Source organism: Chionomys nivalis, chromosome 19, assembly GCF_950005125.1.
Source record: "Chionomys nivalis chromosome 19, mChiNiv1.1, whole genome shotgun sequence".
Lineage (NCBI taxonomy): Eukaryota > Metazoa > Chordata > Mammalia > Rodentia > Cricetidae > Chionomys > Chionomys nivalis.
The window spans coordinates 61538200-61592495 of NC_080104.1; the positions used below are offsets into that span (position 1 = coordinate 61538200).

Here is a 54296-nt window from a genome sequence, read left to right on the forward strand (position 1 = left end):
GAGCCTGAGTTCTGCCACATCATCAGTAGCTGGGGAAAGCTGCTGCTGGAGATGTCCACACACCACAGCCTTCTCCAGCTCTAGTTAATGTGAGAGACCGTGGTGACTTCATCTGAAGTGGAGGCACTTAAATCACTTTTGACATCTACATCATTAAACCTCAGTGCAGTGAACCCTAGGTTAAAGGTGCCTGGCTCGCAGCCATCTTCCTTCACCTCCTTTGCTCCCACAAAGCTTCAAGCACACAGCTGTCCCAGCAGCCCTGTGTGGGAGAGGTGAACGCTCCCCCGGCGCTCAGACAGGTGAATGAATCACAGACCAACGCAGAGCGGGCTCAGCACTGTGGCCTGATTAATGTTCCAGCTGCAACTGGATCAAGCATTTAAAATAGTAAATAAACCAGGCAGGTGTGGCACACAACTTTAATCCCAGCAGATCTCTGTGAGTTCAAGGCCAGCCTGGTCTACTAGAGTGAATTCCAGGACAGGCTCCAAAGCTACAGAGAAACCCTGTCTCAAAAAACCAAATAAGTAAATGAAACAGTAAAAAAAAAATGATCCTTTTAAAAACATTTATTCTTTGAAAAAGTTGTACATGTGTACAATGTATTTTGATCCCATTCAACACCACTACCTCCTTGCAGCTTTCTCTGAGACCCCCCCCCACCATGTCTCCCTCCGAACTTCATTTCCTCTTTAAGGAAAAAAATTAACATCCCACTGAGTCCAGTAAGCACTGCCCACATGCGCACAGATGTGAGGCCCATCCACCATGGACATGAATTACCAACCAACAGCATCCCTGCCCCCACAAAACAGCTATCGCTTTGTTAGTTTAGTTCTTGGTTTGTTGGTTGGTTTGAGACAGGCTCTAACAAAGTAGACCAGGCTGGCCTCTAACTCAGAGACCCAGCTGCCTCTGCCTCCCAAGTGCTGGGATTGGAGGCTTGGGCTGTCAGGCCAGGCTGAGTGTCTTTTTAATGAAGGGAATTGCAAGTTTCAGAAGGGGACCGTCCTACTGCATCTTTAGTCAGCAACTGATGATGCTGGTCTGCTCTGCTGATGATTGGCTCCTCACACTGACTTTACCCAATCAGACCAGAGCAGTGACTCCCCAGGTTCTTACTGTCCTGGCAATGGGTAGAGAGAGGACATAGTTTCTTCTGTGTGCTTTGTCTACTCCTGTTCCGGTCTCTCCTCTCCTCCAGCATGATGCGACTGTGGCTCCCCAGAGGCCCCTGGGTGGCAGCTGTGGTCCTGACGCTGATGGAGCTGAGCCCTCCCGTGGCTTTGATCAGGGACCCCCGACGTAAGTGCACACTTCAGGGGGTGGGGAACTAAGGGGGCCGACTTCTCACTGTCCCTGTTCAGCCTTTTGAATCTACTGATATTTCTGTGACCACCCACTGTCCTCACATTAAAACCAAATAGGAACCTGTCTGCCTATGTTCTCAGATCTATATTATAAAACATGGGGTTAAATTAACCCTTTGCACAGGGCTTGTCTTCATTGTGTTGAGCTATGACGAAGAGATTTCTCTTTAAAAAATAGAACTTCATGTGTGTATTTGTATTCTATGTTGTATGTATGTTTCTGTTTTTTTTTTTTAAGTTAAAAAATCAGTCAAATATTGAAGTAATCAAAGGTTTCTCTGGAAATGTCACAGAGTTAGGGGAAATGGCATGCATTCCGGAGACGATCCCTGTGCATCCTCTCCAGGACATGAGGCCTCTGCCTGGGCACCTGGGAGGCTGAGCCCAGGGCTTTGCCTTTCTCTCTGCCTGACTCCAGTGTCTGTGCAGCCTGTTCTCACATGGGGAGTCTTCTGGGTGATGCGTTAGTTCCCTTTCTCCTTGGGAGCACAGGGCAGTTAGTGCAGCCTTAGAGAGTATGGGCTGTGTGAGCTGTTTCAAAGTCTGTGAGGCCTCTTCTGAGACCCCGAGGCAGGTTAGAGCCCATTTGATGTTTGTGGTGTGAATCTCTCTCTGTTTCATTTTCTCCTACATTCTCAGTCCTGAGCTGATGGAAAGGACCTGACTCCTCTCTGCATCTTGTGATCCACTTCTAGTTTCATGACCCATGTCTACACCGCACACAGGAAACCCAAAGTCCGGGGTCTGCATATGGGATATGAAAGATGGGGTTATTAACACTGCTAAGATGTGACCCCAAATGCTGGGACTGTGGCCGAGCATCTGAGCCGTCTCTGCTTTAACTTACGTAAAGTGAGGATGAGGATGTTGTTCATAGAGCTGTTTAGGTCTTGGCAGGGAAGGCCGTGTAGAGCACTGGGGGCTGCTGCTCACTGTGTGCTTCCTCTCTGTAAGTGCTGTCATCTCACACATCAGATGACACAGAAGCTTCCAGGTTGCCTCTCTCCTCATCATCACACTCCACAGTCCAGGCTCCTGCCCTTGCATCATCATCCTGCACACAAAATGTTTTTTTTTAAAGATTTATTTATTTAATGTATGAGTGCTCTATCTGCATGTATGACTTTATGCCAGAAGAGGGCATCAGATCCCACTAGAGATGGCTGTGAGCCACCATGTGATGCTGGAACTTGAACTCAGGACCTCTGGTAGAGCAGCCAGTGCTCTTAACTGCTGAACCATCTCTCCAGTTCCATCAAACTAACTCTTCTTATGGCTTCTGAAACTATCATTTTCCCTTCATTTTTTAAATGTAAATCAAACCCTTCACTATCATCAGTAACATCTCAAAACATATAGATCAGATATTCTGCTGTCTCTCTCTCACACAGCCCTGAGCAGTGATGACTGCCGCAGGTATTGTCCCACACAATGCACTGAACTTCATCTTTCCGTGAATTCGGTGAGATGGTGATATCCGGTGCTCACATGTATTTGAGTTACTTTTAACAGACCTCTTGTACATTTTCTGAGTTATATTAAGCATTAAAATGAAAAACTATACATCTGATGTGTCTTGCCCCATCTCTGTTGAAACTACAGAAACTCACATGACTGACACCCTCACCTGTCCCTGGGGTCACACTTGGCATCTGATTTAAAAGTTCTAGTTTTTGAATTCTCTGGATCTGTAATTTAAATGAGGGATTGAGGGTCAGAGTTGGAATCATGGTTTTCACTTCCAGAAACTTCTCCAGTAGTTTCCAGAAGTTTCCGTCAACCCCACGGCTTCTGAGTTGGGCTCCTATTGGTCCCCACAGTCTCGTCTCCCACCTGCCGCCCTCACGCCCTGTGCACTGTTGATCATGAACTCAGTGTTGGCAGGAGGTGTTGTCTCAGCTGAGATGCGCCCCCTCCCCTGACACTGACAGTCCCCCTCCCCCTCCCCTAACAGTCCCCCTCCCCCTCCCCTGACACTGACAGTCCCCCCTCCCCCTCCCCTGACACTGACAGTCCCCCCTCCCCCTCCCCTGACACTGACAGTCCCCCCCTCTTCTTCTGGCTCCATCTGTGACACTTCTTCCCTGTCACTCCCCAGAGGGCTTCTCTGTCCCCTCCTGTCACTCAAGTCTTCCTGTTACTGGAACTCCGCCCCTCTCCTATTTGTTCCTCACTCTCACAATTTAAGCTCCAAAGAGGAGGAGGCAGCATCTGTTTTCCCTCTGTGGATCCCCTGGGTCAGCAGAGGTCAGCACTGAGAGAGGGGCAGCTGTGGGACCAGAGAGGGGCACACCCTGCTGGCCCAAATACATCATTGGGGTGCTGATCTTTGGGGAGGTGACCTGAACCTGGAAGCCAACACCAGTCCCTCCTCAATGGCCTGTGACAGGATTGTTCTGTTCTCAAGTTTATATCCAAATAGGACATTTTCCCTTGGAGCCCTGGGACCAGCAGCAAAATTCACCCTCAGCAGGGGACACTTGCGATGACCAAGAGCCTGTGACAGGGAAGCTCACAGTCTGTGACCCTACACAGAAACCACAGGCAGCTGAGGAATGCTGAGGGGTGTGAGAAACAGTCTTCCCCAGGGGGGCGCACACCAACTTGTTATCCAATCCCAAATGGTCAGCCCTAAAAACATGCATACAATAACTTTGCAGATGAGAAGGGTGTGTTCATGTATTTAGGAATGTATAAGTATATGCATATATGTATGTAACCATTAATAACAAAAGCAGCCATGAATTTGAAAAGAGAGCAAGGAAGAGTATGTAGGAAGGCTGGGTGTGTCAATGATAAAATTATATCACACTCACAAAAACTAAAAGAGTCTCACTGGCTGTATAAACCATAGTGGGAGAGAGAAAGAAAGATTAAGGATTAGGGTGGGTGGAGAGGTGGGGAAGATCTGTGTGGAGTTGAGGGAAGGGAAACTGTGATCAGAAGATTTTGTATGAAAAAGTCTATTTTCAATAATAATAAAGAGAATACCATGGAGGTAAAATGGTCAATCAACCTCCACATCCTTTTGGGTTCTGTAGGGCATAGATGAGGGGGAAAAAAGTGTGGGCACCTCCTCTCCTGTTAAGTCTGGATGTGGTAAACTCGATCTGCCCTGTTTGGTTGATAACCATGGGACCCCGCCCTTTTCTGAAGAGAAAGGGGAGGAGAAGTGGATAAGGAGGGTGGGGGAGGGACTGGGAGGAGAGGAGGGAGGGGGAAATGGTGCAGGATGTAAAGGAAGGAAGGAGGGAGGGAGGGAGGAGGGAGGGGGGAGGGAGGGAGAGCAGGAGGGAGAGGGGATTTCCCCGGAGTTCATCCCTCTTTCCTCCTTTAACCCTTGTCAACTACTTGGGCAGGGCTGTGTGTTCTTCAGCACTGAGGGTTGTGGTGACGTCAGAGGTGGGCTGGGGCAAGCCTGGGTCTGGTCATCTGTAGCAGCTGAAGAGGGACTGGAGATTCAGGCGTCTTGTCTCCAGAGAAGAAGATCATTCCTGTCTCCATAGCTCGATTCTTGGAACAAGTTAAACACGAGTGTCATTTCTACAACGGGACGCAGCGCGTGCGGTTTCTAGACAGATACTTCCACAACCGGGAGGAGTACGCGCGCTTCGACAGTGACGTGGGCGAGTACCGCACGGTGAACGAGCTGGGGCGGGGCATAGCCGAGGACTGGAACAGCCGGAAGGAGCTCCTGGAGCAGAGGCGGGCTGAGGTGGACACTTACTGCAGGCACAACTACGGGGTTATAGAGAGCTTCACTGTGCAGCGGAGAGGTGAGATGCGCGGGGGAGAGGTTGGAAACAGGGTGAGGGGGCTGTGAGGAAGCAGTTGGAGGATGAGTGCTTGCAGGCCTGCGTGTGTGTGTGTGTGTGTGTGTGGTGTGTGTGCGTGTGTGTGTGTGCGGTGTGTGTGTGGTGGGTGGTTTGTGTGGTGGGTGGTGTGTGTGGGGGGTATGGTGTGGTGTGTGTGTGTGTGCGCGCGCGCGCGTGTGTGTGTGTGGTGGGTGGTTTGTGTGGTGGGTGGTGTGTATGTGGTGTGTGTGTGGTGTGTGTGTGTGGTGTGTGTGTGGTGTGGTGTGTGTGTGTGCGCGCGTGTGTGTGTGGTGTGGTGTGTGTGTGCGCGTGCGTGTGTGTGTGTGGTATGGTGTGGTGTGTGTGTGGTATGGTGTGGTGTGTGTGTGAGTGTGTGTGCGTGGGTGGTGGGTGGTGTGTGGGTGGTGTGTGTGGGGGTGTGTGTGTGGGTGGTATGTGGTGTGTGTGTGGTGTGTGTGTGTGTGCGTGGGTGGTGGGTGGTGTGTGTGTGTGGTGTGTGTGTGTGTGCGTGGGTGGTGGGTAGTGTGGGTGGTGTGTGTGTGTGTGGTGGGTGGTTTGTGTGGTGGGTGGTGTGTGTGTGGTGTGGTGTGTGGGGGGGTATAGTGTGTGTGGTGTGTGTGTGTGGTGTGTGTGTGTGGTGTGGTGTGTGTGGGGGGGTATAGTGCGTGTGTGTGTGTGGTATGGTGTGGTGTGTGTGTGTGTGGTGGGTGGTGTGTATGTGGTTCGTGTGGTGGGTGGTGTGTGTGTGTGTGCGTGTGTGGGGGGGTATGGTGTGGTGTGTGTGTGGTGTGTGTGTGGTGTGTGTGTGTGTGGTGTGTGTGGTGTGTGTGTGTGCGTGTGTGTGTGGGGGTATGGTGTGGTGTGTGTGGTGTGTGTGTGTGTGGTGTGTGTGTGTGTGGTGTGTGTGTGGTGTGGTATGTGTGTGTGTAGTATGATGTGTGGTGTGTGTGTGGTATGGTGTGCGTGTGTGTGTGTACAGGAGCCCAAGAGGCTGCTGGACTCCCTGCAGCTGCAGCCACAGGGGTTTTAAGCAGCCTGACTGGGGCCTTGGGAACAGAACTCCTGTCCTCACCAGGAGCTGCAGCCCTGTTAACTCTGATCACCTCTCCAGCCCTGAGAGAATGTCCAGACTGCCCAGACTGCGGAGGGATGGACACTGTGTAAAGATGCATCAATCTAAGCTTAAGCAGGAGGGTTAGGAGGAAGGGGTCCAACAGAGGGAGCTAAAGCCCAGGGTGTGGGCTTCCCAGAGACAGTCACACAGAGGGAGACCTGCCCCTGGCTACAGCCCCCACAGGAAGAGCAGGCAGGGGGTTGTCTTGGCTTCAGTCATATACAGTGTTTGACTCTCAGGAGACACCTCAACATTTTTCTGAGAAGATTCTTTTCTCTCTCTTTTGATCAGAGATATATGAGGTGGCTCTGCAGGTTCCTTGGGTGGGGGTGAACTCGGGAGCCTCTACTGTTGCACAGGGGTTTAGTGTGTGTCCCATCCCTGTAGTGAGTCCCTGGTGAGAAACTGCAGGCCACAGCTGGGGACAGAGAAACAACACAGCAGCTGCTGATTGTTGCTTAGCTGAAGGCTTCAGTCACCCAGAGTGAGGGCCTCTCTCTCCTCTCAGGTCCCCAGTGTTTCCTGGACTTTCCCTCCTCCCTCAGCTGGAACAATGTGTGCTGTGCTCGCAGAAGCAGCTCACTGAGAATGAAGTGTCAGACTGAGCGGTGTGGGGAGTCAGGGGTGCGGAGGTTCGTGACCTGTGAATGGAAGATTATCCAGAAAGAGCTGCCCCAGCTGCAGGGCTGGGGACTCACGAGACCTTCGGTGATGTGGGGAGGTTGGAATGTTGCAGATCCACAGGCTAATCATAATTAATCCTGACCTGTCATTGGTCCCCTTAATAGACGTTCTTTGTCCCCCTCCGTCTCTTCCTGGACATCCTGGACTACAGAGTGAAACCTTTCGGGATGTGTGGAACTGTCAGGCACATACTTTCCCCACTCGGAAGCCAAGATTGTCATCAGAGCCTTGAGACCATGGCCAGTTCCCCACTGTGCTGTGACCCCGCCCACCCAATGCTTCCATAATGCACTTGCAAAGTTTTTATTCATCAAATGCTTTGTTCTGTTACCATAGAAACATCACAGATCAATCACCATGTGGGAAAATGTAATTTGGGGTCATCTGACTCTGTATTCTTGGGCCATGGCCACACATATTTGGCTCTAGAATCAACTGTCCCTTGTCACCCTGAGGGGACACCTGTATCACTGACTGATCACAAGGCGCCTCTGCCTTTTCTGGGCTCCTTAGGGCTAACGTCCCTGGTGTTGTTTGTTTCCTTATTCACGACTTTTACTTTACTGGATGATCCACACTCAGCCTTTAATTCACGTTTCCTTATTTAATGTGTCAGCATTGCTGTCTTGATGAGGAGGAGTGAGTTACAGGTCCCGTGTTCTTCCTCTGTCTGCCTCACGCCCCCGCCTCAGATCTGCTCTCCTGTCTGGTGTGAGAGGCTGTGAATCCAGGAACCCAGAGACACCTGACATTCAGACACTCAGGCCCCTCCTGTGAAATGAGCCAGTGTTGGCATGTGACCTGTGGGCCTGGTCCTGAACACTTTACCATCTTGGGGTTACTCAGGATGTCACCTGGTGCCTGACAAAATTCTGAATTTGGGGTTCTGACCAGCTGTGTTTCTTGACCTGGTCCCACAGAATAAGAAGGGAGAGGAAGGGAAACTGGAGGAGCCAGGAATGGCTGCTGTGCCCCTCTAGTGTTAGAAGTTACAAGCAGAGAAAAAAGCCAGAGAACGTGCAGATGTGGGGATGGCAGGCTGTGGGCTCAGGTGCAGCCAGGAGTGTGGTGATTCTGGTTTGGTGTGTGTCCTAGTCAGGGTTATTTTTGCTGTGGTGAAACACCATGGCCAAAGCAAATCGGGGAGGAAAGGGTTATTTAGCTTATACACTCTCCATGTTCATAAATAAAGGAAGTTAAGTTAGTAACTCAAACAAGGCAGGAACCTGGAGGCAGGAGCTGATGCAGTAGCCATGGAGGAGTGCTGCTTACTGTTTTGCTTCCTGTGTCTTGCTCATCCTTCTTTCTTAGAGAACCCAGGACCAGCAGCCCAGGGAAGGCACCATCAGTAATGGCTGGGCCTTTCTCAATAATCAAGAACTGAGGAAATGTCCTACAGGCTTGTCTGAGTACGACCTCATGGAGGCATTTAATACACTGAGCTTGTGTCCTTTCCGATGACGTCAGCTTGTGTCAAATTGACATAAAACTTCCCACAGCCATATGACGTGTTGAAAATCCCACTTACAGAACTCAAGGTGGGGAGTTTCTTCACAAAACTTGGGAAGATTGTAGAGAGTTGAACTGAATTTTTTGTTTTTAAAGAAGGCTTCTTTAAACTACTTTAAAGGGAGGCAGGGAGATTTGCAGTGACGCCATGAGAACGGCTCTTACCCTGTGTTTTCCAGACAGAAACAGCAGGAGAAACACAGGGGCTTCTGTAGTTCAGGTAGGATTCTCCCCAACGCTGCCCTCTGTGCTTGTCCCCTGTTCTGCATGGGTCAGGGTGCAGACTGCAGCTCAGCCCACAATCCCTGCAGCTCATGCTGACAGGCCCCTGCTGAGGTGACTGTGAATCCCTGTGTAGCAGACAATGAGAGAACATTGACCTAAAGTATGGCAAAGTTGACTTATTTGGAGTTTTGCAAAAGCAGATGAGAAAAGATTCCTCAGTAAATCTTCCTGTCTCATACACAGAACTGTCATCTACAGCAGCACAAAATCTCATCGGTATTAATTTTTTTTATTTATTTATTATTTATACAATATTCTGTCTGTGTGTACGCCTGAAGGCCAGAAGAGGGCGCCAGACCTCTTTACAGATGGTTGTGAGCCACCATGTGGTTGCTGGGAATTGAACTCAGGACCTTTGGAAGAGCAGGCAATGCTCTTAACCACTGAGCCATCTCTCCAGCCCCTCTCATCGGTATTAATAATAAAAACTCAGAGTCAGATATTAGGGGGTGAAAGCAGAGAGATCAGAGAAGCCGAGCCAGTCACTAGAGTTCTTGCCTCTATCAATGTTGAGACCAAAAGGGCGATCGTGTCCTCAGCCTGCATCCTGACACTGACTGCCTGGACCGCACTGCCTGGACTGACTGTCTCAGCCTGCACTTAGCTGCTGCCTCCTTCTGCCTTGTATTCCTCTCTCCATCCAGCCATTCAGTGCTGTCTCCACCTCCCTAGTGTTGTGATTAAAGGCTATGATCTCAAGTGCTAGGATCATCTTTGTGTGAGCTCTGTTTATCTTTTAAACAGATTTAATATTGTGTAGCCCAGGGTGGCCTTGAACTAATCAAAATCCATCTGCCACTGTCTCCTGAGTGCTGGGATTAAAGGTGTGTACCACTGCCTGACCTCTAGTGCCTTAGATCTCTGTACTCTGATTTTCAGGCAAGCTTTATTTGTTAAAACAGAAACAAAATATCAGTACAATCTATAGACAAGAAGAGACAGACTCTAGGGACAAATGTGTGTGATTTAGCCATTGGGGAAATTACCACAGCTGGAAGAAGAGTCTTTCCCTGGCAGAGAGGACATTCACCTCCAGATGGTGATTCCTTCAGGGAGTTGAGCTGAGAGCTGAAGCCTGTAAAAACACCCTAAGTCCAGGGACAACTGTGTTAGAATCTTAGTCCTGTCTGGACCTCAGCCTGGGGGCATGGTGGCTGACAGGAGGCCAACCTGGGGGGACAGCTCCGTCCTCATGACTTATTCTCACCTCTACTTCTCCTCTAGTTGAGCCCCAGGTGACTGTGTACCCGGCAAAGACACAGCCCCAGGAGCACCACAACCTCCTGGTCTGCTCTGTGAGTGGCTTCTACCCTGGCCACATTGAAGTCAGATGGTTCCGTAATAACCAGGAGGAGAAGGCTGGGGTCGTGTCCACAGGCCTGATCCGGAATGGAGACTGGACCTTCCAGACCCTGGTGATGCTGGAGACGGTTCCTCAGAGTGGAGAGGTTTACACCTGCCAGGTGGAGCACCCCAGCCTGACCAGCCCTGCCACAGTGGAGTGGAGTGAGTGGGAATCTCCTGACCCTGCGAATCCCCGCCCATCCGGGAGGGGTGTGGCTTACCCCTGTCAGCTCTCTCTGACCCTGTGAACCCGCCCCCTATAGGGCGTGGCTTACCCCTAACTGTCAGATCTCTCTAACCCTCTAAATCCCTGCCCCCAGGAAGGGGAGTGTCTTACCTCTGCCTGCTTTCTCAACCCACACACTATTTCCATTGGTTCTGTGCTGTCCTCTCCTTCAGCGTGGCTCACAGGGTAGGTGTGTGATCTTTTACGAGCACCTTTGCTCTTGGGAAGCAGTTATGCACGCCCCCCCCCAGCCTTCCGTGACATCACAGGCCCAGGGACCTGCTTGGCCCTGGCTGCAGCCTCTGCCTCTGTTGTGTTTCTGCTGCTGCTCATGGAGATGATGGACAAGGAGCAGCTCAGGGTCATGGCTGACCTCAGGGACGTCCAGTCTCAGCTCTGCCTTTGTTTAGCTCTGTCAGCCTCAGGACTGTGCATCCCCAGAGCTCAGAGGCTTCCTGTCAGCTCAGCTCAGGGCGGCCATATTAAGTCTCTTCATGCTGTGAACCTCTTGCTGTTTGATTGCTTCCAAACATCAGCAGGAGTGTTCAAGTCCAGCTCCCCAAGAACAGGCTTCTTCCTCGGTCTCAAAGCTCTGAATCTCAAGTTCTCAAGTGGATGCGGGATTTGGGATAAAAACCTCTAAACCCGGCTTCCTTTCTCAGGGGCTCAGTCCTCATCTGCACAGAACAAGATGCTGAGTGGAGTCGGGGGCTTCGTGCTGGGCCTGCTCTTCCTCGGGCTGGGGCTGTTCATCTACTTCAGGAACCAGAAAGGTAAGGAGCCTGGTGATGGCCAAGACTCCATAGCATTTCAGAGAAGAGACATAACTTTGTTCTCAGGATGTCACTGGCCCTGTGACTTCAGGTTCAATGGGCTCTGAACCCAACATTCTGTAGTTATTGGACTGAACCCTAAAGAGTGATAGCATATGGAGATGGGAAAGTTAAAATGGTTCTGACTTGAGAACTGGGAACAGAGGAAGAGTGAAGGAAGAGCCACCGGGCTGGTTTGTGCCTGAGGCTTCCTGAGCCCCCTCTCTCTGTCCACACTCCCCCCCCTGCCCTGGCTGCTGTGCTCTGTGCTGCCGGATGGATCACAGATGACAGATCTGCCCCTATGCACTTAGTGTCTATTTTGTTCTCTTCTCTAGGACAGTCTGGACTCCAGCCGACAGGTAACACCCTTCAGTCTTTCCTCAGAGACAGATCTGCTTTCCCTACAGGGTGGGCTGGGGTGTGAGGGACACCATGCAGAAACGCAGGGGAAGATAGAGACCCCAGGGCCTGGCCAGGTGGTTTGCACTGAGCCATGTTCCATTCACAAATCCTATACTCTACAGCAGTGTTGACCTGGGGCGTGAGAAGTTCTCTCTGCTCACTGTCATTCTGTCAGGAGAGGCCTGAAGTGGTGAGAGAAGCCACTGCAGAGTTAGGTCTGGAAATGCCACTGTTCCCTGTGTTCTGCAGGACTCCTGAGCTGAGGTGACAAGGCTGAAGGATGGAGCTCTCTTGCCATGAAATCATGACCTATCTGGCTGGCTCGAGTTCCTCCATTGACAGTGCTGCCCTAGGACCTGACTCCTCCTGGCTCTGGACCCTGCAGACCTGTTAACCCTGACAGCCTGCTTAGACCCTTCCTGGGCCTGGTAGCCCGGGGACAGAAGCCCCCTCCCTTTTGCCCCCTGCCTTTTGTCTGGAGCTTCTGAGCCAGGCTGCTGCCATGAGCTTTCTTACATTTTCCTCAAATAAACAAAGAACAAAAATCACCTGCTTCAGAGAGTTTCAAGAAGAAACAGCAAAGAGGAAGGAATGACTCACTGTTAGACACTGTGCAGGATAAGCATCACAGATTGGGTATAAGAAATAAAAATCCAGTGTTAAATATTACTTGTTAAAAATTAGAGTATTTTTCTAAATTAGATTGATTTTGAAAAGACAACATCTAATAGATCAGACATGCTGTCTAAGCACACAAGAAGGGACTCCGTGAGAGCTGTGGTGGAGGAGGGAGATGCTGCTGTGTCCCTGTCACAGTGTGGGTGAGGACACGGTCAGGGCGATGCTCTGAGTCCCAGGAGCTCCGTCCTTTGCTCTATGGAGCAGCTGGAGGGTAAGAGAAAGGCGCTTGCGTTGGTTGAGAATCTGGAAGGTTCTGCTCTGGGGTTTGACCTGATGAGCCAGTCTCTGAACACCTGAGGATTTCCTCTGGCCTCTATATTATGATTCTGCATGCCAGAGACCTTGGTGGGTGAGAACCAACTGGAAATGTCTGATTGCATATGTTTTTCCAACGTGTGTTCAGAATTTCCACATAAAACCTGACAAATCTTTTTTTTTTTTTTTTTGGTTTTTCGAGACAGGGTTTCTCTGTGGTTTTAGAGCCTGTCCTGGAACTAGCTCTTGTAGACCAGGCTGGTCTCGAACTCACAGAGATCCGCCTGCCTCTGCCTCCCGAGTGCTGGGATTAAAGGCGTGCGCCACCACAAGGATTTTAAACACACAAAAGCAGAGTCAAGCACGACTTCTTGGTAACCATCTTTTCTCTGGTAGGCTCTGTTTTTGGGTGGTGAACAGAGGCATGGCTCCTTTAAGAGACAGCTTTCTGTCTTGGTGCTAGCAGCAAAAAATGGCAGCTCTTTTAAGAGGCCCTACAACCAAACAGTCACATGGTGTTTAGGAGCAGCCAGTGGCATGATGCTTTGTCGTGGCATGAAGTCCTAATTGTGCCAGAATTGGGGCAGTAAACATGGCTTCCAGAGCTGGTGATAAACATGCATCTACCATGAGACTATCCTCTCAGGGAACTGAAGGGAATAAGTCAGCAACAGCATGCCATGGTCTAAGCTACACAGCAGTGTTTTTGCTCATAAAAAAAAAAAAAAGGGGGATACAGATATGTAGTAATGACAGATTCAGACAAAAAGAGTCTCCAATGGGTCACCATGTGTTCAAAAATTATGCATATGGTTGGGAGAGAGAAAAAAGAAAATATACAGCCTTAGATTAAAAACTATAATTTTAAAATAAAGTCCTTAAAAGGAATATAGTAAGGAAAATCTAATAAGCTGTGTTAAGATGGAAAATACACAGAAAGTCTGGATACTGTAATTGTTTTTGTCTTTAAATTTTTTACTACTAATGACTAAGAGACATTTGATTATGAAAGATTCTAGATCAAACCAACATATATTTAAAAAATATCTTGACATCAAAACTTAAGTCAAAAGATTAAGTTGGGAAAGAGACTCTGTTTTTTTTTCCACTGGGAATGAGAGCCTCTGGATTCATTCTGGCTTAAGAAAAATTAGGTTTGATCAAGGAAGACCCTCTGAAAAATCTCCCATGGGAATGGGTGGCCGAGGTGATTCAATGTTTCAGAGCACCTTTGTTGCAGTTTCTTCTGAGTTCTGCTTTCAGAAATATTCAAGACTGCCTCATAGAATATCCCAGCAAGGACTTGACCATAATCCTGAATTTTCTCAGGGTTTCCCAGAGATTATCAGTGCCTCCAGTAAACAGGAAGTAATTTAAAGAACTTCCCCTACATTCCCCAAAATAAGTTATGATTGTTTGTCATCATTTAGGGGCTTGGTTACAAGTTGCTATTGGTAGTGGTCAGGAAAAAAGCTAAACAAAAGAGTTTAGATTCAGGGATTCTGTTCTGAAAACAAAGAAGGATATAGAAATGATAGGATAAGATGGTATATTATTTAATCTCATATAATATAAAATACAACTATTAATCATACGTATTTTAAATTGGAATGGGTTTTGAGTTGTTGATACAAATTTAAAGTTAATTTCGTTTTACTGTATTTCTATTTCAACTCATGTCGATGGTATGTTTATGCATCTCATTTAAAAAATGTAATATACAATTAAGAAATACAAATTAATGGTCATCTATAATAACAAATTTATAGTCACACTAGTTAGGATTTCTAGGTATACAAATATATATTTCAGATACACAGGTAATCTTCAATCACTTCAAAAATCTACAGAATATGGTATTGAAAATGTTTTTAAGAACTTAGACTATTCTCATCAGTGAGACATATCTGCTCTGGTGGCACTAATTACTTCAAAGAAGATGATGGACATTGAAGAAACTCCATACGGAATGATTTTTTTTATGGCAAAAACTAGGCATGTGAGCAAAGAAACTACCCATGCCACAATTACTGACAGTTACTGTCCAAACTGGCCAGCAGGTGCAGTGGCATTTCATTTACATGTTAGTAAATAAAACTTGCCTGTGGATCAGAAAAGTAAAACAGCTATACTGGCCTCATAGACCAGGCAGCAATAAGACACACCTCTAATCCCAGTAGCCATACTAGCTTGCTGTAGAATCCAGGTGGTAATGGTAAATGCCCTTAATCCCAGAATTTGAGAGAATTATAAAACAGAAAAAGACAGCTCTCGGTCACAGTCTCATTCTGGGGTTCTTGGAGGCAGGATTGCCATTTTCAGACTGAGGGGGAGGTAAGAGCCACTGGGATGGCTGCTTTGGTTTTTTTGTTTTGTTTTGTTTTGTTTTTGGTCTTCAGGTTGTACCCCAATTTCTGTCTCTGAGTTTTTATTAATTGTTCTTCAAACAGGATGCAAGAAAGGTGACTGCTGAACTTTGCCAAGAGAAGTTAAGACAGTCCTTCCAAGTTCCCTGTTTCACAGGAACTCTTTCTAGACCTGTAAGACAGAGTTCAATGCCCCAACATTACAGAGGAACTTTAGGTGTCTGTCCAAGTAGCCTGATGTCCCTGTCATTAGGTAACATTTCACCCTCTGGGTTCACTGATGGAGTTGAAGACTAAATGTTATAATTTTAGCTTTTCTTAGTTTTAATAGAAAATAAATTAGATACAAAATTTTAGACTCACCAAGATGAGACAGATAATTAAGTATTTTCTCTTATATGTCTCACTGATTAAAATAGTCTAAGTTCTTAAAACATTTTAAATACCATATTCTGAAGGTCTTTGAAGTGTTTGAAGATTACCTATGTATGTGAAATATATATTTGTATACCTAGAAAATTTAAATGGCAAATGGATTGGATATTGTTACTGTAATTCTTACTTAATAAATTTTTTCATTGTATATAGTTTTACTCTATTAAGGTTGAAACCCTCCTTTTTAATTAGACAAAAAATGAGCAATGCTGTGGAATAATCCTTTTCTACATTATACATATAAAAATGCGGACAGACCTGTAGCTGTGCAGGAAGTTAGGTGAGAAATCCAAACTGAGAATGATGCGAAGAAGGAGGGCAGAGTCGCGGGAAGGAAGACACGCTAGAGCACAGGTAAAGGCATGAATCACATGGCAATACATAATTAATAGAAATGTGTTGATTTGAATGTAAGAACTAGCTAGCAACAAGTATGAGATATTGCCTGAGTATTTATAATTAACATAAGCTCTGTGTGGTGATTTGGGAAGTGGCTGCTGGGTATTTGGGAACAGGCAGACAGGACAGGATATGTCTGATTACATGTGGGAAAAGCCCAGCCTGGCTTCTGCTTGTTCAGGACTCCTGACAAGAGCTCCCCTCTACCAGCCCAGGAGAACCACAAAGGCCCAATACTCCACCCCCATCACTGTGGCTGCTGAGGTGTGACTTCCTTGTCTGAATAGACTGGTGACCTTAGAACAGGGAGTCACCTTGGGCTATTCTCCCCACCTTGTCGTCCTTCTGTGACCCATGTGTGGAATATAAAGTTCACTTCCCTGGGAGACCACAAAAAATCTGATGCTTGTCTATTGAGAACTTTTTATAGGGCTTTTAAAAATATTGAATTTCTCTGTTTTCATCGAGAACAAAATTTAACTTACTTTATGTACTGTGATAAAAGATATTTTATTGTACTTAATTTCCTGATGATTTACTATTTAGTATGCATGTGTGTGTGCACATGTGTGTCTGCAAAATATAGTAATGAATGGAAACAAAACTGTCTTGACTGTCCATTTTCATGTCCAAACATGGTGCCTCAGTTATTTCTAATCCCAATTAATTTCTGATGATTTAATCAAAGATTACTCTACTATGTCAGACACTGTGTGCTGGGCTTACTGACGTATGACATGAAGGTTGACATTGTGATGGCAGGGGTTTTACTATACCCAAAATGGCTTTTTAAATATTTAAGTTAATTTTATTTAGGAAAAGTAACATTAATGTGAATAATCGCTATTAATTCCATGTTGTCAGAAACTTACTCATCACCAGAGATGGACTATCAATGAAGTAAATATGAAAATAATTTATCATTTTTTTAACAACACGAAACAACATTGCAGAGGTTCAACTTACAGGATGGGTTGGAAAGATGGGGCTAACAGACTTATTTCTGTTGGTGTCCAGGTGCAGGTGTGTATGTGTGTGTGTGTGTGTGCGTGTATGCATATGGGCAAACATGTATGTGCATGTGGAGGCTAAAAATCAGCCTCTGGTGGGCTGGAGAGATGGCTCAGTGGTTAAGAGCATTGCCTGCTCTTCCAAAGGTCCTGAGTTCAATTCCCAGCAACCACATGGTGGCTCATAACCATCTGTAAAAAGGTCTGGTACCCTCTTCTGGCCTGCAGACATGCACACAGACAGAATATTGTATATATAATAAATAAATATTTTTTTTAAAAAAAATCAGCCTCTGGTTCCATTTCTCAGTTACTAATAACCTCGCTCTCTCGAGACAGGGTCTACCACAGAGACTTGTAGACTTTTAGAGCTTTTAGGCTGGCAGACCACCCAGACCTGGGGACCCAGCTGTCTCAGTCACTCCAGTGCTGGGATGAGAAGAGGACACTCTGTTTCCCATGTGGATGCTGGGTACCCCTACTCATGTCCCCATTCCTGTATGACATGTTCCTTTCCAACTGAGCCATTTCCCAAACCCAGATTGATCAGTTTCTACAGTGTCCATACAACATGGAATTACAGGACAGTAACTCAGGATGACCATTAATTAGTGGTCAAATAGTGAAATAAAAATTTGAAAACTAATCTTTCTGATGGCTACTGTGGTGGCTCAGCAGGTGAAGGGTTTGCTATCAAGCCTGATGAGCTGAGTTCAAGCCCTAGGTCACTCATGGGAAGAACTCATTCTGAAAATTGTGCTTTGACACCACTTGATGCTGTGACATGTGACACATACTCACATAAACACATGGTAGATAAAAACATGTAATAAAAAGGTAAAGCATTAATAATCTTCCCACCAGGGCCTCTAAGCAAAAGTTTGTGATCTCATCTAGTACAGAGGTAAACACGGGAAGGTCATAATTTCAAAGCTAACCTGCTAGCTAATGAATCCTGCCTCAAAGTGAAGAGAGGTCTGCGGCTACAACTCTATGGGAGGCACTTGCCTGGCATGCATGAGGTCATACGCCCAACCCCTTGTATTTAATCTTCCCAGTGTGAGCTCTGACCTCTAAGGAGGTTGATGCTTTGCCATGGCACAGCTGACGGGAGATCTAGATGGAAAAGGAAACCTAAACTCCTTGTATGCTGTTAATCCTCACAGCTGTGAGAATCCCAGCTCCTCCCTGAGCATCCACAGCAACTCTGGATCTGACCTCAGTGTGTTGTGCTAAAGGATAAAACACAAGATACATCGAGTCAATGACATCAGAAAGAAGAACATCACCTCCAGCTGACCTGCAGAGATGAACACATCTCCCAGACCTGCGCACCAAGTCAGAGAACTGCTTCAGTCCAGATCCAGCTCTGCTGCACACTCCACACTCCCCAGACTCTTGCTCTCAGGACTTCAACTGAAACATGGCAGGACCCCACCCTCATCCCCCAGGATTTCCTTCCTCTCCTTTGCATGTCTCCCTTGAGGACTGGGCTGTGGATAAACACAGGGACCCTCCCGTGAGCTACGAAGGCAACACTGAAATCAGCAACAGTTCATGGACCAAGCTGGAACGGCCCTCATGTCAGGACTACATGACTCACCTTCAGTTTCCTTTAACCTCTCAGGGATTTCCCTAACTGAAGAAGTGCAGACTCCACTGTCCAATCAAGAGCCTGAGCTCTGCCACATCATCAGTAGCTGGGGAGAGCTGCTCCTGGAGATGTCCACACACCACAGCCCTCTCCAGCTCAAGGGAATGTGAGAGACAGTGGCGACTTCACTTGAAGTAGATGCATTTAAATCACTTTAGACATCTACATCATTAAACCTCAGTGCCTGGCTTGCGGCAATCTTCCTTCAAAAGCTTCAAACTCAAAATTGCCCCACAGTCCTGTTTAGAGGTGTAGGAGAACTGAATGCTCCCCCAGTGCTCAGACTGGTGAGTGAATCACAGACCATCTTAGAGCTGGCTCAGCACTGTGGCCTGATTAATGTTCCAGCTGCAACTGGATCAAGCATTTAAAATAGCAAATTAAATGATACTTTGAAGACATTTATCCTTTGAAAAAGTTACACATGTATGCAATGCATATAGATTCTATTCCCCACCTCTACCTGCTGCCAGCTTCCCGTGGGACCCTCCAACATGTCTCTCTCCCAACTGCATATTCACTTTTTAAAAAATTACCAACCCACTGAGTCCAGTTAGCACTGTCCACATGCACAGAGATATGGGGACGTCCATGGGGTCAGGGAATGAACTACCAACCAAGCCACACCCTGTCTCCCCCCACCTCAAAAAGAACTATCCTTAGTTTTTTTGTTGTTGTTGTTGTTTGTTGGTTGGTTGGTTGGTTGGTTTGATGGGGGCTTTTACAATGTAGACCAGGCTGGCCTCTAACTCAGAGACCCAGCTGCCTTTGCCTCCCAAGTGCTGGGGTAGGAGGCTTGGGCCTCCAGGTCAGGCTGAGTGTCTTTTTTTAAAAAATTATTTTCATTTATTTACTTATTCTTAAAAAAAAAAAAACCACTCTTTTCTCCATTGACATACCAATCCCAGTTCCCAGTCCCTCCCCGCCTCATGCTCCTTCCATCTTTTAATGGAGGGAATTACAAGTTTCATAAGAGGACCCTCTTACTGAATCTCTAACCAGCAACTGATGATGCTGGTTTCCTCTGCTGATGATTGGCTACTCACACTGACTTTACCCAATCAGAACCAATGATGTCCAAAAGTTAGAGATGATGGAAGAACAAAGAGATAGGGACGGGACAGCAGCCAGGGGACCAGAAACTCCTCGCCCACCTCTGCACCTCTCTCATGAGCAGACCCCCCCCCCCCCACCATCTTTCCCTTCCTGAGTCACCATCTCGGGAAGGAGTCGGTTTCAGGAAATCCCCAGCTAGGTGATCTCCTGATCCATGTGGCCAGGAGACTGAACCGACTTTGTGTTCCCAACATAAATCCTAGGAAGTCTCCACACCGGGGGCAGCATTTATCGCCGGGCTGGAAGGAAGCTCAAGACTCACAAGTTCAAGATTCAAGCTCCTGAGCGCTGTCGCAAAGTGGAGTGGGAAATGACCCCACAAGCAAGAGGCCGCTCTGGAGGCTGCACAAAATGGGCCATAAAATCTCCGTTGCAAGTGTCTGGCTTACTCAGGTCACTCTCACGAAACCTCAGCCCACAAATGGCTGGCAGCGTTTGCTGTCTGTGCCCTGACTGTAGCCTGCAGCTGCTTGAGCCATCACTAAGTAAAATGCACCAAAGCAACACAAAGTCTGTCAGACAAATTCGTTTGCTCCAGTTGAACCCTATTCTGGTTCTGTTTTAGTAGTAGCTTACATTGTTCAAAGGTTGTATTCTTTCTATAGAATAAGATGCTAAAATTTGGGGCTAGAGAGATGGCTCAGCGATTAAGGGCACTGGCTGCTCTTCCAGAGTACCAGGGTTAATTCCTAGCACCCATACGGCAGCTCTCAACTATCTGTAACTCCAGTTCTGGGGATCTGACCCCCTTATCTGGCCTCCACTGACATAGCATGCACACGGTGCCCAGACGTGCACGTAGGCAAAGCACCCATATACATAAAATGAATAGATCTCTTTAAAAAGAGACACAAAAATTTTAAAACGATAAGTAGTATAGGATAGTATATTAACTCTGTCTCAGCCTATTGGGTGTATTCACGGCAGTTGCTCAGATCGACTCCTGTTGACGCATCCTCAGGAATTTTCATGAGTGTGATTGATTTCACCCGTGAGAACAGTCAGTGTGAGGTCCAGATACCTTCCATGGTCCTCCAGTCTCCAGAGTCCATGAGACAAGCAGAGTAGCTGAACCTGAGAGGGGTTCCTGGGGGCCCCAGCTGATCCATGGGAGTGGAGGGTGAGGCTGTGGAGCGGAGCCCTGGGTGAGCTGAGACGCCTGACTGACTGGCAGATGGTGTCCGATTCAAACGGGACTAGAGGACGCCAGAGTTGCAGCAGGTGCGTGACCCCGCCAGTGCCCGAAGCAAACTGTGGGTGTTGACACCTGGCTGAGGACACGGGATGAAGACTGATTTTTCTCCTGTGTTCTCAGCCGTTACCAACAAAATCACCATCTCGCCACAGTTTTCATCCATAGAAGTTAATTTGGATCCTTAGTTAGTTTAGAAAAACTAAATCAAACCTGCAAAAACGTTTTTTAACATCAGTCACTCCTCCTTCTAGTGCTTGACATGGATTCCGACGTAACAGTTCCGCACAACCGTGATTTGTCGACTGTCTGCATCCTGAGAGTTCTATTTTCCTGCACTTTGCCTGGACATTTTGTGTTTAGTCTTAGGCACTATGAATTTGTTCTGTTCTTTGGACCCAGTGTCTAAGGAATGGTCAAGGGTTTCTAGTCTAGTCGAGAGCAGCAGAGCTCATTTGAGCCGAAGCACTGTCCCTTCCAGGTGTTTCTTACCCTTGTCGTCCATAGCTCTGACTGGGGAAGAAGAAAATGAGCCGTCCTCTCCTCTGCTGAAGTGAAAGCTTGCATTTTCTCTATTAATTTTTTGTTAGTGTGTGTGTGTGTGTGAATGCACATGTGAGTACAGTTGATGTGGAGGTCAGGAAAGGGCATTGAATCTCCTGGAGTTGAAGTCACAGGCAGTTGTGAGCCTCCTGGGTCTGGGGGCTGGGAATTTTCTCAGGTCCTCCGCAAGAACAGCAGGGGCACATGCCCTTGACCTCCAAGTCGTTTCTCCAGCCCCTATTTCCCCTATTAACAGCTTAGGCAACATGATAAATTTCTCTTTCTGCCTCCAACAAGAGAAATACCTGCCCAGGAGTGGAACCATCTACAGTTGGGTCTTCCCACATCAACCACCAATCAGGAAGATGTCTTACAGACTTTCCTACAGGTCAATCTGAAGGAGGCCGTTTCTCAACCGAGGCTTCCTCTTCTCAAGTGACTCCAGCTGGGGTCGAATTGACAAAAGCCTGACCCGCACATTGCTGGTCTACGGTGCGTTAGCCATGAACAGAGTAACACTGGGGATGTGCCCGGAGGACATTAGACACTCGCACGAGAAAGACTAATAATAATAATAATAATAATAATAATAATAATGCCACCGGTGTATAAGCAGGGAGCTAATGTGCTATCAGATTCAGGAAGCCATGGATTAAGTCATCTTAGGAATGATTAAACAGATTTATATCAAAAAAGGAAGCAATCATAACACCATGCAAAGCACAGCTGTCTTTTCTGCAGATAATCTGAGAATCTTGATGTCCAGAAACTGGCCACAGAGGCTCATGGAGTCTCAGGAAAGGCGCCTCCCAGCCAGAGTTCCCCGTGCCTGCCCGGGAGGACCAGAGTCCTGGAGTTTGCAGACGACATGCTGCGGCAGCCGCCCACTGAGTTCTCTGTGTGCCTCACTTGGGATTGTGTGACAGAGAGAGGTCCCTGGCATGACGCGTGAAGTAAGGATAGAGTGATCCCAAGAAACTGGCCTGGGCAAAGGAGAAGATGTGGGTCTCATCCGTCATGTTGTAGAAAGAAAGGTCATTGTCCTCTTGATCCAAGAAGACTGCGATCTTCAGTGGTCGCGTCTCCAGCAGCAGAGGCTCTTCCAGAGAAACGTTTTGGGAACAGAAGGTAAGAGCCCTGTATTCACCTCCCTTCTTCTCCAAGACTCTGAATTTCTTCAGTGATTCTTTGGATGGCACATCCTGAGTGTACAGTTCATAAACTCCCAGTGTCCAATCCTCAGTGTCCCCGACATCCACCTCCCAATAGTATCTCCCCAACATGAAGCCTTCCTGGTACAGTGTGATGACGTTGTGCTCTCCTGGTGGGCTGCTGAGGGATGGCTCTGCGGTCTCCTCTCTGCTGCTCTCCTCTGTCTCTGGACCAGATTTGTCCTGGGCAGGCACTTCATGATTTATCTTCACAGGAGCTGGGGAGGAAAGGGAGGTGTGAGGAGGAGACTAAGCCACAATTGCAAAGTATGGATACCAATAACGCTGTGTTCAAAGTTAGCGCTGTGTTGGAGGCTATTGGACGGGCAAAGTCTTAAAGAAACTGGGTCTGGAGGCTGGTGCAGCAATGCTCCTGAGGTGTTGAGCCATGGGCCCTCACAGCGCATTCTGAGCTCTTCATCTCCTTCTGTTCTGTCTATACTACTGTAAGGTCTTGGGAAAGCATGAAGTGAGGTAGGACTTGGTAAATCAAAGCCTTGTTCATCTATTGTGGAAGGGCTGGTCACAAGCTGACCTCACAAAAGGAAGCTGACTGTTCTCGCCACTCGGAGCAGTGTTTCCTTAGGCGTCTCCTCAGTAAGGGGCCATGGTTCTGTTGTTCAACCCACGGACAAGAACGCTGGGCCAGTGTATGGAGAAGGGGACAGAACCAGTGAGACTGAGCCTGGCAGTGGCTTGCAGCACAGGGTCACACGACAGGGTCCCTTCTTCCCCTCCCCACTCTCAACCCGAACAACATGTCTGTCTGTTAGGAAGATCACACGAGACACCAGAGGGCAAACCAGAGGCCGGAGTGCTCAGCAGTTTGTCTGGCACGTGCACAGCTTGATACCCATCTCCAAAACGAGAAATGAAACCACAGGAGCGACCTCAGAGGTCGAGGCGAGCAAACCGACTCACCCAGCTGGAACAGTTCCTTCCTCCAGTCTGAAAGAGAGCAGAGCAGGCGGGTGGATGGTAGAGCTGCCCTCAAGGAACCCAAAGGAGACCCAGGGCTTTCTCCTCCCACGGCTGCCTCACTAAGTCCCTCGGACTTTCTAGTGTCCAGAAACTCCCGCAGGCAGGTGGCTCTCTGTGCTGATTCAGGGACTGTTCCCTAGAGACTCAATGCTGGGGGTGGAGTGAGGGTGGGGATGCAGGTGAGGGGGGGGATGGTGGGGGGCGAATGAGGATTGTTGCAAACTGCCATATATAAGCCATGAAAACTGAACTCGATTTCTTTGCAAGAGTAACTGTTGCTACTGAGGCGTCTCTCCAGTCCCTGAGGTATCTCCTCAGCCCCTGAGGCATCTTCCTAGCTCCTGAAGTGCCTCTCCAGCCTCTGAGGACTCTCCTCAGCCCCTGAGGCATCTCCCCAGCCCTTGTGGCATCTCTCCAGCACTGCTAGTACATCTTAGAACAAATCTTTAAAGTCTCAGCAGAAGCTGCTTATAAACTGTCTGTCACCCTGGAGGGCCCCCTGTCTGCCACCTCCTCCAGCACTCAGTGCCTGTAACAGCCTGGTTTTTAACTTATGTTTCCTGGGAACTTTCAACTTCCACAGGGTCAGAGATGACAGCTGTGCCCCCGCGTGTGTCACAATGTCTGATGTATGAAAATTGCACAGATGAGATTAAAGAATAACCTAGTGTGTTTGTGAACGCCACACTGCACACACACACACTCACACATACTCAGACACATGACACATATACTCACATCATACATACACCCAGTCACACACACATCATACACATTCAGGTACACATCACACACATATATGCACACACATGACACACGATCATACACACATCACACACACGTGCACAGAATAAACAGTTATCTCTTATTTTTTCTTAGCTACAGACAATAACTGATTGTTTGAATCCCCGACATAAATGATCACAACTTGCTGGGCGCAGTGATGCACACCTGCAATCCTAGCATTTGGGAGGTGGAGGCAGGAGGCCTAGGTGCTCGCACCCAGGCTTAACTACACAGCGTGTGATCCAGGCTTGGTTGTGCGAGGCTCTGTCTCAAAAGGGTTGTTGTTGTTTTTCAGTTTGCAAGTTGACAGCCATGAAAGTGTGCATGTGTGAGGCGTGTGTTTAAGTTTCCAGATAGGATGCCCATTGTTTTAGAGCTGCTGGCAAGACTCAATGCCCACGGGGCACTTACCAGGGTACAGCAGGGCTTTCTTCCAATCTGCAACAGAACAGACCCGAGACAGCTGAGTGTTGACCTGTGGCCTCACACTTCCCCCTTCCCCTCAGCTTTCCACACCAGTCATCCTTAAACCCTTCAGTTCCCTCTCCACCTCACGAGGGTACCGAGGGGGAGTTGACATCAGGGCATCTGGGTGCAGGATGCCTGGTCTCTTACCTTCTCTGTACAGCGCCTTCCGCCGATCTGAAAGAATAAACATTCGGTGAACGTAGGGAGTGGCGAGAGAGAGAAGCAAATGCTCCAGAGAGGGAAGAGAAGTCACACTCACCCAAGTCAGCCTTGAGGTCATCTGAAAAAAAAGGGACGGTTTGTGAGAAATCCCTCAAACTGGGTCTCTGCCACCCTGAATCTGAAGAGTGGCTAAATGAGGTAGGGTTGACTTCCCTTAGGGGCCGCGTAGTTAGGGAGATGAGCGTGGCCATATGGCCACTGTAAACCGATAAGGTGCCCTGGGAGTCTAAGGTGTCTTAGGGCTCCTTCTGAAGCAGGTTCTTGACCAATTCATAGGAAGAGAAGCAGGCGCCAGAGAAGCAGCCACACCCTCTGGAAGAAGGGTGTGGAGAAGCATGGGATTGTGACGAGCAGAGTGGGAAGGCGTGGGCTGTGGTTTGAGGCTGCCCTTCAGAGCCTGAGGTCCACTCCCTTTGACCTATCCGCTCTGTGCAGCTCCCCATGCCTCCCTAGCTGCTTCGACCCCCCTCCCAGCCTCTCTATGAACCCCTGACTTATTCTGTTGTCCCTGTTTCTACCTCTGTTCTTCACTGCAGTTTTCATTTCCTTCCTCATCTGTTGCGTTTCCTGAAATTCTTCTGACTTTCTCTTTATCACTTGCTCTTTGTGTTGGTGCACTTTCCAGGTAGCAAGGCTGATCGCACTGAACAGGATGAATAGCACGGGGAGGCAGGCAGCCAGAGCGCTTCTCCATGGAGAAGTCCTGGGGAAGAAGGGCTCTGACAGGGTGCGCAGAGTCAGAAACCTGCCTGAAGCAGCTCCTTTCAGCCCCCTCCCCTCCCCCTCCCCTGCCTGGGAGTTTGGCCCTCACTCACCTGGGAGGAAGATGGCCTTCGCTTTCTCCTGGTCGTGGAGGGGATTTTGGATGGAACAGATCACGTTGCCTACAGCTCTATCTGTGACCAAAAGAGATGCTTCCACGCGGAAGAGCCCGTCTCCGTCTTGGGTCTGTGACTCCGAGGAGGACAGTAGAGTGTTACCCACAGTGTCTCTCCACTGCACCGTGGGTTTGGGGAACCAGCCACTTGAGGAACATGACACCCGGATCCCATTGTTCTCGGGCCCTGTCATGCGAACAAGAGGGGCAGAGCCTAACCCTGAGGAGAGAAGACACCTGGTTGAGGCCTGCTGTTTTGGAGGGCCAGAGTGCTTGAGGGAAGGAAGCCAACTTCACTGTACTGAAGAGCAGCCTGGAGCTGAGGTCAACTGAGTCTACCTCAAGACTCGGTTTCGTCTTGGCTTACCGTCTTTGCATGTGCTTGGACTCAGAGAGGACCTAGGAAATGTTAAACTTGAAAATGGGACTAATTGTATTTTCTATCCTGATTTACGGGAAGTTGATCTCAGAGGGTGTCAGTGTTACTACCGGATATACTTCCTGGGATCTTTTAGGATACAAAACAGGTTCAAAGAACTGGACAAGTACATCGGTCAGCAGAGTGCTTGAGCAACCATGAGGACCCAAGTTCACTTCCCCAAACCCACGTGGAACCTGAGTGAGGTGGTACAAGCTTGGGGACCAGAGGCAGGTGGGTCTCTGGGGCTCACTTACCACCCAGCCTAGCCGGGTTGAAGGTCCTGTCTCAGAAAACATGGTGAACAGTGACCTAGGTTGACCTCTGCCTTCACACATAAACAAATATACACATATGTGTGTGTGTTGGTGCACACACACACACACACCTTAGGTTCAGAAATGTGAAGTCTGTGATGTTAACCTCTGATAGCAGACAGTACTCCCACTGGACACTACAGGCAACGAATATCCCACAGATACATCAGTACATCCAGGGAACGGATGTCCCACCCATATATCAGGACATCCAGGATCTCAGGCAGCTCCAGGTTGGGTGTAAGGAGGGTTACAGACAGTTTGCTGTTTGTCTTACATCACAACCGACATCCTGTGCCAGGCTCACATACCTATGACACGCAGCTCCACGGCGGCCTCTTGGGAGGTGAAGCCATCTGTAACTTGGCAGTGATACAGGCCATCGTCAGAAGCCTGGACCTGCTGTATATGCAGAGCCACATTTCCCATGGCGATGGCCTCTGTCCCCATCTGGGTTCTGCCTTGGTACTCCGGCATCTGTGCATCTCCTTGTTCCTGTCCTTCGTGGAACACCAGCACAGCAGGGGTGAGCTGGGCACGGTACCAGCGGATGCACATGTGGGATGCACTCTGTCCAGGAAACAGCTGGCAGGGCAGGGTGGCGTCAGTCCCAAGCAGGACCATGATGGGCTCAGTTGGTCCCTTCACAAAAAACTGAGACACTTCTGGGGAACAGACATGGATTGTGGAAGCGAGTTAGAGACGTGAGACTTCCAACAACCAGTCCTGCATTTTCATGTTTAGGGGACTAAACATATTTCTCGTTGTATTACTTTTATGAAGTATTAAGCCGAGTAGTGGTGATGCACCCTTTAATCCCAGAGCTCGGGAGGCAGAGACAGGTGGATCTCTGTGAGTTTGAGGTCAGCCTGGACTACAGAATGAGTTCCAGGATAGTCAGGACTACACAGAGAAACCCTGTCTTGAAAAAAAATCAAAATTGAATAGATAAAATTTTAATAGTTATATAAATGTATATAAATGTCTCAGTCTCTGTGTATATATGTATATGTGTGTGTTTGGGGGACTTTCACAACATCAACACTTGTTCAGAAATGTCAGATTCCTCTTTTTTAAAAATCTACTGAAATACATGGCCTTATCTCATTGTGCAGTTTAGGAAATGGACATTCTCCAGGTTTGTCAACATAGCCAAGATCACAAAAATAGCAGGAGAGAGAGAGAGAGAGAGAGAGAGAGAGAGAGAGAGAGAGAGGAAGAAGGAGGAAGAGGAGGAGGAGGAAGGAAGGAAGGGAGGGAAGGAGAACCCTATAAGCCTAAAATGAGGTGGCTCTGGGTTGAGGAGAGTTCTGGCAGGGACAGCTGTGCTAGGGAACTCTGTGTGAACTTAGAGTTGACAGCCCTGGCCATCAGCCCAGAGAGAGTTATGCTCCAGGACAGGAGCACCACAGTGGCCACTGCTAGACTGGGGGAAGGCTCTTTTCAGTTCTTCATTGCTTCCGGATGTGGGGTCCCCTGTGACTCTGAGATGTGTAACCCTGGTGTCAGTGTGCATACATGCCACATGCATACAATTTAGAAAGACTGTTTCAGTTCAGCTGAAGCCACGGTGCAGTGGGAAATCACGGTTTCACACGAATGCAATCATTATCATCAGTTTTGGCAATGGCGGACTCCCAACTGTTTTAGTACATATGGTCAGCTATACCCTACTCTTTTATCTTTAACAGTCTATACCATTACGGTCAAGCTTCTCCTAATTGGTGACATTTATAGCACTTCCACCTTATTACTATAAACAATGCTGTGATAACTTTACACACATGCATATACATATACACACATGTGTACACACGTGAATACATACATCTATACATACACAGACCCTCCCAACAAGTGTTTTTACACAAAGCTTACAGAATTTTGAATCAGTATTTAAGGACATTAGTGTTTGATGGTAGACCAGTTGTCTAGCATGTGTTTGATAGTTAAACAAAATAGGGAGGTACTGTGGGAACTCCCTCAGCCAATAGCCTTTTGAGACTACCCCCAAAGTGGGCTGGTATCTTAAAGGCTATTGGCTGAAGAAGTTCCCACGGCAGTAGACCAGTTGTCTGGCATGTGCAGCCCTGGGTTTTATTTTGATTTTTCTATTTGCCACCTTACATCAGATTCAGGAGATAATACCAGACTACACCATTCACATGATCTCCTTTCTAAGTTCTCTCCAGAGTCTGGGGACTTCATCTAGAGGGTGTTTCTTCTTTATGAAGGAGGGGCCAGTGTCCCAGAGAGAATAAGAGATTTCTTCAAGGTCACAACCAAGAATTCAGAATCCAAACTCTTTGCTCTGCTATCCCCACGCCTTCCCTGTCACAGTGGTCCAGACCCTCAAACCACAAGCTAAACTAACTACCTCCCCTTTAAGCAGCTTCTTGTCTGGCAGCTGGCCACAGTCAGGAGAAAATGATGCATGCTGAGAACCTCACGAAGGATATCTCAACAGACAGACACCAGAGGCGTTAACAGCCTCAAGTCACACACATTCAGCAAGGGTTCAGGTAGATGTCACAGTTCTGAGCTTTATAAAAACTACCCAAAGGTTCAGGGAGGACATTTTCTTAAAAAATAATATTTATTATGTATACAGTGCTCTGTCTGTCTGTATGCAGCTGCTGGTCAGAAGAGGGCACCAGATCCCATCACAGATGGCTGTGAGCCACCATGTGGTTGCTGGGAATTGAACTCAGGATCTCTGGGAGAGGAGTCAGAGCTCTTAACCTCTGAGCCATCTCTCCAGCCCCAGGGAGGACATTTTCTTGGCTGAGTGATTGCATTTACTTGAGAGAAGCCATTAAAAACAAGACAGTAAGTACAGGACAGAAGGCAGAACGCTGACCTCCTGAGACTCCGGTGGACACCAGGAGGAGCAGAGGGAGGAGCCAGGCAGCTTGAGGGAAGGCCGGAGAGTCTTTCATCTCCAGAGGGGAAGAAGGCCAAGGCCGGGTTCACCTGTAGGAAGGCAACAGGTGGAGGTTTTCAGGAAAATCCCCCGTTCAAAGACTTAATGTTATTCTCAGGTTTCTAACTGTGTCTCCCACAAAACCCTTATGACAAAACCCACCAATCTTGCCCCTCCCCAAGACCTTTCAGATCCTTTATTCTAAAGGCCAACAGTTTCTTCATGGGCATGGGAAACGGCCAAGCATTTTCTGTGCTGGGGAGGGGGACTCTCTTGCCTTTCTGTGGGTCCATGGTCTCACAGGGGAACTTGGAGTTGGATTCCCTGAGTTCAGCGTGGTGGGGTGGGGTCACACAAGGAAGTGGACCACTCCCACATCAGGTCTATCTTCACTCTTCTGTTTGTTCATTTACTTATTTCCCAATAAAAGTGCTATTTCTCACTACATCCTTATGACTTCCATCCCCCTTTCTTCAGGCCCATACCTCCCTTGGACAGATGTGCTCACAGGCACAAACTCCTCACTCACCGTCTGGACAGAGCTGTGGGTTCCTGGAAGCTCCTGGGATCCTCAGTGACCCTGAAGCCTGGCCCTGGAGACCATCTGCACCTGTGTTACTGTGGCCACTACTCAAGGGTGTGGCTGCTGGGGCCAGGGTGTTGGATTTTCAGAGATGTTCTCCGCAAGGAAGGCACACAGGCTTTCCCCCCGGGCTCTGGCTTTAGAGGAGTCTAGGCAGAAGTCATAGCCATCTCCAGCTCTTCAGTTACTTCAGGAGTGGAATTAAATCGTCCAGAGGACTTTGCACTGGGCTGAGCCATAGAGTAAGCAGCTGTAGATTGCTCTGGAGACTTCTCACCGTAAGCTGCCTCCTACACTACCAGGGAGAGGCAAGCAGGTCCGATGTTCAGATCTGAGGGTCACTCACATGGTTAACTGATTTAGAGACGAAGCCAAGCATGCTTCTCCCCCTACTCCATGGCTGACCTCTGACAGTGTTGAGCCTCAGTATATGAATCACAGAGGACCATGCCTCAAACAAAAACAAAATGACAAAAGACTCTGTCAACTCTCAATAGATTTGCATTTAAAAATGTATTTCATGTGTGTGGGTATTTTGTCTGCATGCATGTGTGCACTGCATGTGTGCAGAGTCCATGGAGGACAGAAGGGGATGTCAGATGCCCGGATCCAGCGTTACAAGCAGTTGTGAGCTGTCACGTGGGTGCTGGAAACTAAACCCGGGTCCTCTGCATGAGCAGCCCGTGCTCCTTACCACATAGCCGTCTCTCCAGCCCCCAATTTTGCATTTCCATACTCTACTGTATATTGTCATCTCTTGGCAACCACTGAAAGTCACATGATCTTAGTGAATATCTCCATCTACAAGGGAGCCATTTTCTCCAAACGATTTATTTTGAAAGCTCATTTTTCACTTTTAACTTAGCTTCGTGATATATACAGTTTTGTTAGAGAATGTCTGTCTGTACTTGTTTCATTCTTGTGTCTCTTACAACCTGCTTGAACAATCTTCGATCTAGAATGTCAAGGATATAAATTAGTGTTTTTGTTCTTCCCTTTAAAATAATTGTTTTATTTTTAATTATGTGTGGGTTGCATCTCTTTCTCTTTTTCTTTCTGTGTATGTTGTGTTTATGTGTTTGTGCACATGCGCACAAGTGTCCCTGTGTTGTAATAGGAGCGGCAGGGCTGCGTCCCCAGCACCTGGCCGCCCGCATGGCTAGCTTAAGCCCCGAAATAATTACACGGAAACTGTATTCTTTTGATCACTGCCTGGCCCATTAGCTCCAGCCTCTTATTGGCTAGCTCTTACATATTGATCTAACCCATTTCTAATATTCTGTGTAGTACCACGAGCTGGCTTACCAGGGAGGATCTTAACCTGCGTCTGTCTGGAGTGGGAGAATCATGGCGACTCACTGACTCGGCTTCTTTCTCCCAGCATTCTCTCTGTTTACTCCACCCACCTAAGGGCTGGCCTATAAATGGACCTAGGCAGTTTCTTTATTATTTAACCAATGACCTTTCTCCATCATCCCTGGAGTCCAGAGGGGCCATCAATGTTACTAAACACGTTAAAAGTGTGGGGGGCACAAGTCAAATAATCTCAAGCTAACTCCGAGAGAGAGAGAGAGAGAGAGAGAGAGAGAGAGAGAGAGAGAGAGAGAGAGAGAGAGAGAGAGAGCTGGGCAGGTGGGTGGGTTTTCTTTGGGTACCCAAAAGGTCACGCCCTAACCTAGTTCAGACTCTTTTTTTTTTTTTTTTTTTTTTTGGTTTTTCGAGACAGGGTTTCTCTGTAGCTTTGGTGCCTGTCCTGGAACTAGCTCTTGTAGACCAGGCTAGCCTTGAACTCACAGAGATCCGCCTGCCTCTGCCTCCCAAGTGCTGGGATTAAAGGCGTGTGCCACCACCACCCGGCCCTGGTTCAGCCTCTTAAAGGTCATTGGCTGACGGAGGTTCCCCAGCACATCAGATCCCATGGAACTGTAGTTACAGGCAGTTGTGAGATTCTTGAGGTGGTTGCCGGGAATTGAATTCTGGTCCCCTGGAGGAATATGTGCCTTTAGCCCCTGAGTCCTCCCTCCAGCCTAATTATGGTTCGCTTGAGTCTTTCTGTCATTGTGAACAACCACAGGCTTGAAGGACAGCAAGCTTTTCTCTCCTTGCTCACGACACGGGAGTGAGATGGGAGGGCCCAGCTGTCCATGATGTGTAATTCCAGCTGGATTTGGTGGATTTAATCAATGTCCACGGAGGAAATTTGGGGTGAATGAGAATCAGAAAGTTGAAACATATTCACATGTCTTCAACTCTTTCTTTTTTATGAATGAGAGGACTGACCAGGAGATGACAATGTATCAAAGCATCAGATAAATTCATGTGTGTCCAGCAGACATGATAGAACTTGCTAGCACATGGCTAAATGGGTGTGTTACAGACACCCTTGCTTCCCATAGGTTAGTTTAGATAATTTCAAAAAATTGAGGCTAAGGATTACCATTCAACCCACTGTCAGACGAGGAAACAGAGACATCCAAGCAGTTCTACAGATCACCCCAAAGTCCTAAGCATCAGCAATAATAAGATTAACATCAGGTTCTAGGATTCCGAGACACATGTCACTAGACACATGTGGTTTAGAAAGAATTCGGTTGCTCCGGCTCTTGGCTGCACCTCAAACCATGTGATTCTTACTGTTCTATGTCTGTGTTGGAGTTCTCTTTTCTAATCTTATTTTACCTTTGGTTTTGAAACTCCAGAAGTTTCCTGGGAGGAACCGTCTTGCCTCCAGTTTTCTGAACCCCTTAAATGTCCACCTAAGGCTTCCTCCCAGACCCTCAAACTCCCGAAGCATCTCAAGCAAGGCTTACAAAGAGCCAACAACAAATCCAGGAGAAGGCGAGCTGGGAAGCAGGGCAGGATTAGCCTGTCTGGCTCCCTCTCTGAGGTAGTGAGCGGTTCCAAAAAGCCTTCATCTCTCTAGGAACCTAGACAATGTGAGCTTCACAGGAGCCTCTCCTAGATGATGGGCAAGAGGTGAGAGGAACATATCGTTATGCTGTGTGCCCCGTCATGGGTGTCAAGGATGGAGCTGGGATGGTATCGATCCATTTCTCCCAGCTCCTCAGAGGATGTGTGGGTGTATCTGGGTGGGATGGGCATCCAGTAAACTTCAAATGGAGGAGGGCGATACTAAAAGATTACACTTCGGGGGGGGAGGGCTGGAGAGATGGCTCAGAGGTCAAGAGCACTGGCTGCTCTTCCAGAGGTCCTGAGTTCAATTCCCAGCAACCACATGGTGGCTCACAACCATCTGTAATGAGATCTAGATGCCTCTTCTGGCATCTGTGCATACATGGAGGCAGAATGTTGTATACATAATAAATAAATCTTAAAAAAAAAATTACACTTCTGGGGGACAGCAAGCAGCCGTGCAAACGTTTCTTCAGAAAAGGCGATGACTTTGAGGATGCTGTTGTTAGGAATTTTTCCTAGCACAAGCTCTCTGCCTACGCAAAAATCCCAATCAAGCCAAATCACAACAAGCCGAATTAAAAAATATCCAGGTTTGATGGGATTCCTGCGCTCTAGGGTGGCCCTGAGGGGGAACCAGAAGGGTGAGGGTGAGGGTGAGGGTGGGGGTGGGGTGGGGTGTGGGGTGTGTGTGTGTGTGTGTGTGTGTGTGTATATATATATATATATAGGGAGGTGACCACGTGTTTCTCCTTTGGGAGCTATCTTAAATACCCTGTGGGAGTGGTCCTGACCCCTCGGGTCAGGACATGGCATGCTGGGTTTTGGAGTCCAGACTAATACAACTCTCAGGCCTGGGGTCTGGGGGTTAAGCTCCCAATTTAACAGCCACCATCAGCCAAAGGTGATAGTGAGTAGCTGAGCCTGAAGCGGTTTAGAGAAGAGGTAAGCGTCCTGCTGGGTTTTGCAAACACGGGGTTATTTAACGTTGCAGATCACAGAAAGTCAGAATAGAAACTCAAGGCCGGAACTTGGAGGTAGGAACTGAAGCTGGGGCCACAAAGGAATGGGAGAAATAGCTGCTTCCTGGCTCACTCCCCACGGCTCAGCAGCCTGAGCAAGCCATGGGGAGGGATATAACTCAGGACCACCTGCCCAGGGAGGGCATCACCCACATGGGCTGGTCTCTCCCACGTCAATCATTAACCAAGAAAATGCCCCACAGACTGATTGCTGTTAGGTCCCGAGGCAGAAAATGGGAGACAGACCACCGAAGTCTGTGAAACCATAAGCAAACTTTATTAGGGGGTGGGAGAATCACCACGGGGCACAAAAAATTTATCAGCTAGCTGAGACCACAGCCAGAGTTTGGGCTTCTGAAATTGGGTCCTTTTTTATAGCAAGAAGTAAGCATTAGGTACGGACAATGGAATTTTTTACAATTTTGAGGTTAGTTTAGAGACATATTGCATTTTACAATGTTCACTTACAAGATTTCTGCTCAATGATGTTTACAAAAATCCTGCAACTTTATTGACATAGCTAATGGTGTTTACAAGGAACTTCACAGCTCTTTCTAGCACAACTGGTTTTCCTGCAGAGATTTTGTAACAATGTGAAACCGAAAGTCACGCTGGAGTAACTTATTAAAGGTTAACCTTTGTCCAGGCAATGTGGGTTATAAGGGGCAGGAGGGCAATCGGTAAAAGTTAACCCTTGGCTGCTGACAAAGCTGCTGTCAGCCCTCATTCTCTAAGTTTATAATTTTACAGTCCTATACCCCTGCACCCTTCAACTACAGATCAGTCTGATGGAGGTGTTTTTTTCTCAGCTGAGGTTCCCTCTTCCCAGATGACTTTAATTTTTGTCAAGACAGAAAAACAATACAAAACACAAAACAAACAAACAAAAAAAACCCAAACAGCATATGTTACAGAAAAAGAGATAGATTTGTTTGGAGAGGGCCAATATCTTGGATGCTAGATTTGACTTGATAAATTGATGCATTCATAATGTTGTACTTTGAAGTTGAATGAGGGTTTAAGGGGGTTTTGTTTGTTTGTTTACTCATTTTGTTTTGTTTTGAGTCAGGATTTCTCTACATAGTCCTGACTGTGCTGGAACTCACTCTGTAGACCAGGCTGAATTTGAACTCAGAGATTGCCCTGCCTCAGCCTCCCAAGGGCTGGGATTAAAGGCATGGGCCGTCATTGCTTGGTCCATACCAGTTTTTAAAAAAGACAAACAGACTGTCCCTCTCACTTGAGGTCAGCCTCATCTTCAGCTGATGCTGCCTGACATGGTTCACTTTGTCCATCTTTTTTTCCCCATTAATCTTTACTGAACAATTTTATTTTTAAGAGACAGGGCCTTGCTATATGGGTCAAGCTGGTCTTGAACTCACAGAGATTTGCCTGACTGAAGGTCTGCACCACCACACCCAGTCCTTCACTGAATTTTTTAAATGAAAAGGGGATGGGAGAACCATTTTGATGTACAAGAATACTGATGGCATAGGTTAGCAAAATATTTCTTTTAATTTTTTGCGAATATTTTAAGTATGGAAAAGAACAAAAGATTGTTTTAAAGGAAAAATATGTAATAGTCAAATGTATTTGCAGTGCCTTCAAGGTCTAAATATGCCTGGAACATATATAAATCAAAGAGAAATATACAATTTATAAGGTAAAGTCATCTTCCTTTTAAAAACAATGTTTTTATTAATCTATGAGAATTTCATATGATGCATCTTGATCATATCCACTCCCCTTCCCCTACTCCTCCTAGATCTACCCCGATCTCCTTACTCCTCATGTTCTCTTTCTCTCTTTCTCCCATACCCAACTACACTGGGAAGTGGGGCCTGCCCAGTAGTGTGGTCAGTGAACCAAGGGTCACACTGTTAAAGAGCACCTATTCTCCTTCTCCCGGCCGCTATCAAATCCTGTAGATGTAGATCCTCGGCTAGGGGTGGGACTTTGCGCCCACCTCCTCCTCCGTGCTTTTTACCTATCTTCTTTATTGCATATTTAATAGGAAGACATCAAGTCTACCTGGTGGTGAAGGAGTGTACATCTCAGGAAGAGTTCAGAGGTCCCCAACAATCTCAGAATTCCTCTTGATTATCACAGCACTTGTCATGATCTTTCTCAGGTGGCTGAGCATAGAGCACATGGCCAAGTCTGAACTTTAGAAGCAGTTGGTGGGTTGTATAATGGCTTATCTTCGGCTCACTTAGCCTGGTTGGTTATTATATTATTATTATTATATTCACGCTTATCTTCCATCTGCTCTCTGGGCATCCTTTCCTGTTCTCTTCTATGGCCATGCATGCATTCTTGCTTCTACTTTGGACTCCCATGGCTGTGTCCTTCCAGGAGGTTGAAGTCTACTTAGAGTTGGTTTTTGCTTCTTCGGCTTGGATCTGTTCCACTTCACCTAGGACCAACTTCAAGCACGCATTCATTTCCATATCCCCAGAGTGTGTGGCAGCGTTCCTCGGGCAACTCTGGGAAACAGATTGTGCCACGGAGGGTTTGCTGTTGTCCAGAACTTTGTCCTCCTTAACTGGCCATGGCATGATGGCAAATATTACTGGAGGGATTATAAATCTTAGCTAAAAAATGAGGCAGCAAAGTTTCGTGATGGTTCCTCCATCCAAGAAATGGGGGAGTGACCCCAGGAGAGCTTATATGAGATTTAAAGACAAACTCATAGGCTCTTAAAATCGGCATGTCTGTTATTTGGGGGATGCCGGGTCCTTCCTGAATCCTGGCATTGCTGTTTTTATGTGGGTGCTTGTCGATGGAAGTTTCTGTCTCACCTGGTCCTGCAGACAGCCGTTCAGTCCCAGATAAGCACACAGAGGCTTATATTAATTATAAACTGTCCGGCCTGTTGCTCAGACTTCTTACCAGTTAGCTCTTACAACCTAAATGAACCCAAATTCTTATCTATGGTTAGCCACGTGACTTGGTGCCCTTTCTCAGTAAGGCATTCTCACCTTTCTCTGCGGCTGACTTGTAACTGTCTCTGCCTTTCCTCTTCCCAGAACTCTCCTAGTCTGCTGGCCCCATCTATACTTCCTGCCTAGCTACTGGCTAATCAGCACTTTATTAAACCAATATAAGTGACAAATCTTTACAGTGTACAAGAGCATTGTCCCAGAGCAGGTCCTGGTTACATGGGTCCACGAGCAAACCCCACTTGTAAGGACAAGGAGATGAGGTGCGACAGGAAGAGAAAAGGAACAGTTTGTGGATAAACAATGAAAGCCACCAGGACTCTTGTGGACCCAGGCAGCTGCTTTTATTGTTCACGTAATCTCCACTAGAGGTTTAGAAAAGCAAATCTAGAGAAGAATTACAAAGAGGGTGTGACATTTTGAATGAAAAGGCCACAGCTCATATGCTTGAGTGCTTAGTCCCCAGTGGGTGGAGCTGTTTAGGAGGATTAAGAGGCGTGGCCTTGTGGGAGCAAGTGTGTCCCTGGCGTGGCTGGGCCTTGAGGAGTCCCACGCTTAGTGCTCCTAGTTAGGAGTCAAAAGTGCAAGCGGCTCCTAGTCAGCCTTCTCGGCATCACCCTTGTGGGTCAGATGTAAGCTCTGAGCTGCTGCCCCAGCGCCATGCCTGCCTGTCTGTCTGCCTGCTCCCTCAGCAATATAACAGTGACTAAGACAGATTGTTTAAGAAGTTGCTATAGGAAACCCTGTTTTAGGCAGGGAAATACCATGTTCTTTGGTATACCAATACATGGCGTGGATAGGTATAAGATACTTTATGAGAGATTTAAATATTAGCATTGTTTTCTGACTCCTTTCTGTTGCCCTTCCATGACCCAGCTGCAGACACACTTGGATAGAGACCACATGGCAGGCTTTAGTCTAATATTTTATTTGTACGATGTTTTGCCCGCCTGTGTGTCTATGCACCAGGTGTGTGCCTACTGCCCTCAGAGGCTAGAAAAGGACATCAGGTCCCCTGGAACCGGAGTTATAGATGGTTGTGAGCTGCCATATGGGTGCTGGGAATCAAACTCAGGTCCTCTGCAAGAACAGTTAGTGCTCTTAACCGCTGAGCTACTTCTCCAGCCCTTGCTCTGATCTGTAGTGTAGGCACTGGGTCTTCTATGACTGTGACTCACAGTCAGGTCCTTCATCTCATGGAAAAAGAAAAGAAACCCTCTCCTCCCATCAGCAGGTGAAGGGCTTTGTCCCTCTGGAGCTTCTGGATCAGACATTTCTAGAAAAACCACCCAGGTCTCAGACAAGTGGCATTTCTCTCCAGATCTAGGTTCCCCTTCTTATATCCTCATGATGGATCTAGAAGGTGATGGCATAAAATGGCTGTGTACAGGTGAGGGATGGTCCCCAGCCTGAGGGACAGCAGAAGGATGCAAAGGGAGGGAAGATGCCATCACTGTGCCAAGATGATGATGGGCTGACTCCGGTAGAGGGGTCCCTCACTGTGACCAACAGGAGTGGGTCCTGCTCCATGGAGAACCCTTTGGACAACAGCAGGTGAGGCTCATTGAAGGGAAAGATGGGGTATTCAGAAAGTGGGGTGCACCTGGCTTGCGTTGTACTCCCCCACTCTGTGGTACTTTTTTTTTTTTTTTTAATCAGAGCCTCTTGTCAGAGGGAAGTCCTTGTGTGGCTTCCATCATTCCTGAGATGTTGCTGATTGCTGTGGTGTTTCTGGTCTGGAAGGGAACACAGGAGAGGAGGAGATTACAGAACACCACCGGCAAAGATAGAGAAAGCAGAGGTAACACTGGAGCAGACAGAGCGGTGTCCGAGGCTTCCGGCTGTGTGTAGGATTGAGATGAATACTGACAAACCATGGAGCCCAGAAGCCTTACAGAAAATTACACAGTAGGTGGGGGCCATGGGAGAGGGTTGAAGGAGAGGGGAGAAGCATGGAGGGGAGCAGAGACAAATGTATAGCTCAATAAAAATCAATAAAAAAAAGAAATACAATAAAAAAGAAACAAAAAGGAAAATTGCACAGTAGGATTCAGCATAGAGAAAAATGACGGGGTGTGGAAAAACAACCACATAATTTTTAATTAAGATGTTTGTGGATCTAGGTAACAGAAGAGGCAAGTCAATGAATAATGATGCAAACAAGAAATAAATGTGAGCCTTCTGCCCTGAAAGACGATTTTGGCTTTGCTGCTATAGAAACAGTAGGAAGAGCTTGCAGAGCTCCCTTCTCTCTGCCTTATGGTGGAAGGGGCCATCCTGCCCATGCTGTGCACTTGGGGAGCTCCCCTCTCTCTGCCTTATGGTGGAAGGGGCCATCCAGCTCATGCTGTGCACTTGGGGAGTTCTCCTCTCTCTGTCTTATGGTGGAAGAGGCCATCCTGCCCATGCTGTGCACTTGCGGTCTTACAGGCATTCTTCCTTTTCAGGGCAAAGGAAGTCATTGTATCTGCAAGGTGTCCCCCTCCTCCCAGTCTAACACCATGGCTGGGCTCCTGCTGTTATTGTCAATGCTCTGCTTTAATCTCCTCCTGTTCATTTTTCGGTGAGAGGGGTCCTCCATCAAGCATAGCTAAGTAAGACCAAATGCTTGACACCAGCAGTGGACACATTGTTAGTCACCCGCACGCATGGTCTGGGGTGTGAGGACATGGTCTAAGGCCTGGGCGTGCAGGAACACAGGGTGGGAGGGACCAACAAGAGCCTCAGGAGGCAGCTCTGTGGGGCTGGAAGGTGAGATGCCCCTGGTTTACCAGAAAGTTATGTGACTGATTTGAGTAATTTGTTGGCTAACAGAGAGACAGAGTCCCAGACATTGAGGACCAGATACGGTTTAGTTCACCTGACTGAAGGAATTAGCAGATCAGAGCTTTCCCGCTTGGCAGTGGGGCTGGGATAATGGGTGAGAGCAGGGGGTCTTGGGTATTGGCAAGGCAGTGCAAGAAGCCTGAGGCTGAACAACTCTACTAGAACTGGAGTTACAGACACTGTGAGCTGCCGTGTAGCCGCTGGGTCCTCTGCAAGAGCAGCTAGTGCTCTAACCCTCCGAGGCATCTCTCTAGCCCCGAGTAGTTAGTGCACAGTGACAGCTCCATTGTGGCATTTTCTTACACAGATAAAACTATACTTTGTTGTGTTTAGTCTTTCCCACTGCCATACTTTGTCTCTTCTTCCAATTTAAAAATTTTTTTTCATTATTTTATGTCTCTGAATGTTTTGCCCTGCATGTATGTCTGTGAACCATGGCATGTCTGGTGCCTGCAGAAGCCAAATAAAAAGGCATCATTGCCTTGGAACTGGAGTTACAGATGGTTGTGAACCACCACATGGGTGCTAGGAACTGATTTCAGGTCCTCTGCAAGAGCAGCCAGTGCTCTTGACTTCCAAGCCATCTCTCTGGCTCTTTCCTAACTTTTCTCCCCCTCTGTGCTGAGGATGACATCATTGTCACTATGAGGTCAGATATGACTGAGAGAGTGAAGTCACCAAGATCCCAACTACCAGAGCAGGTATGCAAATCCAGATCCAAGGGAGCCCTGTATTTGACCGAGTCATCTCTATAGCCCCTGAGTCCTTGTGTTTTAACCCCATTGCTATTGTATCTGTGAGCTCCAAGCTCATCCATCGCTGAGCCTTGATGACATGAATGTAAGCCAGGGACTCTTGCGACCCATCTGTTAGTACCTGCCCAGCCCTAGTGACCCACTTACCTTTCCGAGGGTGCTTCACCTTCAGCAGGTCCATAGCCATGGCAAGAGGCAGCAGCAGAACGGGCAGGGCCATCCATAACAGAGCTATCCTGGAGTCTGAAATGCAAACCCCAGTAAGCCATGAGACTAGGAAAACAGGAAGATGGTTCTTTCAGAGGTGCAGCCTGAGGACGGGGTCTCTCCTGTCTCACAGAAGCCGAGAGAAGCAGGCAAATTTAGCTTTGGTGTCCCTTCCCCCCCACCCCATTTTCCTTCTTTTTCCAGTTGCGTCTCTACATCGCAGGATCAGTGACGGAACTATCGTGATACGACATAAAGTCTCCCAGGCTGTAACTACAAGGATTTTGAGGAGAATCAATTTCTAGTGCAGAAAATATCCACAACAGAGAGAGAGAGAGAGAGAGAGAGAGAGAGAGAGAGAGAGAGAGAGAGAGAGAGAGAGAGAGAGGAATGTTGTTCTTGGATGACCTGAGGACAAACTTTGCAAATGACATAGATTTATTTTTAAAGATTTGTTAACAATCTACACTATGAGAGAGAAGAAAAAATAGGAGGAAGAAGACAAAAGGAGGAAAATTGGGAGAGGAAGAGGAGGAGGAAGAGGAGGAGGAAGAGAAGGAGGAAGAGGAGGAGGGGCAGCAGCAGCAGCAGCAGGCTGAGAGTGAGTGTACACTTGTAAGCCCAGCACTTGTGGTGTGGAGGCAGACGGCAGAAGTCCCAGGCCAGCCTGCGCACACCAATCCTTCCCTCAAACAAAACACACAGAGCCCTATGAGTCAGTCTCAATCATCTGACACTTAGTTCCCACGCCAGAGGATGGCATGCAGACACCAACCGGAGAGGGAAAACCATGCAGCCTTCTCCTCGCCCCAAGGGAGGCTGATGGAGCAGGTCATGTTCACCACTGAGCCGTTTGTGACCAGCAGAAGCGTCTCCACCTGGAACAGCCCCTGGCTCCCTTGATGAAAGGCCTCGGAAAACGATGGTACAGCCCTTCCGCCTCTGTCCCTCCAGTGCACCTGGGGCCGTGGGAACCACCCATCAGATGTACATCTCAGCTGCAAGCCTCCATCCTTCAGGACCTCCTGGGTGATCCGCGGGGTGGAGCCCACCGCTGGGGACAGAGACCAAAGAGGCAGAGATCAGCAACTTCCCCGAGGGAGGGAGGGAGGGAGGGAGGGAGGGAGGGAGGGAGGGAGGGAGGGGGCTGTGAGAGCCGCTTGGGGAGGATAGAAGAGCTCAGGGCCAGTGGCCCCCTCTAGGAGCTGGGACTGGCTACAAGGTTTCTTGTTCTATTTTCCTATTTTCAATTCTGAAGTCTTCTGGAAGGAATGATTTAGGAAGTAAGAAGATAAAAATTCCAATATACATATATATATTTGTAACCTGGACTCCCATCTCTTTCCTCCTTGCACTGACAACAAAGTGACTTTGATCAGACAGGAGACACATGGACAGAACGGAAGGAACTAGTTAGGAGACGTTTCTCAAAGCAGAGACAGAAAGCGATGTAGAAGTCCTCCAGCATTCCACGTCCCTGCTCATTCATTTAGACTGGGATTTGGAGAGAGAAATATGAAGGGTAGCCAGGATTTGAGTCTATGTCCTTGACGGCATTTGCTGGCCTTGGAGAGCTGGTTCTGGGGTGATTTTTGTCTGCCGTCCTAGGAGCACACCAAGACTAGCAGTCTTTACGAAGTCTGTGTAGGTGGTAGATCCAGCAGAGTCCTCAAATTACTACACCTGAAAATCACATAGTTCCCAGAATCTCAGTAGCTCTAAAATAACAAGTCTTGCATAAAATTATGGGGAATATTCTCAGATTTCCTGGAACCCATGGCTGCTTTATGGAGGTGCTTGTGAGCCCTGCTTTCCTGATTGTTCTATACCTAAAATTTTAAACCACAGGGAATGCCTGGTACCGCCAGTCCAGCCAAGAACTCCTGGTGGTGAAGCTTGTTATTTTGCTAAATGAATGCAGTATCAGACTGTTTACCAAATTCTTTATCTCTGTACCCTTAGATTATTAGCACTGCTCTCAGACCTCATCAGAGAAGTTTCTTTGGGCAACAGGTGGTTATTAAGACAGAAGCTCACAACTATCGAAGTGCAGAGAAGAAGTGTCAGTGGGGGGTGCTCAGCCACAAAAGGGACCTCTGTATCCTGGGACCTCTGTATCCTGGGACCTCTGTATCCCGGGAACTCTGTATCCTGGGACCTCTGTATCCCGCCCCTGCCACCCATGGCTAAGCGACCATCATGGAAGGGTGAGAGAGAAAAGTCGTAGGAGTCAGAGGTTCGGGTGGGCGCTGTACTGAAACTGTCTGAACGTGACAGGAACTCTGTGCTCAGGCAGGGACTCTTGACAGCTGCCGTTGCCTACACAAGACCAGCACAAGATCAAGCCCTCCAGCAGGGAAGAGGGAGGGGATCACAAGCCCCACCCCTACCTGAGAAGCAGTGGACAGTGGATGGCTTCAGGGGAGGGGCGAGTCAGTTCTCTTTGTGGCTGTGGCTCCTGGTAGGCTGACCACGCCCCAAGGGATGGCTCCACGCCCATGAGTATAAACAGGATAAACTGGAGTTGATGGGTTATTAAATTTAAGAAAAAAAAGAGGATAGGAAGTTGGGGGGTAAAGAAGGTAGGATGGATCTTGGAAGAGTTAGGTGGAGGGACTTGGGGGTGAATATGATCAAAATATGTGGTTTGAAATTCTCAGAGAAATAGTAAAAAATATTGATTTAAAAACTTCAAATCAGCATGCCTGAAGTTGCGATCTTGAAGGATCTATGGTGGTGACTACATTGAAAGTTCAATATAAACTTGAAAATTAATGAGCATGGTGAATATTTGGGGGCCAGAAATATCTCCCAGTAACTAGCCTATGTCACAGTGTTAAGCTGGAGAAGCCCAAGAGTGCCTGGAATCCTTACCCATCACCTGCACATCCACACGGGCCTCCTGGTAGACACCGTCTTTTCCAAAAAGGCACCGGTACCTCCCATCATCTGAAGTTCCAGCATCGCGTATCCGCAGGGTCAGCTTTCCCTCGTGGACGGCATCTCTCATCACCAGAGTCCTCCCTCTGTATTCCGCCATCTGCTCTCCCGCCGAGTGGGCCCCGCCCACATGCACGTGGACTGCGGGGTAATAGTGGGACCGGACCCACCTCACCTCCATGCTCTGAGCGTCAGCTTCAGGTGTCAGGTGACACGTTATTTCTATGTTCTCTCCGACTCGGACAAGGATGGGCTGGGAAGGTCCAATCACCCTTGAGGAAGCTGTTAAATGAACCAGCACCGAGAAGTAACTCCACCAATATGGACACCTCCTGCGAGGTTCAGAACCTGCAAGCACCCCACGGGAGGTCTGAGGGTCAGGGTCACCCTTGGAGGAGGGTGGGACTCGTGGTCTCAGGGCACCGGAGGTCCTTGCTTAAGGAAGAGCCTGGCTAGCCTGAAGACAACACTAGTTAAAGCTTAGGCTGAGCGCCAATAAGGGGACGATTTTATCGCTAAAGCGCTCAGCATAAAATGAATACTCCATCACACTCCATCACTGTCGATCTGGCTGACTTTGTGCACCGAGTCAGTCCATGCCTCAGAGTTTTAAACTATAAGATGTATCTACTGCTACTCAAATCCCAAGACTGTTGTGAGATTAAACAAAGGTTTTTGCTGACCATGCAGTGTGAGCAGAGATTCGGAGAGGTGAGGGTGCCAGAAACCACACCAGCCTTTGGTCAGGGGCTAAAAGTGAGCGCCAGGTGGGTGTGGTAACAGAAACTGAAGAAGCCCTTTCCTATGCCAGTGTCTGAAGGAGGCTGTGGAGGTCTGGGCCTGCCATTCCCTTCCCATGCCAACTTAACCAGCACCAGGAGAGCCCTGCTTCCCTTTCTCAGGGGTGGGAGTGGGGATCAGGATTGTCCGGCTGCTTTCCTTGCCCTGCCCTCCTTCACGGAGGAGTGTGCATGAGGGTCTCACTCACCCAGCTCTGTCTGGAGTTTCTCTGGAGAAGGAAGAAGAAAAACAACTTAAGGAATTTGGTCTAAAGGAAAGGAAAGAAACTATCTTCAGAAATAAAGGTAAGCTTTACGTTTTATTTAAGAACTCAATTTATTTAAAAATACGAAAAGCAGAAAAATAATTCTTCCCCACGAATCATCTGGTGACACTGATTTTACTTTTTTCCCAATAAAAAGCTGTCAATTTTATCACCATCAATTCAGTTTGCTTTGGCTGTTATTAAGTGCTGGTAAAAAATACATACTGTTTTTATAAATGAATACTAAGTATGAAATAGATGACCACAAACAAGTATCACTTGCATTTCCAAACTGGGACTGTATGGCACTAATCTAGCATCAACACAACATTTACTTTTAACTTTTTAATGCATCTTCTTACATTACAATACATCCAGAGTGTCCTAAGAGTCTCTGTTCAATTAAAGGCATTTAAAAACAATACTTGTCACATAATAGCGATGTCTAACTGAACATGTCAGCTCACCCTACAGTTACATAGTAACAGCCCTTGGGAGGCTCAGCCAAAAGGATTGCTGTGGGTTTGAGGCCAGCCTGGACTACAGAGTGAGACTCTGTCTCAAAAGAAAAACAGAAGCCTGTTTCAGATAGCAGACAGACAGGCAGGCAGGCAGATAGACAGGTGGATACATAGACGAAAGACAGGTAGATGGCAGATAACTAGAAAGATACGGGTGGATGATAGATGATGATTGACGCACAATTAATAAAAACTCAGAGACTGAAATTGGGGTTCAGCCTGAAGATCCAAGAAGCAAATCAGCCAATCACTGACTCTTACCTCTACCTCAGTCTGAAAATGGTGATCCTGCCCCCAGGAATCTCAGAATGGGACTGAAACCAAGAGCTGTCTCCTCCCATTTCATAATCCTCTCTAGGGCTTGGATCAGAGATGTGCACCATTGAGATTAAAGTCATGCACCACCCAGTTTCTATGGCAACTAGAGTGGCTACTGGGATTAAAGGAGCATGTCATTGTTGGCTGGTCTGTAAGGCTGGCCAGTGGGGCTGCTTTACTTTCCTGATCCCCAGGCAAGCTTTATTTAATAAAATACAAGTGAAATGCCACTCCAGGTGAATTATGGATGGATGATAGGTCAACGATAGACTGATAGATAATGGTGATTGGCAGATAGACATGTGATAGCTAGGTGGTGGAGTAGATTTATGAATGATAGATAAACGGTGGATAACTGATAAATGGTTGATAGGTAGATGACTGATTAGATAGGTAGATGACTGACTGATTAGATAGGTAGATGATTGACTGATTAGATAGGTAGATGATTGACTGATTAGATAGGTAGATAAGACAGGCAGGCAATAGATGATACTGGACGCTAAATAGATCTTTATCCTTGAGCATGAGGATTTTTCCGGGCTCCCAAAGTCATTCAGTGTCCTTCTCTCTGTCCCTGCTCTAACTTCTAACAGCTTAGGCAACAAACCTCACCACTACTGTATTGTGTTTTGATTGTTCTTGTTACTGTTTATTGTCAAGACTATAATTAAGAAGCTGTTAGAGGAACCATCTCATTCTGACTAAGCACGTGATTGGTTCCCAGGGGTAGGGGGTAACTGGTATAGCACAGGAAAGTGTGTCAGTTGGTGGAATATTTTTATTATATTTCCAGTTAGAGAACTATTCTTATTATATTTCCAACGTATTGAATACCTGGGAGGAAAAATCAGCACTGAAGTAAAACACACAACTTGAAAATGCCTGAAATCCTATGAATTGCCACCTAATCTGATGGAGGAAGGTCATTGGTTAATTAATAAAGAAACTGTTTGGCCCTCATAGGTTAGAACATAGGTGGGTGGAGTAAACAAAACAGAATGCTGGGAGGAAGAGGAAGTGAGCTTAGATGCCATGCAGCTGCTCCCCAGGGCAGACGCGATGAAGCTCCAACCCAGGATGGACATAGGCTAGAATCTTCCTGGTAAGCGCACCTTGGGGTGCTACACAGATTGTTAGAAATGGGCTAAGTTAATACGTGAGAATTAGCCAAGAAGAGGCTAGATATAATGGGCCAAGCAGTGTTTAAAAGAATACAGTTTGTGTGTTGTTATTCCGGGGCATAAGCTAGTCAGGCGGCCGGGAGCTGGGTGGCAGGAACACAGCCCGTAGCTCCCTCAACACTAATCAAAATGCACAGTATGCCTTTTGTGTAAATGTTTATGAATTTTAACATATTATTTAAAGAAAATATTCATTACTGCCGAGCAGCCCCCCTCCCCCAGCCCTTCATGGTGCCCAAGCGGAGCACTGACCTGGCAGGGCAATGGTGGCCTCCTTGGCCTCTTTGAGGCCATGGTTGTAGATGAAGCAGGAATAGGTCTCTGAAGTATCGTTCCTGACCACTAGTGTGTCTTCCACATAGAACAGCCCATCTTCACCCAGCACGTGATTCTGAGAGAAACTCAACAACTCTTCTCCCCACGTGGCCTCCCAATAGACCTCAGGCTCAGGGAACCAGCCCTGGGACGTGCATACGAGCTGTATCCCTCCCTCTCCAGGCCCCTCCACGTGGATGTTTGGAGAAGATCCTAGGGCTGGAGAGAGAGAGAGAGAAAGAGAGAGAGAGACAGACAGAGAGAGAGAGAGAGAGAGAGAGAGAGAGAGAGAGAGAAAACATCTTTTAAGTCTAGAGCCCAAAGAGGGCACCAAGATCCCGAGTCCGTCACTGGGAGGAGGTGGGAGCCCAGGACCCAGAAGCAGACAGCATTACCAGGGTTTCTTCACACTCAGCTGAGTTCTGTTTTTTTTTAAATTTGTTCCCCAGACTGTGTCTTTAACCTGACCACAGTTTTCTTCAGAATCAGATGGTAAAAACGGAGTGGAGACAAACATGACAGATTCATGGTGCTGCAGAGACGTGGCGTGATTTATTTACGACAACTTCTGTGCCCCCAGCTTTTCTATTTCCTCTCTCACTGGTCTCTGTACTAGGTGCCTTGTCTGCCATTTTTGGATGATATCTGGACTCTGATTTAAATGAGATATTTATTATTAAACTCAGACATCATGTTCATGGGCTATTTTCATTTCTTTTGTGCGCAGCTGCAATTTTGGTCTGTAGTAAAATGCACGAGAAATCACTGCACCTTAACGTATTTTCTCAGTGGGGAAATCTAACTGATTTGTATAAATCATGAAGTGCTTTCTTTAACATCAGAACCATTCACGTCTCTGGCTGAGCGAATAAATGAATAAGCCTTTCCCTTCACCCAGAGAATTAACTCTAAATGTTCCTGAGTGTGACATGAATCAGTGTCCAGCTCCAGTCACATCTCAGAAATACACGGATTCTCACGTCCATTTTGAATCAACTGAACACAGTAATGGGAACAATTGCAGCCATGAGTGTGAAGGAAAAAAAGTTAAGTGTGGCATTTTCTCCAAAGACTAAAGGCAGACCTGATGTGTAACCTCATTGTCCCTCTTCTGGGAAATCACCCAAGGGATTTAAGGCTGTCCTCACTCACTGCAGAACCCTTCCCAAAGGCCCAGTTGTAAGACCAGCCTGGATGTCCATCTGGATTTCCATCCACAGAGGAGTGGGCAGAGAAAATGGGGGGTGAGTGCACAATGGTGTTTTGTTAAATTTTATGTGCGTGGGTATTTTGTCTGCATGTGCATCTGTGCATCACGTGTGTGCCTGGTGCGTGTGGGGCCCAGAGAGGCATTGGATGCCCTGGAACTGGAGTTACAGGAGGTTCTGAACTGCTGTGTGGGTGCCAGGAATCAAACCTGGGTCCTCTGGAGGAGCAACAAATGCTCCTAACTGCCGAGCCATCGCTCCAGTGTGGACTGCTGCTTATTCACCCCAGGAGGATTGAACTAAGTTAGCCAAGGGAAGTGGATGGACCTGGAGGCCATCATATTAAGCAGAAGAAGATTATGGGATGGAAGAGGGAGACAGGAGAGGGCAATGGGCAAATATGATCAAAGTCCATGATAAACTTGAATGAAAGTGTCATGAGAACCATCAATTTGCACAAGGAATACATGCTAATGGATTGTTTTTCAAGACAGAATTTCTCTGTGCTTTGGAGCCTGTCCTGGAACTAGCTCTTGTAGACCAGGCTGGCCTCGAACTCACAGAGATCCGCCTGCCTCTGCCTCCCGAGTGCTGGGATTAAAGGTGTGTGTCACCACTGCCCGACTGCTAATGAATTTTTAAGAGGTGGTAGTAGCAAGGAAAGGAACTGCCTGGCCAGAGAGGCAAGTGTCCCCAGAGAATCCTTCCCCTGGCGAAGCCACCGGGTTTGCCTGACTTCCCCCTCAGCATGTGAAATGGTTATGATGCCGTGGACAAATCCCAGCATAGAGGGGGGGGTGGGCATGAATCCCACCACTAGCGAGAAGTTATTGGCCACTGATAGCTACTGGGAGGAGGACCAGTTTTCCTTAGGGCACAGCTCCTGGTAGGATGACCAAGCTCAGTAGATGACCACACACCTGAGTATATGGACGGACAGCACACACTGTACTGGATGAGGGGAGGGAGAGGAGGAGACATAGGTGTACAGGGAAGAAAGGGGGTGGAGTCTGGGAGGAGCTGGGGAGGGGAAGATGATGATCAAAATCCACTGTAGGACGTTCTCAAAGGATTAATAAAAATGCAGACGAGGTCTGGGGAGATGGTCCAGTGGTTTAGAGCTCTGACTGCTCTTATGGAGGACCTGGGTTTGATTCCCAGCACCCACATAAGGCCTCACAATCACCTCTAACTCCAGTTCTGGGATATCTGACCCTCTTCTGCCCTCCATGGGCACTGAGCACACACAGAGTGCACAGACACACACAGGCAAAACACACAAACACATAAAGTAAAAACAAATAATTCTTTTTAAAAAATGAGTAAGAAAAAATTGTGTGTGTGTGTGTGTGTGCGTGTGTGTGTGGTTGAAAGGAGATTTTTCAGTAAGGTGAGTGTTTACCCTCATTGTGCCCGGGGAACCCCTGTGCAGATAGATACTCACCCGCCACTCGGAGCAGCACGCTTGCTTCCTTCCAGTTGTCCCCTTCCTGGAGGCGGCACCAGTATTGCCCATCGTCACCTGGCTGGATCTGGTGGATCTTCAGGGCCACACTTCCCTCGTGAGTGCTGTCCTCTGTCCACTCCACCCTGCCTCTGTATTCCTCCATCTGTAGCCCGGCCACCTCGGCTCCGTCCCGGTGCACAATCACAGGCGTGTCGGGGTCGGAGCGGTACCATCGCACCTCCATGTGCGCCGCTGTCCTCTTCGGGAGGAGCTGGCATGTTAGCAGGGCATCTTCCCCGACTTTGGCCAGGATGGGAAGGGCAGGCCCCACTACTCTGAAGTCATCTACGGGACAGTGGAAAGGAAAAGAGCTAGAGGAGGGGATGCTGGAGGAGCCAGGGTGCTGGGATTCGGTACCAGGAGGCTGGAGGGATTTAATGCCAATGTTTCAGTGAATCCGAGCATGGACATTTGTACATTTTCTGGTTGAAAAAAAAAACTGTATGTATCCTAAAGTTTAAAAATTTGATCCTATGCTTGTTCCTTCCCGGTCCGGCTGGAGTTGGTGAGCTCCCCTTAGCTCAGGGAGACTGTTTCAGTGGGTGTCCCCTTCCCGGTCTCGACCTCTTTGCTCACATTCTCACTCCTCCCACTCTTCACCTGGACTTTGGGAGCTCAGTCCAGTGCTCTGATGAGGGACTCTGCCTCTGTTTCCCTCAGTTGCTGGATGAAGGTTCTATGGTGACATTTAAGATATTCATCAGTCTGACTACAGGCCCTGTTCTCATTGGGTGGGTACCGTGCTCAGCCTAGATATAGTAGGGAGCAATGTTCCTTACGCTCTCGGAGGAGTGGATGGGAGAGGGGTGGAGGGAGGTAAGTAGAGGGAATGGGAGGAGGGGAGAGAGTGGAAACTTGGATTGGTATGTATAACAAAAAGATAGTTTGTTTTCTTTTTAAAAAAATAAAATAAAATAAAAATCTGAGCATGAATGCATCGCCAGCCTTGTGGTGGAAGCAATTCCATGGCCAAGGAACCTTTGAGACCTGGGACTTTTAAAAAGTATTTCATTTTTAATTATGCACCTTTGTGTGGACACACACGTGTGTGCAGACCAGCTGGGAGCATCAGACCCCTGGGAGCCATGGTTACCAGTGGCGGTGAGCCGTGTGCCGTGGGGACTGGGAACTGAACTCAGGCCTCTGCAGAGCATTCAGCACTCGCAACAGCAGAGCCACCTCTTCTCTCCTGAGACTTCCACTCTTAAGCCACCCAACTTGAAGACATGAACAGTGACGACACCTCTGGGTTTCACTCCCAAATAAATTAATATGTGAGTTAATGTTTCTACAGGAAACTTTATCTTGATTCTATAGCCATTTTGAGTTCAGGTAAATCAACGATGCCACCAGGTCCTGCAGCCTTGCAAGTCTACTCATCCCAGGAAGGGAACTGACTTGCTTGTTTCCTTCCTTCTAGAGAAGGCAAAAGTTACTGCGCCATCTGATTGTGTTGTGTATCTTAGCTCCGCAGGGTGTGCCAGCAAGGGAGGAAGGGATCCTACCTGGGTGCTTCACAGTCAGCAGAAGGAAGAGCAAGGAGGCAGCCACGCCGCCGGGCAGACTGTAGCCTGGGTAATTCACCATCCTCCCTGGAGCAAACACAGGAGAGAGTGTGGCTGTGATACCCAGCATGTCCTGCAGGTTCCGCCCTGCTTGCTGTGGCTTGTTTGCTTGTCCTGCCGACTGGACACAAGCTAGTGCAGCCGTTCTCAGCCTTTCTAATGCTGTGACCCTTCGATACAGCTCCCCACGTGGTGACCCCCAACCATAGCATTGTTCTCTAGTGGCTGCTTCACAACTGTAATTTTGGTAGTTATGAATCATACTGTAAATATCTGTGTTTTCTGATGGTCTTAGGCCACCCCTGGGAAAGGTTCATTTGACCCTCAAAGGAGTCGCCACCCACAGGTTGAGAAATGCTGAGCTAGAAGAGGGACCCTCAGTGGAGGAGCTGCCTCCATCGGATTAGCCGGTGGGCAAGTCTTAAGGTGTTGTCTTGGTTAATGATTGATGAGGGTGGCCCAGCCCACTGTGGGCGGTGCCGCCCCTGGACAGCCAAACTGAGCAAGCCATAGGGGGCCAGCAAGTAAGCAGTGTTGCCTCAAGGTCTCTGATTCAGCGCCTGCCTCCAGGTTCTTGCTGAGTTCCTGCCTTGACTCCCCTTCATAGTAGATGGTAAACTGGAAGAGTAACCCTTTCTTCCCCAGGTTGCATTTGGTCTTTATGCTTATCACAGCAACAGAAAGCAAGGGAGGACAGTGTTCAATGTTGATGCTATCTTAATAAACAACCAACACCAAACCCGTCACTGGCAAACCATTGTCTGTCTCTAGTCTGTGTGCTTATTGATCGCAGCTGACCCCCTACCTCATAGCTGACCTCTCCCTGTGAGACACATCTGTAGGTACTCCTGAGGCTCCACCCCCTGACGTCTCACGTAGTCCAGGATGGCTGGCTTCTAACTTGTTGTGTAGCCAGGGATGGCCTTGAACTCCTCCCTCTATGTCTTGTGAATACTGAGATCAAAATTCCACGCACCCAGAGGCAATACTGAAGAGGATGAGGCAGGAGGATGTCCACTTTGAGGCCAACCTGAGCTGGAGGAAGTTTCCTTGTTGAAATGAAAAGCAGCCCCCAGCTAGAGACAAAACCATTAAAAAGAGACTCAGCCTAGTGTGGTGGCTCACTATCATCCCAGCACTCAGAAGGCTGAGGCAGGAGGATTGCCCTGAGTTGGAAGTCAGTAAGGGCTCTAGAGTGAGAGCCTGCCTCAGAACACTGCTCTCTGAAAAATGCGCAGTGGACATCAACAGGAAGTGAGAGCCATCGTGACCGGTGGTGGCTGTTTCCTGACAGTCGCCAGCTGTCACACAGACCTTACTTCCTCATTTTAGTAGGCTTCTCCCAAATCCCAAGTCCATCCTCCACTAGAGACTCTGCAAGCCACTCACCTGTCTCTCTCTCCTTTGGGGGGAAACCAAGGCTCTTGTGTTGTGTTGTCTCTCTCACCCACAGTGTCCCTCATCCACACAGCAGGTGTCTAAAGACGGGTGAGGTCAGGACTCGCTGGCTGGAGAGGCAACCGGGGAGCAGCCCCAGGAAGCGGAGGCATCTTTGGGTTGGGTGAAGGGAGATGTGAATGCCACCAGCCTGGAGGCAGAGCCCAATCCTCAAGGTTCACTCTGAAACGAGACTCCTGTCAGAATAGCACACTCACCTCTGCCCGCCGCAATACTCAAAAGCGAAACTCAGAGGCCGGGTGGACTTTGGCTGGGCTCTCTCTGATTTCGCTAGACTTCTAGGCATAGATGTAGCATTGGCACTTACCTTGTCAGAATGCCAGCGCTCAGGCTGGACCCTGCTCCACACCCTGTCCAGCAGGTAGGACCTGGCGCCTGGTAGTGCCCGATATCACGGCTACCTTTGTCCTGCCCACGAGACTGCTGAATTTCTATGGTTCTCCACATAGAGCCAGGCTCCCTTCGGAACACAGTCTGTGGTCCTGCAGGGTTAGGAGCATGACCATCTATTTATACTCAATATTAACCCTACTGAAGAGAAAACTAGATCTTAGTCCCACTGAAGAGAGAACTGAGGGGGCGACGTTCCTTCCCCGAGACCAGAGCATCAGGCCAAGGTGCCCTGTGTGTCTTGGTTGCTTTTGCTTTTTTTTTTTTTTTAATCTCTTTTTCTGGAAAACAAAAAGCTTTTAACCAAGAAATCTGATAAGGTTTCTGACACAGTGTGTAGGAGGCTGCTGGGCGCCCCGTTGTGTGCTCTTCTTCCCACAGCCCTTCCTTGGGGCTCCCCTGAATTCTTCCATGCTGGGGGGGTCTCTAGATCCACTCTCAAGAGCAGGTAGAACAATGTTTAGCTTCTTTGGAAGAATTCTCTTTACTGTAACAGTGTAGCGGCAGAAGCATACAAAACACTACGGTTGGGTTCGAGCTGAGTGTCTTCATTCCTTCTCTCTCAGGATGCTTGGCCAATCCTGCTCCGTCTGGCACACAGCTGCTGATCTTGGTGTACAGATAGTGGGTCTAGATGAGGCCCCGCAGGGCAGTATGGGAGGAGCTAATGAGAAGGACACAGGGCCATTTCTCCACCAGACAGAAGGGTTGTGCCTTGTTTGTAATCGATAGTTTTGTTTTCTTTCTTTTCTTCCTTCCTTCTTTCCTTCCTCTTTCTTTCTTTCCTTCTTTCTTTTCTTTCTTTCTTTCTTTCTTTCTTTCCTTCTTTCTTTTCTTTCTTTCTTTCTTTCTTTCTTTCTTTCTTTCTTTCTTTCTTTCTTTCTTTCTTTCTGTGTGTTCTTTTTGATACAGCATTTGGATGTCCCGGAACTCACTCTATAGCCCAGAGGTCTGCCTGCTTCTGCCTTCTTAGTTTTGGGATTGAAGGTGCGTGCCACCACCACCTGACTTTGTGATGGTCAGTTTTAATCGTCAGCTTGACCCGTGTAGAATCCCCTGTGAAGGGACTCTCCATGAAGGATTGCATGGATGGGCTGTGGGCAAGCCTGTGAGGGAGTAGAGGGTTAGTAGAGGCGGGAAGACTCAGTCCTGAATGCTGGAGGCACCATTTCATGG

The 54296-nt window shown here is 47.8% G+C and overlaps 3 protein-coding genes across 3 annotated transcripts; 1 reads left to right on the forward strand and 2 right to left on the reverse strand.

Annotated features, from left to right (window-relative positions):
* Positions 1-1130: 1130 nt before the first annotated feature.
* Positions 1131-12414, forward strand: LOC130890533 (H-2 class II histocompatibility antigen, E-S beta chain-like). The gene is made up of 6 exons (XM_057794541.1): positions 1131-1308; positions 4880-5149; positions 10005-10286; positions 11013-11123; positions 11501-11524; positions 11817-12414. Exons 1-6 carry the CDS (start codon positions 1209-1211, stop codon positions 11828-11830), a joined length of 801 nt encoding a protein of 266 aa, XP_057650524.1. The 5' UTR covers positions 1131-1208; the 3' UTR covers positions 11831-12414.
* Positions 12415-22123: 9709 nt separating this feature from the next.
* LOC130890424 (butyrophilin-like protein 1) lies at positions 22124-29437 on the reverse strand. Its single transcript, XM_057794344.1, has 9 exons — positions 29359-29437; positions 26810-27163; positions 25702-25983; positions 25405-25605; positions 24924-24944; positions 24812-24838; positions 24608-24634; positions 23351-23377; positions 22124-22647 (listed from the first exon to the last, which is right to left on the reverse strand). Exons 1-9 carry the CDS (start codon positions 29435-29437, stop codon positions 22124-22126), a joined length of 1542 nt encoding a protein of 513 aa, XP_057650327.1.
* A 9112-nt stretch (positions 29438-38549) lies between these two features.
* Btnl2 (butyrophilin like 2) lies at positions 38550-51294 on the reverse strand. Its single transcript, XM_057751960.1, has 8 exons — positions 51213-51294; positions 49645-49992; positions 46930-47211; positions 44598-44618; positions 43544-43891; positions 41445-41723; positions 40610-40705; positions 38550-38617 (listed from the first exon to the last, which is right to left on the reverse strand). Exons 1-8 carry the CDS (start codon positions 51292-51294, stop codon positions 38550-38552), a joined length of 1524 nt encoding a protein of 507 aa, XP_057607943.1.
* Between the last annotated feature and the right edge of the window lie 3002 nt (positions 51295-54296).

Bases quoted from the DNA above. Each gene is read 5' to 3' on its own strand.
- Btnl2 (XM_057751960.1), bottom strand. From the start codon at position 51,294: ATGGTGAATTACCCAGGCTACAGTCTGCCCGGCGGCGTGGCTGCCTCC. The intron at 47,212-49,644 runs GTGAGTATCTAT...CTCTCTCTCCAG, and splicing joins CGTGCTGCTCCGAGTGGCGG to CCCTAGGATCTTCTCCAAAC. The intron at 40,706-41,444 runs GTTGGTGTCTGC...TTTGCATTTCAG, and splicing joins TGCATGGTTTTCCCTCTCCG to ACTCCAGGATAGCTCTGTTA.
- LOC130890424 (XM_057794344.1), bottom strand. From the start codon at position 29,437: ATGAAAGACTCTCCGGCCTTCCCTCAAGCTGCCTGGCTCCTCCCTCTG. The intron at 24,635-24,811 runs GTAAGAGACCAG...GTTCTGTTGCAG, and splicing joins GAAGGCGCTGTACAGAGAAG to ATTGGAAGAAAGCCCTGCTG. The intron at 23,378-24,607 runs GTAAGTGCCCCG...GCTCTCTTTCAG, and splicing joins GAAAGCCCTGCTGTACCCTG to ACTGGAGGAAGGAACTGTTC.
- LOC130890533 (XM_057794541.1), top strand. From the start codon at position 1,209: ATGATGCGACTGTGGCTCCCCAGAGGCCCCTGGGTGGCAGCTGTGGTC. The intron at 1,309-4,879 runs GTAAGTGCACAC...CTGTCTCCATAG, and splicing joins TTTGATCAGGGACCCCCGAC to CTCGATTCTTGGAACAAGTT. The intron at 10,287-11,012 runs GTGAGTGGGAAT...TTCCTTTCTCAG, and splicing joins CCCTGCCACAGTGGAGTGGA to GGGCTCAGTCCTCATCTGCA.